At 39.8% G+C, this 60,948-nt stretch overlaps 2 protein-coding genes across 4 annotated transcripts; one reads left to right on the top strand and one right to left on the bottom strand.

Moving 5' to 3' along the window:
* Positions 1-11,697: 11,697 nt before the first annotated feature.
* Positions 11,698-17,840, bottom strand: ENY2 (ENY2 transcription and export complex 2 subunit). The gene is made up of 5 exons (XM_040546763.1): positions 17,713-17,840; positions 17,346-17,427; positions 15,360-15,430; positions 13,373-13,447; positions 11,698-11,936 (listed from the first exon to the last, which is right to left on the bottom strand). The coding sequence occupies exons 2-5, from the start codon at positions 17,411-17,413 to the stop codon at positions 11,860-11,862; spliced, it is 291 nt and encodes a 96-aa protein (XP_040402697.1). The 5' UTR covers positions 17,414-17,427; positions 17,713-17,840; the 3' UTR covers positions 11,698-11,859.
* A 38-nt stretch (positions 17,841-17,878) lies between these two features.
* NUDCD1 (NudC domain containing 1) lies at positions 17,879-54,826 on the top strand. Of its 3 annotated transcripts, none has more exons than XM_040546760.1 (10): positions 17,879-18,063; positions 26,192-26,346; positions 33,148-33,333; positions 36,290-36,473; positions 38,086-38,271; positions 42,368-42,575; positions 45,868-46,012; positions 47,288-47,413; positions 49,379-49,538; positions 51,921-54,826. In XM_040546760.1, the coding sequence occupies exons 1-10, from the start codon at positions 17,946-17,948 to the stop codon at positions 52,211-52,213; spliced, it is 1,761 nt and encodes a 586-aa protein (XP_040402694.1). In that variant the 5' UTR covers positions 17,879-17,945; the 3' UTR covers positions 52,214-54,826. The 3 variants fall into 3 exon arrangements, with proteins under 3 accessions (XP_040402694.1, XP_040402695.1, XP_040402696.1); XM_040546761.1 differs by lacking the exon at positions 17,879-18,063 and adding an exon at positions 18,110-18,222; XM_040546762.1 differs by lacking the exon at positions 17,879-18,063 and adding an exon at positions 20,671-20,741.
* The last annotated feature ends 6,122 nt before the right edge of the window (positions 54,827-60,948 follow it).

The following is a 60,948-nucleotide window of genomic DNA, read 5'->3' as shown; positions in this document are numbered from 1 at the left end:
GGACCCAATCTTGTTCAACTTACTCGTTGATGACCTGGATGAAGGGACAAAGCGCACTCCCAGCAAGTTTGCTGCTGGCACAAAACAAGGAGGGGTGGCTGATACACCAGAAAGCTGTGCTGTCATTCAGAGAGACCTGGACAGGCTGGAGAGTTGGGCTGAGAGGAACCTCGTGAAGTTCAACAAGGGCAAGTGCAGGGTCCTGCACCTAGGGAGGAATAACCTCATGCACCAGTACAGGCTGGGGGCTGACCTGCTGGAGAGCAGCTCTGCAGAGAGGGACCTGGGAATCCTGGAGGACAGCAGGCTGACCATGAGCCAGCAATGTGCCATTGTAGCCAAGAAGGCCAATGGGATCCTGGGGAGCATTAGGGAGAGCATTTCCAGCAGGGTGAGGGAGGTGATCCCGTCCCTCTACTCAGCCCTGGAGAGATCTTACCTGCAGCGCTGCATCCAGGTCTGGGCTCCCCAGTACTGGAGCTCCTGGAGTGAGTCCAGTGTAGGACTGTGAAGATGATCAGGGAATTGGAGCATTTTTTTTTTGAGCAGAGGCTGAGAGGGCTGGGCCTGTTTAGCGTGGAGAAGAGAAGGCTGAGAGGGGATGTTACCATTGTGTATATAAATATCTTGAGAGGGTGTCGAGATGATGGGACTGGATTTTTTTTTGGTGGTGCCCAGTGACAGGACAAGAAGCAATGGACGCAAACTGAAACAGAGGTATTTCCATTTGAATATGAGGAAAAACTTCTTTACTCTGTGGGTGACAGAGCACTGGAACATGTTGCCCAGAGAGGTTGTGGAGACTCCTTCTCTGGAGATACTCAAAACCCACCTGGATGTGATCCTGTGCAACATGCTCTAGGTGACCCTGCTTGAGCAGGGCTGTTGAACTAGATGATGTCTAGAGGTCTCTTCCAATCACTGTGATTCTGTGATCTTATGCCTAACTTAGCTGACCCTGGTCAACATGCTCGTCGTTATACAGAGATTCAGGGATTTATCTGTCACAACCACCAGGATACCCCGCTCACCATGTGACAGTGGTTTTCAGTCTTTGGCAAAGTGATTAGATTTTCAAATACTCTTTTTCAGGCATGTGGGACTAACATTTACATCACTTATTCTAAGCATTTTTACCAACTCACTGTTCTCATTTGTTTACCTGAGCTCACATTTAACTTTGAAATTCTTTAGTCCAGGAGAATGTACCAAAATTGTTCTGACTCCATTCTTGCAATTTTTTCATTCCAAGAACTGAATAAGTGTTCTTTTGAATGGAAAAGATCAGCTTTAAAGTTAAGAAACACTTTTATGAATCCCTGAAGTGGAGCTTGCATGAGATTGCAGAAAGGCCATTCCATCAAAAAGGCTAGTTGCTGTAACATCGAATGTTGTAACATTTAGTTGCTATCTAATCAAATCGTAGTTATTATACAGTTCTGGTGAAAATTTGGGTACTAAAGAACAGGATCTTTAAAATCCTGCTAAATGTGTAATATATCAGGAAACACTGAAGCATAGTGCACTTAGAGGAAGCATTGCATCTCTTCACATTTCTTGGTCATTTGGGTGATCTTGCTTTTAAAGGTAAATGAGTTCAGTTCCTCATTCTGCTTGAATTTGTGTTTCCTACTTTCTGGCTAATAGCTGCAAGGCTTCAAAACATGTTCAGACCCATCTCCATGTTCTCCATATTTTCCTTTGCATGGTGTAGTTCAAGACTTAGGCCAAAGAAAAAGAATGGCAGAGTATCCTAGTGTGTCACTGGGGATCAGGGAGATGTGGTATTTAGTTCTTGCTGCAATCTATTTTAAACCACTCGGTAGAACTATAAAGTTATTTTCACTCACATCCTTCACCAGTAAATGTTAAAGTTTTATATTCACAGAGGAACAGCTTCAACAGAAGTACTCGACAAGTGCTTAGTGATCAGAGGGGGAGCTACCATTTTGGTACTGCTAGGCAAAGGACAAAATTAAGTGCTCCTCTGCTGTGTACTGAGTAAGTTCTCTGGTAACAGAGGTCCTCAGCAAACATGCAGCATCTCCTCTTAGTTGTTTTGTGCACTGAGGGAGGATTTATTTGCTAGATCCATGATGAGGGAGGTGTTGACCCACACGTTGCCTGGGGAGGGGTGGATGCATGCCCTGGTGGTTGCTTTTTCTATGCCATTGCTTCAGACAGCGAGGAGCTGGATGCAAGGGGGATGGCCTTTGTTAGGCTCCTTCATCTCCCTCCTCCCACATCGTGGCAGTCATTGGAACTCCATTTCCCCAACCTTTCATCAGGGAGCAGCTCCCTGGGGGCTGAGGATCCAAGCACAACATGGCTGGGCAAGGCCAGCCAGGGCCCGAGCAGGGCAGGCCAGGGCCAGCACCCAGCCCTGGCTGTCGGGCAGGGTCCTGATGATGAGACCAATTCGAGGACAATCTGGGGAATCAGTCCACTGGTCCAGGATCAGTAAAGCCTTTAGCAAGGCCTGGCACAGTGGTGGCCAAGCTGAAGAGCAGCGCTCCTGTGATAGGGACTGGGGTCATGGGCAGGGGGCTGGTGGAGGCCCCAGGTGAGGCTGGTCAGGGCCACTAAGGCCAGTTGGTGTCCTCAGGGGCCCATAACCCTTACGCCTGTAGCACCTGCATTCAGTAAAAGGTACTTAATATATGCAACACTTTTTAATTTAAGCACCATTTCAAAACCATTTATGTGGCAAAGATTACATATTTCAGTATAAATTTCTGTCTAAAGAAGTAGAAGTTGGAAAGCAATCATCACCTGTGTTTATACATAAAAGCAAAACCACCAGCATGGCACACTGGGAGAGGCCAGGTTATGAAAACAGCCAGTGACATTTCCTTAGAGAATATGTTCAATTTTTGAGCATTACAATCTATATACTCAATAGTGAATAAGCCACACTGAGAATGAAACATTTTGAAATATGCATATAAACGCCCACACTTAATATTAAACTGCCAGAATGGCTCACCCACACTATCCTCCTAAATGCACAACAGACCTATGTGTGACTGTTGCATTAATGGGAAAAAAAAATCCCAGAAATTGGCAGACTGCTAACGAAGAATAACTGTCTTCATAAAAACATAATTATGCAACTTCAAATTCAAGAAAAATATAAACAAAACTTCATTTCTAGAATAACTGTTTGCTGGGATTAATACTTCTCAGTTCAAAAATGTCATTGACCCTTAGCTCTTTAAGTTTTTAACTAAGAAAATTCCTCTCGGTCCATTAGTTTTCCCAAAGAGATCTTGAATTTTACATATTTCATTGCCACAGCAATGTAGTATGGCTGCAGTAAACATAAAGTTTTTAAGGGAATTCAAATTAATGCTTTTCTTTTATTTTTTTAGATACTAGAGATTAAATGTACCAATCGCATCACCTGACAGTTTGCAAGATTGCTAGTGTCTCTTCTTTACATCTAAAAAGATTTCCATCCCTTCATGGATGGTTGTTCCACAGCCTCTTGATAGATGGCATCCTGATACTCACATTCATATTTACATTTAGTAGGCTCATTCTGTCTATAAAAGAGATATAGCCTCTCTTTCAGTATGAATTCTCCTTTGTGTGGTGTATATGCTTTATGTACTTGTGTGCCCTCTCTCGCTCTTCAGTCATTTATTAAAGCTATGAATAGCTAGCTTTTTTTATCTCAGTGTACCTTTCCACAGTTACAGTACTGTTGAGCTATGCAGTAACTCAAATTTTAAATTTGTGGAAGAGATTTTACCCTCAACAAATGCTTGATTCTAATTAGAGTTTTTATAGTTTCAAATGCAGAAAATTGCAGATTTTTACTATCAAATTCAGAAGTAAATTTCTGTACTGCTGCTATAAAATTCTGTTCTACTCTTTGAAAATTCATCATTAACTGTCTTGAAACTCTAGATGAGAAGGAGCAGTTCCATCATTACATACATTTTCCATTCCTTTGTACTACTCCTGAACGTATATTTTTGGTAAAATCTAAGTACTGTCCAAGGATTTTGCCTACGTTTAGGCAAGGGCATATTCTACTGTATTTGAAAATCTGTCCCTTTTCCAAGGCAAGTAGGCAAGTAATCATGAAAGCCTCTTTTCTTTTCTAGAGCTGAACTCTTCACTCCCTCTGCCAGCATATCTTAAATTCCTTCCCTTGTGCCCGTTAAAGCTTGATATGCCTCGTAAAGGAAATTTCTTTTCCTTGGCCTTGTTGGGAAAGGCCTTGTTGGGAAAATTCAACAAACTTTTAACAAGCATGTAGTGTCTATGAAATCATAGTTAAAACTGTAAAAAGGCACACGCACCCAAAGTTTTATTTGGAAGCAGTGGCCAAGAGAGGCCAAAGAGATGCAGTGTCTGCCCAGGTCTTCCTGAGGTTAGAGCAGGCAGGAGAAGATTAGTCTTCTGCTGAACTGGGCAGTTTTATTTGCTCCCCTGAGGAAGATCCAGGGGGTTGACTCCTTTTGGCATCTCTCTTCTTGGCCTTCAAACTGGAGCTTGGCCAGCCAGCAGGACCTTCCTGGTTTCAAAGGAATATGCCCCTCAGGTTGAAAACTGTTGGTTGATTTCAGTGCTATGAAGATCTTAAAGATTTTTTAAAGATAAAGAATGTGTGACTTTAGCCTGATGCTTAGAAATTTCCTGGAAAAAAAGATCCTGAGTTTTCCCTGTGGGTGGTACAAGCTCCTCCTTTCTTAGGATAATTCACACTTGCTGGTTTAATATACAGAATAAACACTGGGAGTAGGTACCAGAATCCAGTTTTCTCTCTCCCTGCCAGGCAAGTGAGATAATCACTAGGCTACAGAGCCAGGCTTCCTCTTGCTCTTTCAATTAGTATTTTTTTTATGGTAGTGCAGACGAACACAAGTAATAGAGTTCCACTTCTCCTTCTCTCGAGTTTTGACAGAAAAGACTGTAGCCTGTTAATAAGACCATCCTCCCAGAAGTTAGATTTAAAATGAGGCATTACTCACATTTTGGAGTGTCAGGAAGGGGGTGATCAACCAACCCATCTCTTCTCTTTCTCAAATAACGAATCTACCTGTTATGTAGATCTCAACCGTCATCTAACTAGTAGACTCCCTGTACAAGTTATCTCAGAGGGGAGTTATTTCCTCTTCATTCTGCCACATCACAAAAGAAGCAGTGGCTGCTGCTGCTCTTTTGGCAGGAAGCAAATCTCATCAATAAATACTCGGTGTGCTGTGCTTGGGATTCAGATCTCGTGGGGATTTAAGCATCCTGTTCTGTCATCTAGGTGCCAGCTACCTCTAGGTGCCGGCTGGATGCTTCTGCATACATTTAGCTGCAGACAATGGGGTAACTCCAGCATGTACAGAGACAAAATTAGGAATAGATTTAACTCTAGAATCCATAACTGTATCTACAGTTACAATACCTAAGAAGTTCTGTTAACTGCCATTTTGCTGCAGTTGAGCAGCTTTTAAATACCAAATGTGGATATTGGCGCTTAAATTCCACTTAAAATGTATTGTAGATGATTATGCTGTATATTGGCTCTAGTTTTCACTGCTGATTTTAATAGAGAAAACAGGTACATAGACCAAACTAGGAAAGAACATTAGGATTGTCAAGAAAAAAAATAATTCACTAGCTTTTTTATATTGAAAGAAATCTTATGCTTTGTATTCTTTATGGTTCTCATATTCAACAACTGCAAATTAGGGAGAGGTTAATAGGACCTTTATACAACCAATATATCACCTCATTACTATATAGAAACACTTTCTTTCTGTCCTGTAGTATTTAGCCATTAAGTAACCTTGCTTGACTTACATGCACAGCCTGCCTTGTGTTTCTCGTTAAGGAAAGAAATAATTCTGTGCACACTATTCAAGTTATTTGAAGATGGATCCTAGGCATAGTGTTTGCATTTGAATTCATATCCTCTAAACACGTAATACCTAGCGTGTTGCTTTATAAAGTTAGTTATGTACATGGGTACATGGGTGTGCAGGCCTGCATGAGTATGTATGTTTCACTGATTTGCATGTAGGGAAATAGAAGAGATATTGCATAGCGTGGAAAGACAAGGTTGCAAAGCTTTTTTGGGGAAAGCAAAATATTTTAATTCTAGGGTTTGGGTTTGGGTTTGGGGGGGCGGATCATGAAGCTGTTCTTTTTTCCTTCATACTTCAACATTTGGTATAAGAATTTGTACCTATCGATCAGATGCAAGTTTCTTTTTATAAAAAATGAAACAATATTTTACTGTAATAGTAAGGAAGAGAGAATTTTACACTTTGCATACACTGGAACAGATTCATTATGACGCTGGATAGTGGCAGCCTATGGAAATGGGGATTTTTCCTCATGAAAATGCTGGGAAAAGTTTATGCCCTCTGCCAGATGTAATTACGTCTTTTCAACAAGAATTATTCTAGAGCTGGGGAAAGAAGTTAGCAGAAAAAAAAAATCATGAATCCTCCCTTTTCCCATTTTAAAACAAAACAATGCCATAAAAAGACCTGTGTTCATAGATCAGAAACTTCAAAACTCAGCTTCTTACCTGAGCACCAGTGTGCCAAGCCTAAGCAGCTGTTGGAAGTGTTGAGCTCCCAAAATCTGGCTAAAATCAAGGTGAGCTTCAGAAAAACTTCACTGTGTCAGTTAAATTTGAGTTGAGATAACTAGTCCGCAGTTCTGGTGGTGGTGAGGAAACAACAACTGGCTTTGAATATAACTGTGTAATCTCGTAGATGCAGGCTAGGGGAGACAGCAATCAAAGAAAGGAAAATAGGAAATGAAATAAATACATTTTTCAGTCCTTATCAAGTTTTTCTGTTTACCTCATGACAGTGAGGAAGTATTTTAAGCCATCTGTATCATTGCAGCAGTCAACGGCCAAAAACTAGGCATAGATAATACTCCTTCTCTTTCTGATCTTTACTCAATGGAGGGAGAAGAGACCTCTTCCATCCATTGACTATTTGCTTAACACCCTCTTGCAAAAAATATGTCAACTGGTATTTTGAAACCTAATCTGAACTACTCAAATATTAGCGATCTGATCTAGGATTGGGGCAGAAACTTATCTCAGAATGAAATGCACTTGAAAAAGTTAACAAACAGGTTAGCTAGATGAGAGACTATTTCAATCTAAGTTAACAGGAAGATTTTGCAATGCCCAACTGCTACTGACAGTTCCGTTGTAGATTCCTAGGTCATTACATTCTACCCCATTACACCTGTATTGTGACTAACTAATTCTGCTTGTGTTCAGCTAGAGCAGTATTTCTCATTATGGAAACTGCAGTCCTTAAGATTCATTTAAAGTCTGATCCTGGAAAGTGCTAGAAAATAGCATTCAAGGTGCTGCTCAGCTTTTCCAGAACAGAAGAGTTAAAAAGTGAGGAAGACAAGTGAGTCTTGTCTACAAGTGAGTGAACTGCTCTGGACTTTAACTTTTTGGGGATACCTCTGTTTCTTTTGCAAGGAATAATGAGTGTAAACATGGAATATTTCAGCTGGTTTTCCTTTCTCAGCTGAAAGAAACTGAGCTGCTGCTGGCCGCTCCAGGGAACACTCCTAGGTGAGTCCTGAACTTGCAGAAAGTTTGAGTAACTGTGGGCTAAAGCAGCTCTTCCAGAAAGGCATCTAGTATCCAGGAAAGCACTGAAAAATGAAAGCCCCACCATCTTTCTTCATAGTTTGTTCCAGTGATTAAGCAGTTGTAATTCTGCATATGCCATCTTCTTATTTTAAATTGGAATTTCTCTGACTTCTATTTCCATTTACTACCTTCTCTGTGAGATTAAAGTACTCTTTGTTTCGTATTTTCTCCCCAAGGAGGTTCTGATACACCACAATGGTATTTTCTATTGGTTTTCTTTTAACAAATTAATACTGGAAGATGTAAAATGCTTAACTAGCAGTGCATGCCCTCAGTAATTCCCTTTTCCCTTCTCAGCACTCCATTTTTCCTACTTCCTTTCAAAAATGAGAATCGTACATCATGAGTGTCAGTCTCATCCACACAGCACACAAAGATAACGTGATGTGATGCTCATCTTTGCTCAAATGTATTGAAAGATCACACAGAAGCAGATGATGAGTTTTTCACTATGATTTCCAGTATCATTGCTTTCCAGGGAATTAAGTGCTGCTTTTGCCCTCTGCAGCTAGACGTAAAAACTCAGCACTGAGTCGAATTTGTATGCAGATACTTGAGCAGAGCCAGCCAGCGGAACAGGACAGGGTGCTCTGCCCTTGTCAGCACTCCCCGACAGGTGTGCCAGCTGCAGATTTTATCAGCAGCAGCTTGATACTTTACCTCCTAATCAATAATTGAATGAATGAATAACCTCTCTCCTAGTAACTCCAACAAACAGAAATCAGCAGGGATTCCCTACGGGGACTTGGTTTTTTTATGATCTACTAGTAAATCACTTAATTACTTATAAGGTAAGCGTGAAGAACATTTTGAGAGTACAGTTCAGATGCAAAGTGCCACAGTAAATGTGAAATACATTAAAGTGAGCCTAGACCTTTTCTTATCCCAAGCAGAATGCTGATTAACCTATTCATTACACTAAAGCAGTGAACTATAAATTATTTATGAGGAAAGGATTTTTTTTTTTTTCTTCCTCATTTTGGGCTCCAGTCATTGCAGATTTGTCTCTGTAGCCACAGCTGTTTCTTTCAGAAACTAAATAGCTGAGAAAAACAGGCCAAGTAGAAAACAACTCTGATTTCAATTGCAAATGTTTGGAAATTTAAAGAGAGACAAGAGGTAAAAGCATTGCATTCCTCATTGCTGCAGTGAAAACTCAATCACTAGATAAGTTAGAGCCAAGCTGTAAGGTGCCACAATCACTGCAATTAAACACATTCAGCTATGTGAAAGAAAGGATGAAGGCACAGGCTAAGTAGTGTGGAGCTGTCACCCCAAAGGATCTGCCGGAAAGATCATTCTTAGCTATCTATGCCAAAAACCTTGGTAAGGAACAGATACATTTCATGACACTGGAAATGCAGAAATTTGGGGGTAAAGAAGTTAACATATCTGTCTGTGTGTGTTATAGGCACAGACTCTTCAGCAGCGCAGGACATCTTATTTTTCAGTGAGTGAAAAACAAAAAAATACAAAAAAAAAAAACCCACACATCAGGACAATAATTTTCTGTCTGAATCCTGAATGTTACCAATTGTTTTCAATATTCAACCAAATGAGTAGAAACAAATTGTGCAGACAACAGTTTGCAAAACAAAGCCATCCTGTGCATCTGAGAATGAAACCTGCAATTAAAACAAAAATACGAGGTCACTAAGGGGGGCTATTTATTTCTCAAGAAACCATCTCCCATTATCAATAGCAACCTAAACCTAACCTTGTTCTTTGAAGGTCTGTCAAGAAGGTATCTGACCAGTCCACTCTGGTGTGTTTTGGATTTGTATATGCAGTCAAACATGCTTTTTACCTAGGTAAGCTATAGAGGCTGCACTGTCCTGATGAACAGACCTCACTGCCGCTCTCAGTTTTGGCACCCGACAGCAGCCTGGGCCACCCCGAGAGGAGCTGCTGACGTGTGTCTGGTCGGCAGCACTTCTCTCCTCTTCCTTCTGAATGCTCTTGCATTTAAAGCCAGTCTGGGCAAAACATTACAATTTATTTTTGGAAGCATGTGAGAGAGTTATTTGTCCAGCTTTTAAGTTCAGATTGGTCAGCACAATTTTCTGAAAATTCATCGGGCGCTCAGTCTTTATTCTCTGCCAAGCGTGAGCTGCTTACAGAAGAGAACTACAGAGCACTCACAGCAGCTTACTGATGTATTTACAGAACTGCCATGTTCTAGATGAAATCTCAAATGGTTATTAATCAGACAACAAGCCTTACACAGTTGGGTAGATGAATACTTTAAGTCTGGCTCTCTCCCACTGCTGGAGATGTAAAATGAAGGAAATCAGTGGAAGCTCTGGAGCAAGTTCTAGACACACTGCAGCCATTCATCGAGCAAAGACCTGTAAAGTCATGCGGAAAGTATTGCAGAGCATCAGGAAAGACCTCCAAGAACAAAAGAGTAAGAATATGGAAGATATTTTACAGCCTTGCCATATATTAAACAGACACTTAGGTAGCCTGCATTCTGCTGGATTATGTAGAGAAACATTCTGTATTCTACCAGTTACCCTTGGGTAAATCAAGCCTAGAATGAAAAGCTCAGAATGAATGTCCATATATGCAATTCAAACAGAACACACTCATTGCAAATAAGCTTTTTACCAAATAAGTCCATGGACCTTTAAACAGAAGAAAGAATTTTCTTCTTTCCAGCAGCTACCATTATTTAATAGTGTAGAGACAATAACCTACAGCAAGTATAATCAAGCTGGCATGATTTAAAGCAGCACAGCCCAGGGGCTTGAAAGGAGCATCTGTATCATGCAGCAGATCCCTGGTCTTGGCTCACGCCACGCTCCAGTCTTGGCAGGAACGTGGTTTCGTATGGAGAAAAGGTGTTTGTGGTCAGATAGATCTTGTCTCACTGAGCATCAGTATCGCCTAGCCCATACTGATTTGCGTCTAGCGCCATACTTAACCTGCAGTTACTGGTCGATGCTGCTCTCCTGTTCACCGGTTGGTAGCTGGAGCAGGTAATTTCACTGAACACTCACACTCCGGCATTGACAGAGCCCAAACTGGGGACGCGGGTGCCACCTCCTGGGCTTCTCCTGCAACCTCTCCTCGCCAATCACTCGGAAAGCGAGGCCAAAACCCCGCTGCAAGAAGCACACTCGTCTAAGCAACTGCATGTCTAAGTAACAGTGGTGTGAGACAGCTTTCTGAGTATTCTAATCCGGAGTATCAAGATTTAGGATCAGTCAATTCATTTTTCATCGTAGCCAAGTCAGTAGCATGCAATCGCTGTTTCTGCTTATGCTTTTCTACAATTCATAACCTATTAAGACACTTACCTCACGTTGAGGTTGCCTAGAACTAAACATTCTCACTTCAAAGCCACTTTCCAGATCCTCTATTCACTATTCTTTCCACTATTTATAGACTTGGCTGATGCTGCAGTTGCAGATACAATAGTTTAAAATCTATCATCTTGAGACTTATGTTGCCATATTATTGTATCGCACTTAAATTTCAAAAGGCCCAAACATCCACAAAATTCAGTTACCAGTGACGTGGGCAAAGCTAGAAAAGACATTTTTGTTGATCAGAATAGTGACTCTAATTCAAGTAAATGGGAGAAGAATTACTGATGAAAGATACAGTTGCCTTTGTTTGAATAATTCAACCTTTGACCAGTTACTGAGGATTTGCAACACAAGTTAGAGACTTCTAACCACTCGCTCCCCAGCAACAAAGCACTACGGAGGAAGGGCACCAGTAGCTTCATACAGGCTTTTAATTTCTTCAAGCTATCATGGTACTTAGAGAAAATGAGGAAGACTATGCTCAGTAGTATGTCATATCCCGTCTTCCACCAAATTCTTTCCCCTTCTGCATTTCTAGTTAACACACTTGTTGGTGTTTTTTTTTTTTGTTTTGTTGTGGTTTTGGGGTGTGTGTGTGTGTGTGAGAGAGGAGAATCTGAACAGCTCTACACAACCGTATAGAATTGGATTATTAAAAACCAAAAAAAATTGAAATAGATGATACCATGTTACAGTATATTGATAGAGCCATAGAACCACAAGTCCACATTTTTTTTTTTATTAAAATAACACCAAGAAATTGATGCAGTGCAAGGAAGTTTCAACTCATCACACACACAAAAAAATGAATTTCAATCATTAAGCATGGAAACCGCGTTCCAATCCTGACACGACCAACATAATGCAGAAACAGAAATACTGTATCCAAGACGACTGCTGAAGTTAAAGGTTGGCATGCTGGGCGAGGAAGGTTCTTATTCTTTGTAAGAGTTCTTTCTTCACACTGTCTGGTACCAAGGCTGAAACACATAAAGCAAGAAGTGAAAAAGACAAAAGGGAAAATATGCTAATACCAAGCAGGTTTCTGCATGACCATAGTCCAGAAAATTGGAGAATTTGAGGAAAATGATTATTCAACAGTAAAAAGGATATAATTACCAGAAACTGCTTTGATCATCCTGGGTACTTCTTTCATTCACAAATTTAAGAGCAAAGATCTCAGCCATGACGACTGAGTGAAGGTATTAAGCACATTATTTTGAATATCTACTTTTTAAGACTGAATGAAGTTTCACCCATTAACACCAAAGCTTATTAGAGAGTCCAAGAAAAACTATATAAACAAACCTGTTTCCTGGATCTACGTCCCAGTGGAGGCTGGCGATGACTATTTGCTGTTAGCTGGTGTCCCTCAGGGGTCTGTCCTGGGACCAGTATTGATTAATATCTTTATCAATGACATAGACAGTGGGATTGAGTGCACCCTCAGCAAATTTGCAGATGACACCAAGCTGAGTGGTGCAACTGATCCACCAGAAGGAAGGGATGCCATCCAAAGGGACCTGGGCAAACTTGAGAATTGGGCCCATGAGAGACCAATGAGGTTCAACAAGGCCAAGTGCAAGGTGCTGCACCTGGCTCAGGGCAATCCCAGACATGAGCACAGATTGGGAGAAGAACTCATTGAGAGTTCTCATTGCAGCCTTTCAGAACTTAAAGAGGACTTATACAGAAGACGAAGAGTGACTTACATTTACATAGGCAGACAGGGATAGCACAAGGGGGAGTGGCTTTTAACTAAAAGAGGGGAGATTTAAATTAGACATTAGGAGGAAATTCTTTACTTAGAGGATGGTGAGGCACTGGAACAGGTTGCCTTATGAAGTTGTGGATCCCCCATCTCTGGGGGTGTTCAAGGTCAAGATGGATGGGGTTTTGGGAAACCTGATCTAGTTGAAGGTGGCAGGGGGTTGGAACTAGATGATCTTTCAAGTCACTTCCACCCTAGGCCGTTCGATGATTCCATGAAAGAAGACTGCCTTGTTTCTTTACAAGGTTCCATTTGTGCTATATTTATATGCTCTGTCCTTTGCTCTCCCTACTTTCCTTTATGCTAGAACTGTTAATCCACATTTTACATCTAAGAGAGAAATTAATTTTAAAACATTTCTGCCTCGTGCCCAAAGTTTTGTTGGGAGCATCAAATCAATCATAAAGATGAATACAGACTCATGACTAAATAATCTGCAGAAGTAGTGTAAACACACAGCTCTTTACAGATTTTGAGTGGCTATTACCTCATACCCATTTATATGTCTTATTCGTAGTTAATATCAATATATTAACATTTTTCCGTGCATCCAACATAGACAAGTTCATAGTTTCAAAATATTCTTGCAATACAGGTAGGTATGTTCATTAATGTATTATCACATCCATTTTTGTATTTTCTTACCTCTACCTTTGGGAGTGATTTCTGCCACCAGGTCGTCAACGGTGACATGCTCTAATCCTTTTTCTTTGATGACATCTGGGGAAGACCAAGACAGACATTTGAAGTCTTAATTCTTTCGGTAGAAGACAAAACCTCTGTCAATGATTAAGATACAAAACCTGCAGGCATAGGAGAGGCCTACAGATTCTGACCTAGATGCACTACCTACTGCATTGCTCAGTGAATTTAGTCTCCAATTCGTGCCATAGGCTTCAGGATGGAAACTTACTACTACTGATGTATCTCAGTCAGCTCATAGTTTAAAATCAAATATTAGAAAGTTTAAGTTTATCTGAGCATTACCAGATGATGTGCATATTACTGGAGCATTTTGTAGTTTGCAAGCTAGCCTAAACATCTCTTCAAAATCATTATTTACATAATAGCGAGAAAGAGATGCAACTGGAAAAAGATTTTTACTGCACAGAGGCACTAAACACAACTCTGCCTAAGTAGATTAAGCAACATAGCTCTATAAACTCCAGCACAGTAAAAAAGCAAGTTTGAAAGGTATAAATCTACCGCAAAATAAAAGTGGTGCTTAAGATATCCCATATACTTACCTGCATTTTAACTAATTGCCTTATACTGCCTATAAGGCTACTGAAAAAATGCAAAAGTCAATGCTGAAAAGCCTCAATTCAGAAGCATAAACCCAACTTATTTTGTTTAAACATATGTTTTAACTGTATGTCAGTACATATAAGAATTGGGGAGTCCTAGTCTCCAAGGTACCAAATATGTTTTCTGAATTGACAACGCATGAACTATTTGTCAACTAATTTTTGGGGTTAAATTCCTGTAGAAATTTATCTTGGATTGCTCAATTATTGGCCCTTATCCACAAGGGTGAGAGGTTGTGGATGCCCCCTCCCTGAAAGTATTCCAGGCCAGGTTGGACGGGACTTTGAGCAACCTGGTCTGGTGGGAGGTTCCCCTGCCTGTGGCAGGAGGGTTGGAACTGGATTGTCTTTAAGGTCCCTTCCAACCCAAACCATTCCATGATCTAGATCAAGTTACCAAAGCAAACAAACAAACAAACAGCCCTCTGTCTTTTCTATTGGAGGTTACTATGCCCTTAGTAAGGACAACTGAACTTATGTTTGCCTTCTCAGCAGCTGCAGTTACAGTTCAAAATACAAACGTAAATTCAACAATTCCAAATAACTTTACTACAGCAAATTATAAAGTGTATAGTCGAAAAGGCAGCTATACATTCCCTTTATTAACTGTACTATTGAAATGGGTAATCTCTGGCAGTGGCATCAGGCAGACAGTCATTTCAGCCTTCTCTGCAAATTCATCTATGAAAACAATGTCATCCACAGCCCCATAAAAACTTTGATAGACCAAATCAGAATTAAAATAAAAGCTCAAAGGATATGTTATTTACACTAAGCAAATTTGATCATGTAGTAATACTTCTGGAGGCTGAAATACTATTCATAAAATAACAGTTTCATACAAGTCAGTAAATTGTAGTAATGATAGTTAATTCAACACTAAAAACGTGGGTATGTAGAGGTTCATCAGCTTGTTTTCTCTCAATTAGGCAGGTGATCTTATTTTCATGAACTGTATTCAAAAGTAGTAAAAATGCATGCTTCTCTCCTGTATGCAAGTGACACAATTCTTCTATATTAAGTTGTGTAAGAATTCATCTTTCTCAAAACAAAAAGCCGTATGGTCATGAATATTTAAAGAACCAATCCCAATACTTTTCTCAGGAGCTTACTGAGTTTCAGATCAGAGAAGTTTCAAGATTTTTTTTTTTTTGGCAAAGATGGCAAGATGCTTTCTTGCACATGAAAACAACTGCCAGGGACATTTTTGCTTCCCTAAATACAATTTAAATTGACTGTTAGACAGTACAAGTTTTCATATGGGACCTTTATTTGGCCACAACCTCAGTTGACTACAAAGGATTATTTATTTGACCACCAATTACCTTTGCAATGTGCCTTCAACTGATCCTTCCAGCCACATTCAATTAACTTGGCTCTCAGCAAATCTTTAAGGCTATTAAGACAATAAACAAACTTATTAGGAACAGCAAACATCCCCAGCAAGCTCAAATATGCTTCAGCATGAAAGGCAAGCCCACAGTTACTCCTCATAGCAGAATTTCCAGACCAGCAGCAGCAATGGCTGAATGGCATGTGAATCCCATCCTGATTGAGTACCAATTTCAGTGTACAATGTTTGGACTATGTGAAGGAGTTGGCTCAGAAGCTAATTCAGTCTTTCTTAAGGTAGCACTGATGCTGCAGCCACAGAAAAGAGGTAGAAGCCCATGAATCACGTGAACTACCTGAGACTACTCTGTCGCAAATGTATGCCGACATTCAAAGCTGGAATATTTAGTTTAAACAAGGCTTTCAACATAAATAAAGCCTTCTCCCCTCCTTTCTGAAACAAGATTTTGGTGCTACTTTTGGCTTCAGCTGTCTCCCCAGTTATGCTTTACTTTGTTTTGGGTGAAGGAATCTTACATCTTGTAGTAGCATAGTAAGAATAAAAGAAATTTCAATGTATATAATGCAATTGCAGAAGTAGCCTCTGCTTCTTTTATTTGAGAAAAATGTTTTGGCATTTCAAATTCAAATTGGAACTGAGAAACCTGACCAATTAAACAACAGAAATCTACTTGTTATATATAAGGAATCTTTTCTACTTAATTTTATCAATTAAACTAAAACAAGCACTGTACTGCTTCCTAAGTGTGGCTAGGAACTATATGAGTAAGAAACAATGATACACTTACTACGTATATGGAAAGAGAATACTGAAGGGAAACTAAACAAGTGAAGGTTATTAATGAAAAACAGAAGTGAAAATAAAAGTAATATCTTCACCTTTTATTTCATCAACTAGCAAGCTGGCTTTTCTTGTACCATTCTAAACTACCCTAGCAAAACTCTTTTTTTCCTGAATAAATGGACTGCAGCAAGAAGCTGAACTTGGTACTTCTAATCCTTTTTACTCCATGAATTGTGTAGAGGGAATACAAACCGCTAAGAAAAAGCAAAATAACAATACAGGTGAAATTCACTGCTTTTGGGTATTTCTTAAGAAATCTGACTGCATTGTCTCTGGTCAAGTTTGTTGACAATACAGCTTCTGACATTCCATCAAAACTCCGCTTACTCTTTCCCTAGAACAAAATTGGTCCGAGCACCATCTCAAGAAAGGGGCTGGTGACAGCCAGGTGGGAAGGAGAGCACAGGCACCGTGTCAGTCTACACGAGATTACGGTAGGTACATGGCTGTGTAATGAATGACCTAGGAAAAAGGCTCCTTCTTATACAGGCCTAGACAATGAAGGAAATTGAGCTTTCGGGGTATGGTGTTATACCTACACTGAAGTGAGGTGTGGAACATTAAAAGCATGCTGATGTTGCATGAATACCATGGAAACAGAACAGCGTGAGGAGAAAAAAGACTGAAAACCAGCTGCCACAATACATTGCGTAGTTTACTTGTTGGCCTTTATTGGGCTCTCTACAATGACTTCTACGGGTGCTGTTTTATTCTACTATATATTTCTTTCCCTGGCAAAGGAAGACCTAGGAACACAGAAGAAAACTCCACAAGCAGAAAAGAAAGGGTTGTCTCATTGTCTTTATCAGGAAATAAAGAGATTTTACTGCAAAAAATTGTATGTTAACAAGTTGTGCACGAGCCAAGAGTTCTCCAACACAACCTACCAGACAAAGAAGCTTTGGAGTTCTCAGGCCAACCACTCCATCCTTTATTTGAAGGGTAAAATTAGAAAAGGATTCAGACGATAATGTTTTTATATAGCTTTACATACTAGATAAGACCTTCACATCGAGCCATTTAAAAATTTGGCATTTTCTTGGTGTCCAGACCGAGGCACCGCTCACGCTTGGCAGCGCTTGAAGCCTGGCAGCGGTGCCCAACACCCACTTACCGCTCCCGCTCCCCTGTTTCTATCAGCTTCTGGTTAATGGTGGCTCTCATCTGGGCGTCCTTATTCATCTTGCAAAGCTGACCTACGAGGGGAAGATGAAAGTTACGAGGCTGCCGACAGGAACAGGGCTGAGAGAAGACACCAGAGAAGCTGTGGGCGCCCCATCCCTGAGGTGCCCAAGGCCAGGCTGGATGGGGCTGGGGGCACCCTGGGCTGGCAGGAGGCGTCCCTGCCCATGGCAGGGCTGGAATTAGGGTTCAGGTCCCTTCCCACCAGGCCGTTGCGTGGCTCCACACCCTCCCCCTGCCACCGCTCGCCCCGCGCCCCCCAGTTCCCCCTCGGCCCTACAACATCCCCCCCACCCCACCTCCCCGGGCCGTGCCGAGCCGGGCGCTCACAACCCGCTCCCTCCTCGCAATGCCCGCCGGGAAATGTAGTTGGTGCGACCGCGCCAGGCTGGGCGCCCACAGCTCCCAGCGTGCTCTAGGACTGAGGGCTCTTCCCGGCGGCGGCTTTTGGGGCGGAACTACAGCTCCCAGCGTGTCCCGCGGCGGCGGCGGCGTTGGCGGGCGGTGCTGAGGGGCTCCGCGCAGCCCCGACATGGCGGCCGCCGCCAGCTGCTCGCTGCGCGCCAAGCGGCTGCTGCTGGAGCCCCGCTTCGAGGGCTACAAGCTGTCCCTGGAGCCGCTGGCCTGCTACCGCCTCGGGCTGGCCGACGGTGAGCGGCAGCGCTGCGGGCGGGCATCTCCTCCCCTCCCCTCCACTCCCCTCCCCTCCGCACTGTGACAGGGTCCCGGCATGGCGGCGGCCCTGGTCCCGCTCGCTTGGCGGACACGGAGCCTCCCAAACCCACTGGGGGCTGTGGGGAGGGCCGGTGGTGGGTGAGACGGCTCGGGGCGGTGTGAGTCGGGGAGATCCGGGGTATTGCGTCCGGTTCTGGTTCAAGAAGGACAGGGAGCTGCTGGAGAGAGCACAGCGCAGGGGCACGAGGGAGGTTAAGGGAGTGGAGCATCTCCCTCACGGGGAGAGGTTGAGGGAGCTGGGTCTTTTAGTTTGGGGAGGAGGAGACTGAGGGGTGACCTTGTTAACATTTATAAATACGTAAAGGGTGACTGCTAGGAGAACAGAGCCAGGCTCTTTTCAGTGACATCCCATGACAGGACAAGGGGCAATGGGTGCAACATAGCTGAACCTATATATAAGATGAAACATCAGAAGGTTCTGCTTAAATGTGAGAAGAAACCTTTTCACAGTGAGGGTGACAGAGCACTGGAACAGGGTGCCCAGGGGCGCTGTGGATTCTCCTTCTCTGGAGACATTCAAAACCCACCTGGATGTGTTCCTGTGTGACCTGATCCAGGTGTTCCTGCTCTGGCAGGGGATTTGGACTGGATGGTCCTTCGAGGTCCCTTCCAATCCCTAACATTCTGTGATTCAATTAGCATAGTCTTACACAATCTCTAGCAAACTGCTATTTTTCTTTGCTTGTTCACAGGTGGATGTTCAGGCTGTTCACTCCGTGCTCTGTTTTTTCTATTAAGTGATATCAGCGTTTGAGGTGCTGCTCTGTTAGTGGGTTAATTACCTGAGTTCTGAAGTCACTGAGCAGAACATTAACACAGAGCCATGTGGGTTCTGGGTCCACATCCATACCCGTGCCCCCTGAAATCTCAGCATTCTAGCTTTATTGATGTGTGAAATTTGGGTCTGTTGTAAGCCAGATAAAGTAGCTGCTTTTTTTTTCTCTCTCTCTCTCTTTTTTTTTTTTTTAATAAGACCAGACAGCAATTATAGTATTTGGGCAAGCTGATCTGTGTCTATATATGTACCAGACAATATACCTGTCTTCTGAGTTATCCGTTATTAGGCAATTCTACTTTTACTTTTGTGTTGAGTACGTTATATTAATAGCAGGGCAAAAGATGTGTTGTATATGAATTGTGTATCAAAGGACGCGTGAATGAAAGTTAGGCAATACTATATGTAGACCTATGACAGGACTGGAAAACTTAATGAGAGTGCCATTTTTATTATGTAGCTTAACATTTCCACTCTAAGACTTTACTGTAAGTTGTAGGTGCTATCTTTTAAAACACCATCCAAACGTAAGACAGTGTGTGTGTGTTAGGAGCATGCTACAGCTCTGTCAAAAGTAGCAACAACTCATGTAACGTAAGTACAACTTCTTAGTTTTCTGTCTTGGTTTTGAGATTAAAGTTTTGCAAAGCTGGTTTTTAAGATATTTTTGGACTGTCTCGCTAAGATATGAATGTTCTTTTTGAACAAGTGAGGTGTTTCATGTAGGAATTAACTTGTCCATTTTAATTATATGCAGCTTTATCCTTACTATGATGTTCTGTCAGTAAAAAGGTCAAGCAAGCTTTGTGGTTCTCAGATAAGTCTACTGCATACCTCTTCTAAACAGATGAGGATTACAGAATTTGATTAGAATATTTGACCGATGGGAGTTCCTAACGGATCTCTTCACTGAGATATTTTCCATAATAGTTGCAGTAACCTGTGTGACAGAAGTCGGTGTGTCCGTGTTCTTTTCTTTTTCTGCTTCCCACAGCACAAATACCCTGACTCATTTTCAGTCCAACTTATTTGGCTATCCTACTAAATCATTAATACTAAATTGCTGTCATTAATCATTAATAATACATTCTGTTGTGTCTGTTGTGTGCACATATATATAGCTATCAGTGTACTGGAGAGTAGAAACCCATTTTCCTTTTTTTTTCCTCCCCCTTTTAATTAGTAATCTGAAATCTAAACCAATCCAGGCCCTATGTCTGTGTTCTAGATGCTTTGTTAATCTCTTTCAGCCTGTCCTTGGGCCATGCAGCTGGCTCTTTCTCCCTGTTGTTTTTTTCTGCTTATTTCAAGGCAGTTTCCTTATACTACAGAGGTGGCCTGTACCTGAACTTTGTATTTCCTGCTCTCTGTGGCCTCCGTTTGTGTTACACTGGGGGCATCGTCCTGTAACTGGGCTTGCATGTTGGGCAGAAGTAATGGGTTGAGTTGTAGAGACCACGGGTGGCCTGTAGGCCCTGGCTTTTTCGAATCACTGCACAGGAAACTAACACACAAATCAACGTTGTGTGAGAGGGCCAGGGAGTTTGCTTTTATTTCCTTGAATTGGGAGTGAATAATAAAAGATAACAGCTGAAGAAAATGTCAAATAATTAAGAACGCTGTCAGCATGACTAATTTATGATTTTATTTACAACTGTGCGCAAAAATGTGGCGGTAGAATCTGGAAGATTAGTGGAAAAATGGATGCTGAATTTTGTCTTTGTTTTCCAGGAAACTGCTTCAGCTTGCCTCAAATGACCAGGGATTTGGAGTTCTGCCTGTGTGGCATCCCAAATTTCGTGGCAGTGAGATGAGCACGTAGGTTTTGGAGTACTTGGAATATGTGGCAATAAATAGGTCTTGTTCTTAAGCAGAACTGAATTACCCCTGCTGTAGCTGACATATGTGCAATGTTATGACAAACTTGAGCATTAAACGTTACCTTCTTTGCTCATTAAAGGAAGTACTTTTTTTATTTCTTTGCTCATAAAAAGTATGGCACATTTGTTGTTTTTTAAGTTGATCCATTTTTTATGAATTTCACTGCCACCTTTACAATCAAATGAGAAGAAAACTTGGTGCGTGGAATCGATGCAGACTTGTACTCTTGGAACAGGTGGCCAGCAGCATGTGGTATGGCTGGGCACCTTATAGTGTTGTCGTGCTCATGGCTACAGCAAACCTCAGTGTCTGACCATCGTGTCAAAGTGAGTTGCAGGCAGACTAGCAGTGAATACTGTCAGGCTCTGGTTGCCATGAAAGTGCTGGTCAGGTGTGCAGCTGAAGCTGAAAGAAATGTGAAAGCCCTGTTTATTTATTGGATCTAATGGGAGAGGGCAATTTCAAAGTGAATTTCTTAAATATATGCTAACAGTGGGAAAGAATGGTGACATTCTGTTACACGATTTTCCCTTTTAAATACTGTGATTAGTTTGTTCTTTGTCTTCCTCACTGGCCACCCCTTCTGGCCTAGTTCATCTCAACTTTCACTGGCTGTTCTCTTCTCACCTCACCCTGGTAATATGTTTCAAGTAGGAATGAGTCACACAGTGGTATGCCTTTAATGCCCAACTCTTCATCCTAAATTTTGTATATTTTTCTCCTTATTCTCCTTAGTTTGTGTCCATAACTTTTATTCAGGTGCTACCCTTGCACTGAGTTCTGTAATGGCCTTCTTTTTCACTCTTCAGAAAAGGTGTTAATAAGGTACTGCCCTGCTTGCAGTCTGCTTAGACTAGGAGTTCTGTGCTTCAGTGAAAAGTAGTTCCCCATTCACTGTATTTCACTGGAAAGTACCTGCCCCTTAGTAATGCCACAAGGAAAAATGCATTTGTGTCTTCTTATGGAGCCAAGGACACTGAGAGGTTTAAAACTTTTATAGAGATTTCCTTTTGCAGTATACTAGAAAACTGAAAAATTACATGTAGAAAGAAAAGCATCTTTTAAGTTATGTTTCGGAAATATTAAGAAAGTGTGAGGCATGGCTTTTCCAGGCTTTTGACAACTATAGATCGGAAATCTAGGTTTAGATCTCAGGGACGTGTAACTGTTCTTACATTGTACTTCAACTTGTTGAGAAAGAACTCACCTGTACGTTATTTTTTTTTTCTGCTGTACAACTGCTGTTAATGAAAATGGTTCTCACAACGGGCACAAGTCAGCTTATAAATCAAGGTGTTGCCAAAGCGACACTTTGACATTTGCCTTGCTAGTTTTTGCAGCTTCTTTGGTTTTTATGTTCACTTGAGTGTGCAATAGAGCACGTACATTTCATACCTGTGTAAGTAATTTGATCTGACAAAAATACCTCCTGACGTGATGCCTATAATGAAAGCATGCGTGTTTTCAGCAAGCCGTGTGCGTGTTAAACAGTAAACGTGTGTGTTCTGACTATTAGTATTTACTGCAGTAGACAAAGCAAGCCTTTTACTCAGCAACAACACAATGATGCTGCCATTAACAATAAAAACAGATTTGTTAATCTTAAAAGAAAAATAACTGATGCTTGGTTAGAAAGGTCTCTGCATGCTGACCACTGATACTAGAAAATAAATTAATGGAATATTTTCCACTAGTGCAAAGCATATATGAAATACTAAATTGCTTCCACTGGGTGGCACTGCAAAACAAAGAATGACATGGAAGCATGTAGCATTTGATGCCCCCAAAGAATATGTTAGTATAATTATTTTACATATTTTCCAGTATTTTAAAGTCATTGTGATATATTGGACAATGAACAGTGTGGATTTTTTATTTCACACATTTTCTTCACTTTTTTTCCAATTTTGCTTTATGGTGTTTGATGACAGATGCAAGACTCAAGTATTCAGATAAAGAATAAATCCTTGCTAGTGTTTTTTATTCAGAGGAGATGTTTTGCAGTGCAGAGGAATAATTATAAGGTGATTCTATTAGGTTAGGAACATCTTGCTTCTTTTGATTCTTATGAGTTGCTTTGTGTTAGTGCTTCTGCTTTTAGGTAAATTAGATATTAATGATAATCTTGGCTTAATTAGTTTGGACATATTTTGAGTCAAATTACTTTTTTTAAGCATTGCGCTGGAAACATACAATGCTAGACAAGTGGCGTAATTTTCTTCATGCCAGCCCAAAGTGTCACACCTCCCTGCAGTTGTATAGTAATATTGAAAGCTGAGATTTAACGTATACATTCTGTACATTCTTTCTCATTACTGGTGTGACAGTTTGAATCAATCAATGTTCTTGGGTTTCAGCAGTGCAGATTTGTCTATCAGAAACTTGAGTAAGACTGTGTGTCATTCTGTGGGAATAGCTGTCATAAACTGCTGCTTGGTGATTGAACCCCAAAGGTTGGAGCTGCTGAGTTAGTCCGTGTTCTAGATCCAGTTCCTTAGGGCTGTCTTTTTCCTATGTGACTGAATCAGATGATGATCTGATTGAAATATTTATTTTCCCTTTATATTAGCTTCTATTTTGCCAGATTTTATTTTTTTTTAATTCTTAGTTTCTTCATTTTGTTCTTTCCTTTTGCACTCAGCTCTGTTGGCTTTCTCCTCACTTTTTCCAAGGACCATCAAGAAAAGTTGAACTTGGAAGGCCATAGAAAGGAAAGAATGTAACTTCATCCTAGTATAAAATCTCCTATTAACTGCCTGAGCGCATGGTGTGTGATAGCAGATGGCATTTGTGTGCAGATTTCGCTCGATCACAGAATGAGTTTCAATTAATTAAGGGCAGAATAGTTGCTCTAATTATTTCTTCTTGGCGTAGGGATGTATACACAGGGTACATGCTGTGAGCGTTTGATAACTGTATTTGAAGCGTTACGTGACAGTACAGTACACACTTGCTTGATTTCCTGGTGTAAAATCACACGTTGTATAGTTTCTGACTTGTATTTATGAAGAATTAATTACATAATGCATCTTAAGGGATTTGGATCTCATTTAACTGACGCCTTTATTCAGGGCTTGTCAGAACTGCAGCTGGAAAACTTCATCTTCTTTCAACTTTTACAAAGCTTGTAACTTACCATCAGCTAATCAATGGTACATTGTTCCAAATTTTTTTTGAAAGTTATACATTTGTTTAGGAAGCTTCCGGTTTGGACTGTTTTCAACATTTGTGTATATTTTAGTTAAAATTCTGCCCGCAGCAATGTGCTAAGGGGGGTGGAGGGGAGAAGCGGGGAAACATTTTCTGTAAAGTTCTTTACAAAGTGAGCCAATTTTAGCTTTTCTGATAAGCACGCTGAACGCTTTACATGCTTCAGCGTGTGAATTGTAATTTCAGAAGATCAGGAAACGGACCTACATAGAAAGTAGATGATACCTACTTGGCTTCACCGAAAATAATTGTCTTGGGTTAGGTTAGTTTTTGTCTTTAATTGTTTACAGAATATTCACGTCACCTCTCGTCGTGCTGGGAAAAATATCTCTGTGATAAAGCTTGATTGTCCAAACAGCTTTAAAAGGCATTTTCACAATGCAGCCTTTTAATTTCTTTTACAGTGTAATTTATGGTGAAATATTTTAATTACTTAAAGTAGAAATCGGAATGGGTAACATCTTCCCCATTATGACGGGTATGTTTTCTTCCCGCTCCTTTTTTGCTATTCCGGCTCTTTGTGGAGGGCCGTGCTTCGTGGAACAGCAATCTATTAATTGCAGAGGTGCCGAAATCTCTCCGGCGTGCTGGATGTGAATAATGATGTGAGCTGAGTGGAATTAATGCTGTCGGTTTGCAAATATCAGCAGTGATTAGGAAACTGATTTTAGGAAACGTCATTTTACAAACGTTTTATATGCTATGACTGGATTTTTTTTTTTTTTAATCAAGCAGGATATCTTGCATGGTTTCCTATGAAAAAAAATACTGCTTCCTCAGGAGGTTTTAAATAGATGCTAAAGAAAAGTGTAAGAAATCATAGTGTAAAAAGTGTAAGATGAGGACTGCTGGATGGAGTTGTGAATGGTCCTTGCTGTGGTAAAGGAACACTTTACCATAGCAATGGTAAATTTACAATTGCCAGAAACACTTGCAACTTCTTTGGTCTGTTTCTGAGCAGAAAAGAAGAAAGTGTGGAAGCTGGAAAAGTAGAAACTAGAATACCTATTGGGATGAGAAGGTCGCTTTGTTAGCCTTGAGGTGCTCTTCCCATGCTGGGGGTTTGAAGCTATCTCATCAGGCTGACAGAGTTTCCTTCTCCTAACTTTCTGAAGGACTTTTCTTTGCTTATGCAGTGTGAGAGAAACTTCCCGCAGGGAAACGGAGGATCCTGGGCTGACTGTGGGGGCGGCTGAGTAGCTGCAATCTGTCTGAGACTATTTGAGAAGGATGGGCTAGACGCTTGCTGACGTCTTTGCTAGAACTTGAAGATTTTCTGCACTTGGATACATTGGGACCAGAGCTGTTCAGTATCTGTATAGTATCTGGGATAGCAGGAAGGAGCTGCAGCTAGTTTAAACAACTTGGTTAGTCTTGCAAAGATAATTCCAGCTGAGATTACTCTCAGCTGCGGGGAGGTTTCTAGTTGGAAACATTTTGCTCAAGGATGATTTAAAGTAGCACAATTCCTGTCCGGAAGGAGGCATCGTTATTAGTGAGCAGCCGTTCTTTGCAGCCTCCTTCAGACAAAACTTACACCGTAGTTTTGGTGGTGGTATCCTGGAGATTTCTGAAGATTTCTTCAACCTCAGTGGAAGTGCTAGAAACATATCTTTTCAGTAATGACCATGTACTAATTCTGCTTTGTACTGTTCTAATCTTTTGCTTTGCAAGTGTTGATAGCGTGGTTCAGAATTTGAGATTATAAAATTCACATAGGTGGATGGGTTTTATTTATGTTCAGTGTTTTCTTTGAGTTACAGTAGAGCAGATTTGTTTTCCTTTACTGTAACACCACGTGTTTATCAAGAATGATTTTTCCTCTTTACAAGTAGACTTAAAAGTGAGTTTTACATGGTGGTTTCTTGCGTGTTTCCATGTCGTGAAGGTTATTGACAAATTGCAGAGGTCTCAACGCATGTTGGAATAGGCAGTATGGGGCACCTTGAGTGGTGGTAGTTGATCCATTATCACGGTGAGTGATTGTGGTGACCTTCGGTGGGATGGCTTGCTTTCCAAATTTATGGTGAAATTTTAAACTACGTCTACATAATGTATTTTTCTTCCAATAAACCAGGCCTGCGGGCTAAGGATGGACAAATTATTTTAAAATTCTTAATTTGAACTTTAAATTATTAAATTATAAATTTAAAAATATTGTTGTTCTTTTTTCTCAGCTGTAGCAGAAGTGAAACTCCGTGATGATCAATATACCCTTGACCACATGCGTGCTTTTGGCATGTATAATCACCTTCACCTTGACTCCTGGTCCCAGGATAACGTCTACTACGTTGATCAGTCTGGAAGGGTTATGAATTTGTCAGTGACTCTGGTAAGAACAAACTTCTTTTTAAAATAACTGAATTTGAAAAGGTAGGGGTAGAAAAATAAAGTAGAAAATAGGTCGAGGAGGATCTGGATGCAAAATCGGAGGGGAAGCTGTTGCCAGAAAGAGGTAGATTTAACAAGAATCGTGTTTACCAGGGAGGATGAAGGGGTTTAAGTGAAGTTTCTGACATCTTTCATTAACGGTGCTTTACTAGCACTGCGCTGCGTTGGTATTGCAGTCGTACGGCATCTTACTCCGTGATGGGGAAGGCAGACATATGGTGACAAGCTGAAGAAGAGAGCAGACGCTGCTTTTCCAGTTGCCAGCTGTTCCTCCTCTATTTTGTTTGATGTTTGTCTGTCTGCTAATTTGAAAATCCAGTCGTTGTGGATATAATTCTAAACTGCACAGCTTCTTTCTCCCTTTATAAATGAAAGCATGCATAGGCTAATAACTTGATCTGGGCATCACTCGTTGCAGGCAGAAAGATGCCAGTGGCCCTGGGCAAACTTGAAATAGAGTGTAAGCTAGACCAAGCCTGGAAAACATGACAGTTCTCTGTTCTTATACTGGTGTTCTTACACAGTTGTAAGTTGTTTTCTATTTCTTTTGAGGCATTTTGATGCATAGATGTGCTAATTTCTACTGCAAAGCCATTCTTTATTCTGAAGGGGAAGGAACATGGATGTATGGACACTAGGTTTCTGGTATGTGCAGTTGTAGTACTTGTTTATTAAGGAATAAGAGACTTACTGGTGGTGATTTTGCAGCTATCACAATGTCTCCTTAGCTTTGAGTGTATAGTTTAGAGTAAGATTGTATCTCTGACAATTATGACTCGTACCCCGTTGAGAAATAAAGGTGTGCTTACAGTTTCTCACTACAAAGTAGGGTTTTGTTTGGTTTTGTGACAACTTTGACTCAATCCTTCTGACTCATCAATATAGCTTCTTAAATGTTCATCTATGCAGAAAGGAAAGTAAAAAGTCCATAATTGTAGACACTTGTTAGCCAATTTGAATAACAATATTTCATTCATCACCAGTTATTTGGTTAACAATTTATGTTGAGAAAGGTCATAACATGTAGGTACTTCATTCTCATCCTAAGATGTGTTCTGGCACTAATTGATTCAGAGCTGCTGTTTGATTTTTTTTTGTTGTTTAAAAAAAAAGCTAATTTTATATAACAAGTCAGTTGAGATCTGCTGTGGGTTTAATATAATTCTAGAAAATACAGCGTGCATCACATTAGTACTTCCCTCCTTCGTACAGCTGTTCCTGTTCCATTCATGTACGTTGGTGTGGCAGCCTCTTCCAGTTTCTGTATTCTGACTTTTGGAATCACGTTGGTTGACATAAAGTTAAGTAGATTGTGAGAGCGTGAAATAGAAGGTATCTTTACATTAGTTAGGAGGAGGAGAACATATTTAACCTCTTGTTAATCAAATTGCTCATGGTAGCTGTATGCTGCTGTGTTATTTAAAGTTTGTGGAGTCTGTTCATGTGGTTCTCTCTAGACTCCACAGAACAGTTTGCTCTGAGTCCTGGCCTAAGCTTACTTCCTTGCTGTAGTTGGCTATATTTAATTTTCACATTTGGAAAGGAAAATATCCATTGTCATGCTACCAAGGAGTTTGAGTGTAACTCTGTGGGACAAAAGAAAACACATGGTGCTGCCTGGTTTTTAAGAGAATGTGGCTTGTTCTGTGCAGGGTTCTAGGGGAAGAATGACAAGGTCAAGGCTAAGCTGAGAGAAATCCTGAAATGGTGGTTGTAGAGTTGCTGGGAAATACAGGTTTCCAGAATATGATAGGCTGAGAACTGGAGCTGCAAAATAGCTCCTTCACTTTTCAGAGAATGTACAAGCAGTTTGTGTGTTTGGCAGACTCTCATTGAGATAAAATAATGTGACTTCTCCCAAATCTTTGGAAATCATCTGGATTCCCAGCAGGAACATCCAAAAGAAAGAAGCTTATCAGGGAAAGCCTCCTGTGATCGGTGCCTTGTCACAATCTCATTTTTCCTGCTTTTTTCCATGTGGTTGGCTAACCTTGTCTGCCTGCCATGTGCCCACTGCACTACCCTCTCACTTCTCAGCAGGTCAGGGGGAGAAAGTAAGGTGGAAAAGCTCATCGGTTGATGGGCTTCATGGGCTGCAGGGGGAAAGCCTGCTTCACCATGGTCTCCTCCACGGGCTGCGTGGGCATCTGTGCTCTGGTGCCTGGAGCACCTCCTCTCCCTTCCTCACTGACCTGCAGGGCTGTTTCACGATGTTCTCACTCCTCTCTCACTGCTGCTGTGCAACACTTTTTACCACTTCCTAAATATGTTTTCCCAGAGGTGCCACCAGCCTGGGTGATGGGCTCAGCTGTGTCCTGTGGGGGTCTGTTACAGACGCTGTCCCTGACATGGGGCAGCCCCTGGCCTCTTCTCACAGAAACCACCCCTCCTGCTGCCAACACCTGCACGTATAAACCCAACACATCCCGTTATTAGGAGGGAACTGCATCTGTGCATTTCATTCTTAGCACATAAAACCAGGTAAAGGATTTTACAACAGGCAACAACTTGCATTTCTATGTGTAATACCTTTAAATAGACATTCTTGCAGCTAGAAATCCCCTGGACTGGAGGATCCCTTGAAGTGTTCAAGAAAATGGCATTTTGTTAATGTACTATTGCAGGTTTTAGTTATAGCAGACTGTCAAATAAATTGCCACCGTCTTTTGTCCTAATACGCAGCGAAGTGCTGTTTTGCAGAGGATATGTATCTGCATATGTACAAAGAGGAACTTGTGTTCAGAAACATCAACAAGGTCTCTCATTACAAATGTGCCTGCCCATATATTAGTCAAATGTATATCATAAATATCGTTACAGCCTGTTGTAACTTACAAGTTAGCAAAGGCCACAATTCAACTGAATTTCAGTATTCTCTTTAACAGAAGATTCACCGTGTTAGCACGCTTATCCTAAATCCTAACCCAAAGAACGCGTGGGCTCTTTTAACAAGTAATTATTTATAGTTCCGATTGCTATATCTGTTGCAACTTCGGTTTTTGTTTGGAGGCGTGTTGCAGTTACCCTCAGATGACAAATTATCCCTGCAACTGAAGTGTTTAGAAAGATGTCATCCCTGAATGCAGGAGGTACAGATAAGACTGTCACTTGCTCAAAATCAAACATAAATCGAAAAAGAAAAGTGAGGAACATGAGCAGATTTCGTAAGTTGATGAATGAGTATTCAGATGTTATTTATATCAAGTTGAGAAAGTTGTTACCCTAACTCAGCTAGAAATGTATTTCTAGCGTTAACACTCATCTGTTCCAGCTAGCAGACTTTCACTCAGTAAGCCAGTATTGATGCTTTGATTTAAAGACCTAATGGCTAGTGCAGTGACAGAATTATTGGGCTTGGGGAGGTTTGTTTGTTTTTGTTGGCTTTTTGTTTTTGCATCTGACTTTACAAACATCACACAACTTAAAAAGTAATACTGGAATTGAGCTGGAAAATAATTCAGAGTTTTCTCCCATAGCAGGCAAATATTTGGAGTTGTTTTCTTGACTGTCAGCTCTTCTTGCAAAGACGACTTTCTTTTTATATCAATATAATGGAATTGAGATATTGTAGCAACAGTAACTCTTAATGGCACCATTAATCATAGGATCACAGAATGGTTTGGGTTGGGAGGCACCTTAAAGCCCACCCAGCTCCAACCCCCGTGCCATGGGCAGGGACACCTCCCACCAGACCAGGTTGCCCAAAGCCCCGTCCAGCCTGGCCTTGAGCACCTCCAGGGATGGGGCATCCACAGCTTCTCTGGGCAGCCTGTGCCAGTGCCTCACCACCCTCTGAGTAAAGAATTTCCTCCTAATATCTAATCCCCCTTCTCTTGTCACTCCACTCCCTGACAAAGAGTCCCTCCCCAGCTGTTCTCTAGCCCTCTTTAGGTACTGGAAGGCCGCTGCAAGGTCTACCTGGAGCCTTCTCCAGGCTGAACAGCCCCAACTCCCTCAGCGTGTCTTCATAAGAGAGGTGCTCCAGCCCCTTGATCATCTTCATGGCCTCCTCTGGACTGACTCCAACAGGCCCATGTCCTTTTTGTGCTGGGGGCCCCAGAGCTGAGCGCAGCACGCCAGGTGGGGTCTCACAAGAGCAGAGCAGGGGGAGAATCGCAATATAACTCATGGCTGATTTTTTTTCACTTTTTTTTGTTATGTCTTGTCTCTTCTCATTCCTGCTCTACTCCTTGGAAAAAATTATTCTTATTTTAAATTTCTTATTTAATATTGTTTATTTTTACATTACGGAGACTGTTGGTAACAATGCAACTTCTTCATAAAACTTACGGAATTTAAATCTTACAGCCATGCTGAAGAAAGTATGTAAAGTTTCACTGCGTGACTGTATGAGCTGGCATATGCTCACTTAAGCGGAGCCTGGGTGGGGAGGTGTCAGGAAGAGTAGAGGGAATTTTAAAGCTTTTATTTTATAGTTCTTTCTTAAAGGAACTGTTTTGTTTGTTTGTTTGTTTGTTTGTTTGTTTCCATTTAAACCTAATTCCAGTGAGTACATCTGACTGTAGTATCTCAGCATCCCCTCATACTTCTGAAGCAGGGAATCACTGTTAGTCCCTGTTGATCACTTGGTGCACAGAGAAACAGCGAGGCAGAAGGCAAAGCTGATACCGAAAGGCTTTGAGGACGGGTTTTGATTCAACTTCAAACAAGGCAATTCAATTCATTGTCAGACTAAGGTTAGAGGCTCTTCTAATAAATTCCGAAATTTAAATTGCTGAACAGCAAATGAAGAATATTCTAAGAGCATTTCCTTTCTTGACTTCTGAGGGGAGGCTTTGTGATTTAGATTTTTTAATTTTTTTTTTTCTAGATATATTGAGTCCTGACATTCTTCCTCAGTGCTGATAACCTAACGTGGGCTTTAGAGGATTAAATGGCTGATAGCCAATAGTTTTTAAAAACAGAATTGCATCCAGAACTATTTGAAGCTTATTGTCATGATTCACTTGAAGGCTGACAAAAGCATGGTCCTCTGTAATGTTATGTAGTACAGCCCTGTAAATCACTATTCCAGGGCCGATGCTTTTTCTTTCTCTGATGTAAGTTTCTTTTTCCTAGGCACAGTAGTCATACAACTTGTTAGTTACAGTGGAACACTTCTGTTGCAGAAAATACTGCCTTTCAGTAAAACCTTTAAGAAATTGAGTAAAAGATGAGGATGCCAAGAGGCTTTGTTCCTAGTGTTTGGATTTGGGGTAGCTTTTGTTTGTTTGTTTGTTTGTTTTTAATTTTCATCCTCTACTCCTGAATGTGTTCTAAATTAGTCAAATAATTGAAGGAGTATTGTGATGCAACTGAATCTAGAGGGTGAACCTGAATGCTTCTGGTCATTAAAAATCTAATTTGCATCTTTTCCATTGCAGGTTTCATAATTGCCCTTGTGCCTTCTTGTAGGGCAACTGTAATCTCTAATGTGAATTCAAGTAGGCGCAAAAGGCAAGCAGGCTATCGGTTTGTCATCTGGTCTTTTTTGCTCTTGCTTATTAAGTGGTACTTACCCAAATCCAATTTATCTTGCCTACTTTTGGACATGTTCTAAATGCCCATCTGATTTTAAATACACCTGGAAAAATATGAAGGATTTGAAATTGTCTTAAATACAGTATTATCAAAAAATGAGGCTGTGTCATGCTTGTACGTGCAAATGTTCTCTTTCTGTGTTGCATATATGTGCAAAAGTGCAAAGAACTAATTTAAAGATGTTGCTTTGTATTTTTCAGTGCCTTATTTCATGTACCAGAAGGAGTGGGTTTCTTTTGCTAGAAGTAGACATGTATATGCATGATCTCCGCCCAACCCCCCCCCTTGTGTGCTGCCCATTGCTTGAGTGGAGGCAGAGGGACAGCAGATGCTTAGAACATTTTTGTGGCTAAAATTCCAGGGTCTGTAACGAGATGCTGTTTTAATCTGATGCTTTTACACTGCTATTTCTTAGTCCCTTTCTCACCTTCTAATAGAAGGTGCATTTTGTATGGCACATAATAGGTAGGTAGTTGGTTCCCTTCCCAGGTTTTCAATATTGGCATAAAAGACAAAAATAAGGTTGCAGTGTGCCACTGACATGGTATGCTAAATAAATGTATCTATCCTGATGCATAGTGTAATCATAATGTGATAGAAAAGTTATTTGCAAATATGATGTGAATACAGCTTTTCAGGTTTTTTTGCTAGCTAATCGCAGTCATTACTTCTCTAATTTTCTGAGTGAACTAACCACTCTAGGAAAGCTTAGAAATGTTTTATCAACTCGAATGTGCCAGTTGAGTAAGAGAGGGGGGTAAAATTTGTTTTAATTAGAAGTGAGTGTAAATGAACAATTCTCTGGTTTTCATTTCACTTACAGTCTTCAGGATTTTAATGGGGCTGGAATTGAGGTAAATGCTTGATTATACAGGAATGCTTGGGGAAAAGAAGTGAAAATCTTTTTTTTTTTTTAATGCAAAACGTAACTAATGCTATAAAATTGAAGGAAAAAAATAGAATGCTGAAATATCAATTACAAAACACTTCTGTTTTCAGTAAACAAACTAAATCAGTACTGAAATTCCCTCACGTTTTCCATGTATGTGGATATGATTCTTGCTACCCACTTATTTCGAAATATGCTCAACTGCACAAAGAAACAGGTGAATTGCCATTGAGATTTGTTAGGCTTAATTTGTAATACTTACTAGAATTAATAAGTACTTTCTAAAGTCTTGATACATGACTTTGCTTATAGGACACTGCTCTACAAAAGCCAAGAGAAGTTTTCAGGCTCCCTGCAGACTTGACAGCTTGTGATAATCGCCTTTGTGCCTCCATATACTTCCCATCTTCCACGTGGGTTACCCTTTCTGATGGAACAGGAAGACTCTATTTAATCAAAACAGGCAAGCGTGGAGACAGTGCATCAGAAAAGTGGGAGGTAAGTCTTACAGTAACATTTTTTGAATTGTACATATACAAAATAATTCTTATTCCTGCCTTTCTTATGATAATTGCACGTATGTGCAATTATGAAAAAATAAGCTTTAAATCTGAACTCTATTATGTTGATATATGGTTGTGCCAAGCATAAAATAATTTTAATGATTTCTTTATGTGCAAAATATCTATAAAATTCAAATGATTGAATGGGAACAGCTTCTTGATTGAAAGAGAATCTGTCTAAATAAAAGTGAGTGTTTCTAAATTGGTGGCTAAGCTCTTGTCAAGCTGAACTTCCAAGAAGTGTTCCCCCTTTGCAGTTTGTATGGATCTGCCTACGTTTTTTTCCCATCATTTATTGTTTGTTCTTTCAACTGACTTGAGGAATAATATATTTTTTTTAAAGTTCAAAATTATCATCAGTCAAGCTAATAGCTGCTTTTGTTTTTAAGTTAAGAGACTTCTGAATTGCTTGTGCTGATGTAATTCTGCTTGAAATATTCACCATTTAATTTGCCCCATCTTGAAAGTGTGTCCATGGAGACTAGAATAAAACTTAAACAAAATTGCTCATTAAAAAGCTTTGATAAGTAGCCCTGAGGGTTACCTGCAGAGTAGACAGAGTGTAAACAGTAGTATTTCCACATCTCTGGTAGAAAAAATCTTCACATTGTGCACTTAGTTCTGTCAAATATCAGTGCTTAATATTTTTTACTTAAAATGTTGGTTGTACCTGAAGTTTGTTTCTGTGTTTCTCATGATGAAATAGTTTACAAAATAGATTATTTTAAACAGCCTTGATAAGAAGCATTTTTTGTATCCACATCACTGTGGTGTTACAATACTAATATTGGTATCAGTTATCTTGCTTGGACACCACAAACGTAGTTGTTACATTTCTACCTCAGCTGCTGTGAGTTTATTAGTCTGTCTTCTCTTAGTGTGAGAATATTGATCCATAAATAGGTTACATCAGAGTTGTCAGTGTACCAAAACATCCAATTTCTATGCTGAGAGTTTGCCACCATTTAAATTCACCTTTTGAGTGTTTAGAACACCCAGTGGTTTACAGTGACTTTAACATCCCAACCTTACAAATCCTCAAACATTATCAGGTTTCAGTAACAGCGAGATTGAGCCTATGCTCATTTATCCACTGCAGCTTAAATTAATTTTCCTTTTTTCTCTGTGGCTGGCTGAATGGCAGAGCTCAGAAGGTTGTGATCAGCAGCGCAGTCTGTTTGGAAGCCTTTAGCTAGTGGTGTCCCTCAGGGGTCAGTAGTGGGCCCAGTCTTGTTCAACTTACTCTTCAGTGACCTGGTTGAAAGGGCAGAGCGCACCCTCAGCAAGTTTGCTGGTGGCACAAAACAAGGAGGAGTGGCTGATCCACCAGAAAGCTGTGCTGCCATTCAGAGAGACCTGGACAGGCTGGGGAGTTGGGCTGAGAGGAACCTCGTGAAGTTCAACAAGGGCAAGTGCAGGGTCCTGCACCTAGGGAGGAATAACCTCATGCACCAGTACAGGCTGGGGGCTGACCTGCTGGAGAGCAGCTCTGCAGAGAGGAACCTGGGAATCCTGGAGGACAGCAGGCTGACCATGAGCCAGCAATGTGCCATTGTAGCCAAGAAGGCCAATGGGATCCTGGGGAGCACTAGGGAGAGCGTTTCCAGCAGGGTGAGGGAGGTGATCCCACCCCTCTACTCAGCCCTGGAGAGATCTTACCTGCAGCGCTGCATCCAGGTCTGGGCTTCCCAGTGCAAGACAGACCTGGAGCGAGTCCAGTGGAGGGCTGCGAAGATGATCAGGGGACTGGAGCATCTCTTTTTGTGAGCAGAGGCTGAGAGGGCTGGGCATGTTTAGGTGATCCTGCTTGAGCAGGGCGGTTGGACTAGATGATCTCTAGAGGTCTCTTCTAATGTCAACCACTCTGTGACTGTGACTTTGATTTTAATGTATTAATGTTCTAGAAAATAATGTTTTATTTCTTATTTGTTGTTTGGATTTATTTTGTTTTTCACCTTCTTATGATTTATGCTGAATAAGCACCTTTTTAAGAAAAGCTGTAACACACAGTCTCTAGAATTAAAACTTCCTGCTGTAGGTAGCTACTTCTAAATGTCTCAACTTTCAAGATACACGCGCTTTCGGTATGGCATTATTTCATGTTTACAGTGATCCTGCCGAGTCACATAAAAATATGGATGGACTTTGCCAAACCCTATAAACAAAAAGTCAGAAGGTTCTGACCCAACCTCCTCGTAAATGTGAATTTAATACTCCTTAATTTAAGTGTAGATTCTCTGTTTCTTAATTCCTGTTAGAGAATATTCCTATTAGAGAATATGAAGTGAGTCTCTTGTAAAGATAGTAGTCAAATAAAGAGAACCCCCTCTCTCTCAGCTTGGGTTGATGATGCAACACTGATAGCAATGTACTGGATCTTTTATCTTCTTGTTTGCGTGTGCCAAGGTCCACAGTGATTTTTGGGATCTTGGGTTGCCTCGGAGAGTAGTGAGGGTATTGGTGAAATGCCTTCATTTTCATCTTGTGTAAGACTCTCTTCCCCAGTTGGTATGCGGTGCTTATGGATCCTGTTCTGTACGCATATTTACTTTAGTACTAAACAGCTACAATGTAGACATTTTTGTAGATCTTTGTGCTTTGTCTAATGGGCCATTTCTGTGATTCTGTAATAGAAACAATAATAATTAAAAACATTTCAGAACGGTTTCTTGATAGCCAAAGAAGGAAAGCTGGAAATAGAATAGTTCAGTTGGAAGGGACCTTCAAGGATCATCTAGTCCAACTGCCTGACCGCTTCAGGGCTAACCAGAAGTTAAAGCAGTTTGTGGCAAGCAAAAATTAACTGATTTGACATTCGCTGTAGCCTTTCACTGCTTTCTGAGACTTTGAGTTTTAACTGACTGACTTTTTGCCAACATTGTGTCTTCTAGATTGTGTTTAATGAAGAACTAGGCAGTCCATTTATTGTAGCACACAGTGTTTCATTTGTAAAATCTGGTACTCATTCAGTAGCTGTGCTGCTGCTTAGGGTAGAAAAAGATGAATTGGACACAAAAGGAAGTGGATTTCATGTTACCTTGGAATGGGTTACAATTGCAGAGATGAGCAAAGAGGGTAAGTGTTTTACATTTATGTTACTAGTGGGCAAGGAAAACTAAAACAAACAAAACCTATATATATATATAAAAAAAAGCAAAACCAGCTATCATGCTTTTATTCTTTGTCTTAGAGGTTTATTTTTCCTCAGTTTCTGATATTTCCTTCCCACAAAAACTCTACTCAGATTTTACATAGGTCATTTTCTTCCATTTTCAGATCAAGTTCTCAGTTGTAGACCTTAATTATGACAAATATTTGGAAGATAGGAAGAAGTAAACTTCTACATGTGTGGTTAAAGTGATTAGAAAACAAGCTAAGAACTTTACTTTGTGACATTATGAAATGAAGTTCCTTTAGCTTGGTCCAGTAAAATCAAGGTTCAAGATATCTATTTCTAATAAATATCTGTTGTACTTTTCATAATGTTGTATGAGTGATTAACTTCCCAGTACAGCACTCTCTTTGGTCATCTGTATAGTCTGAGGTGATCTGTTAAAGCATGCTCCCTAGTTGCCTGGGGTTTTCTGACTGTGTAGGTCTCTGACTCTGCTTCTGATTAAAATGGCTATGTCTCTTCTATTGATACCCCTCTGCCTACACTAGAAAAAGGAGGGAGGGGGGCTTTAATTAACAGCCCCAAGTACCAGAATTACGTTGTAGTCTGGTTATTTTTCTTTATTCCACTTCTGAACTAACTTTTAGCAAGTACGATAACTAGTTAAGGGGATCCAAATTCGATCTGGTTTATCTGTTACTCTCTGTATTCTGTGACTGCGTTTCCCTAAACTTAGCACTGATGTCAACCAGGAACACATTACACTGGAGTGGTATAGATGATTTTACCTTCATGATCTGGTCTTGTCCAACGTCTCTGCTAATAAGTTCCCTTTTTTTTTGGTTTGTTTCAAGTAAAGTTGTAGTTGCAAATACACCAATTTCTTTTAATGAAGAGTTGAAGCATAGAAGTGAAAAACTAAACGATTCTTGAGGATAATTTTATCAACTGTGAGAATTTTATTAAGTTACTGGTAAATTCCTAAAAATCCACTTGCACTATCTGTTATTATTCAGAAGTCAATCAAATACTTAGGCATCTGAGTCCAGGTAAATTTAAATGGAGGAAGAACACTCTAGAATATATTGCCTTACCTGTATTTTAATTCATCATTACCTATGTGTTTGGGAATTGCGTGTTCCTTGATGCCAGTAGTTAACAACTAGGACCTCCTCAACTTGTGTAAATCTCTGGCCTTCAAAAGGGAAGGTAGGCATTTTCCATTATGAATTGTTATCGCAAGCTATTTCATTGTTACTCAAGCTTTTTTAGCACCTCAGAAATGTTTGGAAGATTTATTTGTACGGAGACTGAGAATGGTTTTCTGAATTGGCAGGCTAGCTGTGATCAAAGAAATCGTCATAAGGAAAAAAGAGCAATGTTAGATTAATTTTAGGATCTACGTGTGTAATAAAATCATTGAAAAACAAAAGAGAAATTTCCTTTTAATCCACAGTACTGTTATTTAACCAGTAGGACTGTGTAGTATTTTTAAATGTAGTGAGGTTCTTGAATGAGATTTTGTGTTCTAGAAAAATAGTACTGCTCAGATTTTTTTTTTTCATTTTACAGGTGATCATCAATATGAAATCTGCAGAAAGAGAGTTTTACAAGGAAAATCAGTCCCCCATTATGCAGCAATAGAGCCGAATGGGGATGGTCTAATGATTCTTTCCTACAAACCATTCAAATCTGTACAAGAAGAAGAAAAAAAGTTAGCAGAAAATGGTGATGCAAAAACAGCAAATGAAAAGAAAGGTAAAACTTAACTGTCAGGTTATGACAGACTGCTCTTTGTTTTGTCAAAGAAAAGAGCTTGTCAGTTTAGAATCTGTTTGGAAACTCCAGCAGTAAATGTTTGTCTTAATATCTGCCTTCCAGATTTTTTTTATAAGGCCAGATATGCTTTTTTTTTTAACATATTTGTTTTCTTCCTAGGAAGTTGTGTTGGGCATAAACCTATATGAGAAGTCTTTTTAGATAGGAGGCACTTAAAGAATTTCCTTGTCTCAAGGAAAAGAATATTCTGCAAACAGAACTGTACTCGTTATTTGCTAACGGTTGAGTTAAGACAACAGTTGCCTAAATGCAGGCATCTAGCTGAAGTGTTCAAACTGAGAAGCTAGTCTTAGGTGAGAGAAGGGAGCATGGCACCCAAACAGTTGTTCAGCAGAAAGACCTCTCTGATATGGAAATCACTCCTGCCTTTCAAACAACAAAAAAGTGGTGGTTTTTTTTGTTTGTTTGTTTGTTTTTTTAAGAATGAGAATCTAGTAAAAGACTCCAGTAAGAAAGTAGTTTAGAGAAAAAAGAATAAACTTCATCAAAAGACACTCATACTTTTCTTCTAGGAGGTCAAAGCAAAATGAAGTATATGAACTCCTACTAAGTATTAATCCTAAATGTCACCGAGTTCATAATATGTATATTTATGTAGCTATATTGTGTTTTTTGCTTCTGAATATGAGAGAGGTTAATGAGCCTATATTAACTGAATGATACTAGCACAATTTTTTCAGTGGCGCAGAAATCTATTAGCCTAACCTAGGCTGTAATTTTGGTTGCATGGCTATATAAAATTGCAGGCATAGCAGATACCAAATAGTGAAACAAGATGTGCTGGCAGTAATATTCTAATTTTTATAGAGATTACAACAATACATCAGGAAATATTAAGGTGGTTATGTTGCTTATTGGTATTTTGGCTTTTTCTTTGTCCTTTCAGATTCTGCTCCATACATACTTGACAGCTAATAAGGTAGTCTAGAAGATAGTGTAGAAAAGAAGGGCCTAAGGTATTTTTTGGTCTCATTCTGTTATCGTACAAATTAAGACTTTAAGATCAGATGCAGTCTGTGTCAAAATTTAGAATTTTGATGGCTGTTGCGTCTCATGTAATAACAGTTTCTGGGAAGTGTATTTGTAGTATCTGTGACTGATCCTGTAGCAAACAGGAAACTCATGGTACTAGGCAACAGTGTAAGAGTCCTTGCAGAGTTACAGTTGCTGAGATGATCAGCTAAGTCTTGTACTATGACACCTTGAGAGCTTTTAAAACATTCCAGAGAATGAGTCAGTCCATGCTTTGCTTTCCCTCTAACTAGGAAGGTAACATGTAAAAGAAAATGAATACATCTGTAGTTATGTTTTCTGTGCCCAACGTTGAACTACCCAGTCTTCCTATCATAGCCTTTAGAATTTTTTAGATTTATATTCTCTTCTTTTAGAGTAGAATAACTTCAGTTGGAAGGGACCTACAAAGATCAAGTCCAGCTGTCAAGACTACCTGGGGGCCGACACAAAGTTAGAACATATAGTAAAGAGCATTATCCAAACGCCTCCTAAACACTGACAGATGTGGGCCATCAACTACCTCTACGAAGCTCTGGTGGTTTTATCCTGCTGGGCAACCGAACTCTACCACAACCGTTCTCTCACTCCCCCTCCTCAAAGGAAAAAGGGGAGAAAATATGATGAAAAGGGCTCAAGGGTTGAGATAAGGACAGGGAGATCACAACGGTTATTGGCACAGGCAAAACAGACTCAGCATGGGGAGATTAAAATAATTCATTGCCTATCACTAGCAGACTAGAGCAGTGAGAAACTAAAAGCAAACCAAAACCACCTTCCCCCCCATCGACCCTCTTCTGCTGCCTCCCCTCGAGCGGTGCTGGGCAATGGGGGGCTGTGGTCAGTCCGTGGTGCTTCGTCTCCACCACTCCTTCACGGTCCCTCTCTGCCCCTGCTCCCCGTGGGGTCCCTCCCACGGGATGCCGTCCTTCCCGAACTGAGCCTGCGGGGGCTGCCCACAGGCAGCAGCTCTTCAAGAACTGCTCCCACACGGCTCCGTACCACGGGGTCCATCCCCCAGGAGCAAACTGCTCCAGCACGGGTCCCCCATGGGCGGCAGCTCCCCCCAGACCCCCTGCTCCTGCATGGGCTCCTCTCCACGGGCTGCAGCTCCGGCCCGGGGCCTGCTCCTGCGGGGGCTCTCCATGGGCCGCAGCCTCCTCCAGGCCACATCCACCTGCTCCACCGGGGGCTCCTCCACGGGCTGCAGCGTGGAGATCTGCTCCATGTGGGACCCATGGGCTGCAGGGGGACAGCCTGCTCCACCAGGGGCCTCTCCACAGGCCACAGGGGAACTGCTGCTGTGTGCCTGGAGCACCTCCTGCCCTCCTTCTGCACTGACCTTGTGGTCTGCAGGGCTGCTTCTCACTCCTCTCTCTCTCCTAGCTGCTGTTCCCCAGCAGTGTTTCCCTTTCTTAAATCTGCTTTCACAGAGGCACAAACAACATCACTTATTGGCTCGGCTCTGGCCAGCAGCAGGTCCCTTTTGGAGCCGGCTGGAGCTGGCTCTGCTCTGACATGGGGCAGCTGCTGGGCTCTGCTCACAGAGTCCACAACTGCAGCCCCTGCTACCAAAACCTTTCCATGTAAAGCCAGTACAGAAGCTTGTCCAAGGGTTTAACTGCCATCTCAGTAACAAGCTTTTTCTGATGTCCAGTCTGAACTTACCCTGTCACAGATTTGAGCCACTCCCACATGTCCTGTCACAAGATGAACACCTCACTACCAGCTTGTCATCCTCAGAAAGCTTGTAGAGAGCAGTAAGGTCACCCCTCAACCTCCTTTTCTCCAAGTTTAACAAACTTATTGTCCTCATCTGCTCCTCACAGGACATGCCTTCTAGCCCTTTAATCAGCTTTGTTGCCATCCTCTGTATAAGAATTTCTTATAGAAAGACAGTTCTAGCAGTTTAATACAGATAGGTATGAGGAAGATTCTAGGCCCAGGAGCAAAAGTCAAATGGTATCCCTTGGCAGGCAGTTTTATTTCATCTCTGTCATCTAAGGCAGATGAAGACTACGTGGTCTTTTAAAACCATTTCTGTTGAATAGTCAGTGTAACTGCTAACAAAGTAGATTAGGGGAAAATGTTCACATTTCTGAACAGCATATACTTCAGAGTATGGAGTTGCTTATCATAACCACTGCACCTGGTGTCCGTTTAACCAGGTTACTGATCATTAATGGTTCAGTGCATTCAAATGTCCTGGAGCATGTCCAGAGAAGGGCTACAAAGCTGGTGAAGGGCCTGGAACATAAGTCCTGCGAGGAGCGGCTGAGGGAACTGGGGTGGTTTAGTCTGGAGAAGAGGAGGCTCAGGGGAGACCTTATTGCTCTCTACAGCTACCTGAAAGGAAGGTGTGGGGAGCTGGGGATGGGCTTCTTCTCACAGACAACTAGTGATAGGACTAGAGGGAATGGCCTCAAGTTGTGTCAGGGGAGGTTCAGGTAGGAAATGAGGAGACATTTCTTCTTAGAAAGAGCAGTCAGGCATTGGGACGGGTTGTCCGGGGAGGTGGTGGCATCACTGTCCCTGAGGGTGTTCAAGGAAAGGTTGGACGTGGTGCTTAGGGACGTGGTTTAGTGGGTGACATTGGTGGTAGGGGGATGGTTGGACCAGATGATCTTGGAGGTCTTTTCCAACCTTTATGATTCTATGATAAATACATTTTGGCTATCCATTCCATAATATCTTTCACAATAAGTTTCCCAATTAACTTTAGAGTACTATTTAATGCCCATTGGATAGCTCCATCAGCATATTTGAGTATAGATATGAATATAAGATGTTTTCCAACCGAGGGACACAAAATGAACTTCATTGCTTAAAAAAAAAAAAAGTTTCTCTATTTTTGTGATCAGAATACATTTTAAGTAAGTTGTTTAGAGTAGAAGCTTACTTTCACCTTCCCCCAACCTCGACTCCCAGCAGCATTACATACTGTGGAATCCAGGACAGCTTTTTTTAATCTAGTTGATATTTTTCTGTATGTTTTCAATTGTAGACCCTCTCTATTACTGGCAGCAGACTGAAGATGATGTGACAATAACAATTCACGTTCCTCAAGACATCACTAAGGATGACATAAAAGTACACTTTTCCCCTGAGAACATATGTGTTACACTGAAAGACCAGCCTCCTTTGATGGAAGGAAAACTACATTCTTCTGTGGACCATGAAAGCTGCGCATGGATAATTAAAGAGAACAAAAGGTGTTGTATATGGCTTTTAGATTTACTACTGCTGGGAATTGATTTCAAATGTGTATCATATCTGACTTTTGGGCCCTCTGGGAATGGACTCCTCCTTACAAGGTTGTATCTCCTCTGCTGAAAAGAGCTCACTGGCTTCTGCAATTCTGTCTTACAGTATTGTTTCTTTAACTAATTGTGAAAGTAGTTCCCTCTTCTTACAGTTACTTGCTTATGAGGTTACATGGCAAGCTATTTTCTACAATGACATAGAACAGCCTTTTCAAGCTAAAAATTACTTATTCACACAAAAAAAAAAAAAAAAAAAAAAGGTACTGACAGATATACCTGTGTCAGACCAGGAAATTCAAGGTTTTCCACTACTGTGCTGTGAAGCAGAATTCTTCACAGTGTTAGGATACATCGATGCTCATAATGTTAGCCTTCTCACTATTTTCGTGTGCTTTGCCTGTGCTTATTGGCAACCATAGATAAAGTGATGTTTTAAAATCTTTGGTTGCCTTTCTATACTGAAATGTAACCCATGCATGTCTGTGTTTTTTTATTCTCTTTGAGAATAATCTTGTCCGTTCACTTCTAGTTGGTCACAATGCAAAAGTGAAAAGGTAAACTGTTAAATGATTCTCACAAAGACTGTTTATAATAAAATCGTGAAACTTTTGGTGATAAATTCAGGAAGGAAATTTAGAAGTACTAAAATGTCCAGGAAAAAAAAAATTATTCAAATATAAAAAATTACCTTGTAAGCAAAGTAAGCTTAAGTGATTCAACATTTTTTTTTTCTTGTCATGACAATTCAGGATTGATGAACTTGACTTTCACCCTGTTTTTCACAAACAGAAACTTACTTTTTTTTGTATTAACAAGGAATTCTTCAGTCTAGTTTGATTTATAAATTCTTTATTGCATTTTTCTAATCCATTATATGTTATGTATACTATGCTAGTAGAGCCTCTGGGAGGGTCCTTCAGAGCAGAGCCCTAAACCGATCTCCAAGTCTCCGTGACGGAATGTGTTTGTTCCATCATTGGTTTAGGATTTTTGGTGGGTGCATATTGGCTATGATATTTGCATTTGCACCAGCAAAATGTACTTCATAACTGGAAGCTGACAAGAGTATTCAGATTTATTTCCACATGTGTTTCTGCACATGTAAAAGTAAGCCTGAAATCCCTGTGTATTTGGAAGTGTACCCTTTTGCATTTTCTCTTTGAGACTCCAAGCTGACTGCTCATGTTATAGGTCGCTTTCCTTGTTGCAGTTAACATGTGCAGCGGACCCTTATATACACCATTTTGTCCTGCCACGTATGATAGGACATGAACTGAAAGATTTGGATGCTTAAATACTGTTAGACGTACTACAGGTTCTTCCAGTATTCTTTTTGCATTATTTGTGAATCTAGGGGGGGCGAGGGAATGCCAGAAAGTGAGTAAATAAATAAAACTGTTTTAAGTTTCATTGCTCAGATGTGGTTCATAATGGAATTTGTCTTGGATCTTCAACAAGTATAAGAAGAGTAACGAACTCTGACAGTATATCGTATATATTTGGACATTTACTACTTTTGCTCTTAGGATAAAGTAATGAGCCACTATGTATTGAAACAAGCAGTTTTGGTTTAATGGTTTCTTAAAGAGTAATTTCCATGTATGGTATCACCAGGTGAAAAAGAAAAAAAAAAAAAAAAAAAAGAAGGTTGTTTCGAGGAAAACAGTTCTTTCTTTTAAATAAGGCAAAATGAAGTTTTTTCACTGGAACAGTTTTGCAAGTAAGGTTCCCAGACTTGATGATACAGAAAATAAGGACTGATGTTTGAGAAGACTGAATTCTTGCCATTATAATGCTTTAAAATACTAAATGAAAGATGATATGCTAGGAACAATAATGCCTTCTAGGTGCTTGGACAAGCTTGACGTTAATCTTGATACATTGTGTGAATTTGTGTGTGTAGTATATAGGTCTCTACTTTGTGAGAATTGGTTGTAATAGGAAAACTAGAATGATGTTTTCTGCAAGACATTCCCAGTTAGGTTTTTTTTTTTTTTTTTTCAATTTCATTTGATAAGTGTGTTTTCCTTGAGTTTTCTTTCATAAAAATCTTTGCTTTTTTCCCAAAAGGTAGCTATTAAAGTTTATTTAATTCTTCTGGAGAATAACTAAAGGACTAATATTTGTATGCAGATTACGCTAATGCTGTATACTAAAATGTGAGTTTGTAGTTGTTGATTATTAGGCAAATAGCTAAATGATTCAAGTTTGAGTTAATTATCAAGTGGTTAATATTGGATGACTCTGAGGTTTCTGTTTTAATAAGAAATAGTATTTACACATTTGAATGTCGTAACTTGCACTTGATTTTTAATAGTGACACTACAATACCACTTTAAATTTTTTGATTTAAAAACCTCACTCCCAATTATCTTGTGTAAAATAATTGTGTTTCTGATAACCAATGTAGTGGTTTCAGTTGTAAAATGAAGATAATTCAGGGGTCACCAAATACTTCTTGCTCTGATGCAGTACTTAGTAACTTAGAAAGTTTTCCTGTTGTGTCAGGTAAACAACTGACATTCTAGACCTTGTAGGTGTGTCTAAAAAGCATGTTTATTGAAACTGTTTTTGTTGTTCTACCCATGTGTAATTAAATAGAATTGTGCTGCTGATGCATCAGGCTCTTGTAATTATTTACTTACATATTTATTCATTCCTTATGCCAAGTTCTTTTTTTTTTTTCTTCACAAGTTACAGTAATTGTATCTTTTGACATAGAATTTTATATAGACAGCGTAGGTAACTGTGTTGTACTGTTTCTGAGGCTTATAAAATACCAATATTTTTGTTCTACATGTTATACAAAGGTAGTGTGTGCTTAAGTGGTGGTATTTAGTACGTGTTAGGTTTCAAATAAACTTCTGTAGTGAAATTTTCTCTCTCTGAATTGATTTATTTATAGGTGATCTCTTGCAGTATTTAAAAACTTTAATAAAACTACTTCGGAGGAAACCACATTTGAATTGAAAACTCTGAGGACACTTCCATGAATACATTTTATTCATTCTTAGGCTTTTAGAAATCACTTGTCTTTCATCTGATTTTCTTTGGGATATTTTCCATGAGAATAGTTTATTTTATAAGTTGATTCCTAGTGGTTTCTGTTATGAGGTTTTCATTATCACTTTAGTTTGGAGAGGAGAAGCTCTCAAATCTATATTTAGAGCTTTCTGACTATCATCTGAAAAAGGATGCAGTGTATTCATCTATTACTCATTGTCTTCTATTTGCATTTTAGCTTGGAAATTTCTCTAATTAAGAAAAATGAGGGACTCCGGTGGCCAGAGCTAATAATTGGCGACACAAACGGGGAACTCATTATGGACCCTTCCCAAGCCACTGAAATAAGTGAATGTCTGATGCATCTGACCTCTGAAGAAATGGTAAGAAGTTGAAAAATAAAATATTTAAAATTCTTGCACATTTGTATGTTGTCTTTTACCCTAATTCACACATCATTGACAGAGGTCTTCAGTTCATTTACTGTTCAGAATCCTAACACCAGATTCAGTGTTGTCTGAAATTGATAACAAACTAATGGCATTAGAGTTCTGAACATGTTTTGAACTGTACTATCTTCATGTGGGACTGAATTTAGCTTACATGATAGTGTCTGTGCAACAAAACAGAAGTCTGATTAATTTGAAAAATAGATTTTGTTCCCATGATGGGCCGATTTTAAAGCAGTTGATTGAAGTGAATTTTAAGTATGTCCATTCCTTGTTTATCAGTAGGTTAGCAACAATTTTATGCTGTCTTTTTAGGGTTGCTGTACTTGGCTTATATTGACTGTGAGCGTTAATGAAACTGTTTCCTAGGCTTGCCTTTTAAAATAAGCATGACTCATGAACTTTCTGGCATTATTGTTATACAGGGAGTCTTTACTTGAAATGTAATTTTAAAGTACTGTTTGCTTGATACTTCACCTTCTGGTTTGATTACAAAGTGGTATCTCATCTAAAACTTGTGAAATATGGCTCCCTATGGATCTTAATATATTAGTTGTGGCTTACTACTTTTTTGAAGAAGGCTGAAAAAAGTTATACTAAAATAAATTCTGGTTAGTGCTTAAAATTGATTTCACTCCTCTCTCCCGCGCTGTTCATGGGCAAGATATTGTAGTACATCTTCTAAACATACTTTCATTGGGAACTTCAAATGTCTTTGCTTTTGCAACTCATACTGAGGATAAGGTGATTTTTTGTCACAAGTTTTCAGTTCTTGTGCAGTAATTATCATGATGATGATAATTAGGGCTACCTAGACAATAAATTAATCCATTTTTTTTTCTAGCATTTTCAGTAACAATCTGAAAGAATTTTACAGTGATGTAAATTTACTTTAACCTACTTAGGTTTGCAGGATCATATACTCTTGCTACTTATGGAGGGGAAATATTGTACATGTTTTACTGGCTTATGTACCCTTCATTAAACTGAAATACATTTTGTTGTACCTGCCACCCATGCTATCTTTCACAACAGAAGTGGTGGCTTTCATTTTGGTTAAGTACATAATAATTTGATCTTTACGTATAAAAGGATATGCAAATGATTCTTACAGTTCTATGAACTGTTTTTGTTTTAGAAAGGGATTGATATATATATACAGCTGTATATAAAGCTCAGTTTTTCAGTGTTTTCATTGTCTTATTTCAGAATCCAAACCCTGAAAAGGAAAACCCACCTTGTAATGCACAAGAATTAGAAGAATGTGATGCTTTTCTTGAAGATAGTGCAACTTTATGCAGATTTGATGGCGATACCCTACAGGTCACTCACGTAGTAAGTGCTGTAACTTATTACAGAAATATTTTTAAACATTCTTTTTCTGATATGAAAGTTGAATTCTGTTACCAGAACAAAAATCTGTACAAGTCCTTGAAACCACATACACTTCTTCCATAACATAAAATCACGGTAACAATAAACATCTACATGTGTCCTTCAGTAGGACACTTTTTGATGTAAAAGTAATGCTGCTCTTATCTTGATTTTACATACATATGTGTATGTGTGTGTGTATATATGTATTTAAATCTGTATATATCTCTATAGGTCTATGTAGATACATAGATACATACACTCACTCAAAGTGAGACGTTTGAAAAAGTGAAGGTATGTCAGAATAATGACATGAAGGGAGTCTTCTCCAGGGACATAACATTCTTGTAGGTTCCATAGCTTTTATTTTTTTCAGTAACTTTTCAGATAGCCTGGTAGGAAGTTGCACCTTTTTTACTACAAAAATAGAGCATAGATCCATTTTTTATGATCACTGTTGGTCAGTCACGCTGGAAATAACAGTGAGCAAAATGCTTAATCTAGATTTTGAGCAATTTCCTCCACTAGCAGTAAGTTAGAACTTGGTCTGGTCTATTCCCTAAAGGAACAAACAAACAAAATAACCATCTGAGAGCATCACAGATTGTTGTTGTCTTTTTTATTATTATTATTTATTCATTTTTTTTCAAGACGTCTCTACTAAGCTTGTAATAAATGTTGGTGTTCTACCTGATCACTACTTTGTGTCACTCAGAGCACATTTAGAACAACCTTTGTTGTGCAGAAAATGTCGTGGTTACAGAGTAAGATTCTGGATCCTAATTTCCCATTTCCTTAGAAAAGCTCTAGAAAAAGTCTTGAGGATATATCTTTCAGATTGTGGTTTATTGTCTGTTTAGGTAGCGTTCATCCACTTCTAGACCTCAAAGATATGTGCTCACTACTTTATTATATATGAGAATATATAAAGTTCAACACGCTAGTACATTGTAGAGCTTTTATTTTCACTTGCAAAACCAGTTATTGCAGCAAGCTCAGTATCTTTCAAAACTAGTTTTACTCTTTCATGATAGCAAATTCCAAAATTTCTACATGCTTGGAAAGCAATTTATTTTTATTAATTAATAACATTAAATGCAAAAGCTGTTTTTTTTTTTTTTTTAATAATTTGCTTCTGTACATGTAAGAGATTTTGAATTGTGGGCTGGGAAGGCAGAATATCGTGGTATTCAGGCTGAACATGGGGTCTCCCAAATCTGCTTTTTGGTAAGCAGTTGACTATAAAGGTTGTCTGTGTCACAGAGATGGAACTTTTTTTTCCTTGATCATTCACTGATAGAAGTTTTTATTTATTCTGAAGGTAATTGGGATAGGCAGGATATGCCTGTCTCACTTTTCTTAAGATCATTCCTGGTGAATAGAAGCGGTCGTTGAATGTTTTTGGTGATCTAGACATATTTGATGAATAGAGTGCTGGTCTGGAACTTAGTAATTACTTCATTGTGAGAAAATACAAAACTGCTGACATTTCATCATTTTAGTATTCTAAATAATCCTTTTCCCAGTGCTTACCAACTTCTTTTGCATATGGACAGTATTTCCTTCCCTATTGGCACGGCAGAAAACCAGCTGTAATTTTTTAAGTAGAGAGGATCTTTTCCTAATATCAGACGTTGTAGATTAGGATCCTCCGTCCTAGAAAATCATTTCTATACAAAAGCATTTATTCCTGTGTGCTCGTGTAATGGGCATAATCTTTCCCTAAATATTATCCCAAGAAACTAAATTGCACGTGTTTGAAATGTGCTAGCCACCTGTTGCGTATTGAGCTGTTCATCATCATAATGTGTTCAAATATTTTATCAACTAACAAACATTAATCTGTTAAACATCTAACTATGGCAGCATGTGACAGTCTGCTATTTGTGCTTTGTATCAATATTTTGTATTTCTTTTTGTTTTCAGATTAATCTTGGAAGCAACCAGTATCTTTTCTCGGTTGTAGTGGATCCCAGAGAAATGCCTTGCTTCTGCCTGAGGCATGATGTTGATGCTCTTCTTTGGCAGCCCCACCCTGACCAGCCAGAAAACATGTGGGAACACATTGCAACTTTTAATGCTTTAGGTAGGAAATTGACTTCTGTGTCACACTTCCGAGACATTCCTGCCTGAATACTTCCAGTATGGCTTCTGTTGATATTTCACTTAATTAAATTTGAATTGAAAGGCACTATAATTCTGTTGGTAACAGAATGCCAGCGTAATTCTAGAAATACTAGAACATGAGAGATAAGATGTTTATGCCTTGAGAAAAATGAACCTATTCAGACTATATACATGACGCAAGCACGGTATTGCACAGTAAAAAGGAGAGTTCATTGGATAAGTGAACTAGATTTAAAGACTTCTAAAAGCACAGTAAACACCTTTAGAGACAAAAAAAACAGGGCAACTGATGACGTTCGTGTCTAATTTTGTATGTGCTTATGGTAAGATATTTTAGTAAGAGACAATATTAAAGATATTTTAGTAAGAGACCATTAAACTTTTCCTATCTTGTTGTCCCAGGTGGCAGGTCTGAGGAACTGGAAATGATTGTTCAATACTTATTCTGTTATAAGAGCTAGCAACATCAAATTACGTTGGTACATAGTAGGTTCAAAATAAACTAAAAGAAATACTTAGCATAGGCATATTTGTGCTGTGGAACCTTCTTCCATGAAACCTTGTGGATGGGAAAAGTTTTAATGAATTTAAAATAAAGAAACAAACATGACAGGAAAAATAAAGAGCATAACTGTGCCAGCTCTGGCTACAGAAGCCCCTTTATCTCTGAGATTAGACTGCCAGAAATGTAGGAAAATGTGACTGAAAACCCTTAGTTACTGCTGTATTCTTGCACTCAAGTGTAGGATTTTTTTTAGTGAAAGTTGGAAGCAGAATTCATCAGCTCAGAAGCAGAAAATACTTCAAATAAACAGATACAAGAGTGAGTAAGAATCGCTGTATCAGATAAAGCAGAACAGTCTACATAGCACAGTGTTGTACCTGTTACTTAATAAAGATAAATCAGGTTTCGTTTATTCTAGTACAATATTTACTTCTGCTCTGGCAACTGTAGTGTTCATGTTCTCTAAGTGTGGTCCGGACCCACTCCTGTAATAGTGCCATGTGACAATTTATTCCCTCTGTTCCCTAAATACATTTGTTTGATGATACCACTCTGTCTGCATACGAAATGAAAGGGAAGGTATAAGCTGTTTTATAGAGCTCACGTAGGTTTCCATAATGCATAATTGATTTTGGCCTGGATTTTTGCAGTTTATTTGGTTTTGTATATGAATGCTCTTTTTTTATAGCCTGTTATTTTCACTTATGGTCATATTAAGCTGTAAGTATCTTAAAGTTCTCTAACCAAAGAGATTAATTCCACAATTTGTTCTTTGCTCGTTTCAAATTTCATTATACCAGGAAAAAAAATGGATGATGAGGATTAAGGCGTTTTTTTTTCCAAATTATTGCTAATTTCAGTTTCTGTGCTGACTTTGTAGTACTGTTTTTATAATGTGTTTCAATTGTTTTGAAAATAACAGGAAGGAAATTGGGATATCTTTGAGCTTTTTGTACCTATGGTGATAAAACAAAATGTTTTCCAATTCTCCAATTCTTTCTCCCTACAGTCCTATAATTTTACAATATTATATTGAAGTCTGTACATCTGTACTAACCTAGTTCACCTTTTTTGTGCCAGCTATAAGACCTCAGCTTGTTCATCTGTAACCAAATCTTGAAGTATTGTACAAGAGCTAGTACTAAAAATGAATATTTTCTTGGTTAACAAGCTAAATTTCCCAAACCTGCAGTATTTATTACATTGGCCAATACAGTGATATTAGTGCTAATTCCCTCTTTCTTTGCTTGAACTTCTGGGATTACTTTTTAACAAGCAATACAAAGGTGATGACTTCAAAACTGTTACTTTTCAGTCCAAGTTTTAGACTGAAACCTAAGGAAGGAATCAAAGGGAACCTGAAGTGACCAAGAGTTTTCTTGCTCCATGTATCTTTCCTAACAGCTTTCTTTTTAAAAGGGGGATAATTTTGAATAAACACTGGTCAGATTACAAGTAAATTCTAATGTTTTGCTGCTGGTTAAAGGAGCAATACTTGATCTTGCCCCTTCTTACTGCAGTTTTCTGAAGGAGCCTCTCCATCCCTCTGATCAGTTTGGTCAGCTGTCTCCTTCCAAGTTCTTGAGCATTCTCAACCTATTGGCTGTGTGGGGCAAAGAGTTGGAAAAAGAGAAAGCCTTGACACTGTGCAAGTACTGCCTGGCAATAGACAAACCATTTGTGTCTTATCAAGCCTATTTTAGTCACAAATTCAAAATTTTGTTAGTAATTGCTTATTATTTTTGAAGCTAAGCTTGATTTTGACTTAGCCATTTAAAGTGCTATTGAAGCTGATATATCGTATCTCCTTTCCGTATATCTTTCTGGGCTGTGCAGGTTACGTACAAGCATCAAAACAAGACAAGAAGTTCATGGCTTGCGCCCCAGACTACTCCTATTCTGCTCTTTGTGAGTGCTTGCGGCGAGTTTTCATCTACCGCCAGCCAGCTCCTCTGTCCACGGTTCTCTACAACAGGAAGGAAGGAAGACAAGTAGGACAGGTTGCCAAGCAGCTGGTAGCAACCCTGGAAGCCAGCGATCCTATCCTAGGCTTTCAAGCTACAAATGAGAGATTATTTGTTCTCACAACAAAAACCTTGTTTTTAATAAAGGTGAACACTGGAAATTAATTACTGAGTATATTCTGCTGCAGTTATGTTTATGTTTAAGGAATTGGTAGGTAAATGATCTCAAGAGTTCAGTGTGTTTTGCTGAGGCTTAAAGGGATTTTACAGGGGAATCAATTTTTTTTTGTTAGAACTTGTCTGTAAGTCAGTGAGAAAGTTTTTCAACTTTGCTGTCACTGAACTAAGCTTTTTCAGAGAGACAGAAAAATGCCTTTTGTGCTAGCAGCTTACTCAAAGCAATTTTCAGAGGCTGCTGTTTGCATAGGTGAAATAGATTTATGCATTGTTTTTTCCAAATGACTCTTTGCCGCACTTCTAAAATTTGAGAATTCACTTCTGTTTTTAATGGACACTGTTTACCTCTGAAAGAAGTAATCAGGTATTGAAAATAAAGCCTTGAGTTACAAATGTATGGTGTGAGAAATAAAGAAGTGCGTATCATAAAGAAAAAACTACAAATTCAAATACTATTGGCCAAAAAATGATTGAATATTTCGGTATTCAATAACATTGAATGGAATGTGAGTGGAATGAATGGAGTATTGTTTCTTATACAGTTATTTAATTCAAGTGGAATGATTTCATTGTATATCCAATACGTAAAGTCTGTGACTTAGTCATGCTTGCAGTGGAATCTAGTCACATTTTAAGAGATGTTGGATAGCTTTTGGTAGATTTTTCTTGAAAGAGAATCAGGGTGACTGCATAACTGGTGACAACATAGTGAAAGGTACAAGTCAAACTCTCATACTCTCAATTGTTATTTTCATTTGAAGAACTTAAGTGACTAATTTGCAATTAGAAAACTGCTAACAGGAAATGTACCTGTATTGTAAAACAAGATGGGAAACTCAAAGGTTCTGCTTCTGCCTTAAATAATGTGATACCACCCTAAATAATGTGTTACTTGATAACTACTTTGTCCCTGATGTACAAGTCCAAATGTGGTATGTTTCCAATGTAAGAGTACGAATATGGATGCTTTAAAGCTGCTGTTTACTAAACAGGCATGGTTGATTTTGTTGAAAAGCTGTATTTAAAGATTTTTGTTTTTTAATTTAAGGTGACCATGTCAATACAGTTAAACCAAAAAGGGTCAGTTGTGACAGTTGTACTCCCCAACTTTTTTTTTTCTCCATAATTTGTTTGTAACTCCATAGCAAAGAATGCCTAATGAATATATTGTGTACTAAAGCTGCCATGACCTGTGGTACCGGAGTACTGAGACAAACACAGTGTGTCCCCTAGTAGTTTGCATCTCTGTCAATATTATTTCAGACCTCTGTAAGAATCTACTGAGAAGAAAATGTGTTCCATTTTATGGACTATCAAGTTTGTGGCTGTGGTTGTTTTGGCTATCCCATAAATTCTGCAGACTTGTATCAGTGAAATGATTAAATGATATGGTGGGAACTTAAGAGGGAGACAAGCAGTTGTCTTCCAAAAAAAAGAAAAAGTCCAAACTCACCAGCTTTTCCTCAAAAGCAAGTTCAGCCTAATTTTCTTCCTTTTCATCATTTTTATGTTGTGTATCCATTAATGGAAAGTTTTTCTTTGGCTAGGTATGTTAAAACAGACTCCAACTGCAAGCCTTCACTTCTTTAATTTTTAAACTGTCTTGAAAATACTTTTTAAAAAATCTCAATGAATGTATTACTATTTCATGACTTTGCTTCTAAATTTCCGTATTGGGCAATAATGCCGAACAGCATGGTGGAAATCATGTAGTGGCCCATGCAGTCGATTACTTTGCAGCATAAAGTAAGTGCATTGAGATTTATATGAATATTACTTAGTAACCTGAATATAGATGAGACTTCCAGCTCTTTTTCAAATTCCCCCTTGATGTGGCATGCACATCTGGGAACATACTTCCGTTGTTTTCTGGAACAGATAAAAAACAAAGTCAAGTAAAATGGCCACCTTTTCAGAGACTGTATTATCATATGTAATGGCTAAAAATATTCTGCCCAAATGTGTGTCTGTTTCAAGGGAGTCATTGTTTTCTCATGGGAACAACTGAACATGGTGAAGAGGTTCATCCATGTTCTGTGTTACTCGCCTATCTCCAATCATGGTGTTCTCAGAAAGGATATGTCAGTTTCTCTTTTATTTTGCTTTCTCTGTGAGTTAAGGACACTGTATTATTTAAAATATTTGCTGCCTTGAGGAACCTTGCATGCTGTCGCACAGCAAGCTACTATAATTAAATGGCTGCAAGCCGCAGGGAGGCACTTATTAGCAGCATTTCCACTTCTGTGTTCAGTTAATTGTAAGGCTTATTTGTTTAGTGTATTATTGCGGGCTTATACAAAGTATAAGAATGGGTATATTTAAGAGGTGGTTTTCTGAGAACCACACTTCAATTTTTCTAAAATTTTACTGCCTGAAATCTAACATTGTAAGACAGTACTTCCTGAAAAGTCCCAATCACAATCTGTTTACAGAATTTCTGAGAAACTACTTGGCTATTACAGACTTGCATTATTTATTTCAAATGTCCTTTTTAGTGTTTCCCTTGGTTGGCTGCCTATTTGGAACGTATCATGTATTCTTCTACAAGTTTAAATAAATGGAAACAAAATGTTACGTTTATTAATAAAGTTTTTTAAATTATTTTAATGGATTTTTATTCCTTTCAAATGTACATCCTTCCTACGTTACTGAAACAAAATAAAGAAATAGAAATAAGCCATTCCTTAAAATAAGAGTGGTTATGTTAAGGACTTTTCAGTTGAGGCAAAGCTCTGGTGGTTGTCAGCACAGCAGGGTCATGTGTTGGTCAAGGACATACGCCATATGTCAAAAACTGGCTCTTCATTAATGAAACAGCAGATGCTGAGAGAGTAACAGATAATATTGAAGGTTATAATTCATTTCAGTTTGCTGTGCTTTGTTTCAATAATGGCCATTATTCCCACTAACTTTTGAATTTCCTTGCTTTCTGTCAATTTATAATTTCTGTTCTCATGATGCAGATTAGATGGACTTAAAACCTGCAGCCAATCACACATTAGCAAGTAATAATCTTTACTTATTGCTGGCTGATTCTGCCATATAAAATACTTAGGATGCAGTACTTAGTACTATTTTGTTTGGAGAAGTATCTGTTGAGATATTTTTTGACCTTTAAAAGTGGCTTAAATCGCTTCTGAAAAAAAACATTTTAAAAATATTTACCATGATGTGGTAGTTGGTTTCAATATAAAAATATAATGGTAGATAAAATTAACAAGTTCGGATTTAGACTTGGAAAACTCCACGATCATTACTGGTCTAATGCGATAGGCAAAATATTGTTTAAAAACTATTCCAGCGTGGTTTTGTAATCTATAATTGGCACTTGCAAGGAATTGCCAAGATCAATCCAAGGAACCCAGATTTTAAAAATGAATTATTTTAGGCTGTGTGGAGAATAGTCAGACTTGTTAGTGTCACTGATAAGAACGGGCCTTGGGCAAAGGGGAGTTGAGCAGCTTGCTGCTGCTCATCTCTTACACCAACTTTGTGCGTGGAGGTCCGCAAGCTTGGCATGAGGGGCTGCTGAAAAGGGGAGTCTTGTGGTGGCAGGATGGTCTTGTTTTAGGGCAGAACAGAATCTTGAAGGCCATGGTGCCCAGAAAACATCTCTGAATATGATAATGAGCTTAATGAAGTACATCCTAAACATACATGACTATAGTTCTCAACTCTCCATCCAAGTCATGCTAAATGTCACCTCAGGGAGGGAATGGATAAGGTTAGGATATGAGTGTTATGAGTTGGTTAAGAATAATAATAAAAAAAGTGTTAGGGGGAAATAAAAGTTAGTGTTAGGAAAAAGAAGAGTTGGACAGAGAAAGAAGAGACTGGACATCTAGAAGAGGCAGTCGACGGGCTGTGTTCCTTCTCCTCCAAGAAACAGATGCCTTCTTGGTAAGCTCTGCGCCTCACCTTTTGGTGAGGAATACCCAGGATAGCATTTTGCTAGCGCTATTACCATATGTTAGCGCTATTGCAGTAAGTGTATTTATCAACGGCAATTCTGATTATCTGTCACCTTATTAAATGCATTCAAACTTTGTGAAATTTTCTCAGCATCAGCCCTTAGCAGGACTCTGAAACAGGCAAACATGAGACTCCAATAAGTCCCCTTTAACATGACAGGGTGTCACTTTTGTTATGCTATCATGAATATGCATTATCCGTTAGCTCTTCTTAATACACTACTTGCATTCTGAATGTGAGAGTTGTGTATGTATATGCGTTTGTATTTTTATATACATCTATATATGCAAATGCTTACATATGTTGCCTGAATGTATTGGGGAAGATACGGATTCTGGAGAAGAGAATCTTTAACATTACTGAGAGCAAAGCAGATTTTTCATTAATCTGAAGCTTTTCCAAAAATGCATGGTCTATTTATGAGTCCACATTCCTTGTGGAGCCAGCAGTATAATCTTAAATGGAAATACTGTGCTGTATGCTAAAACATGGTTGGAAATAAGTTATTGAATGTGAATAAATTTTGATTATTAACTCAAAGACCCCTTGGAATGTTTTCTTGTTTATCATTTTAACTGCGTTACTGTCAAGCTTTACAGTTTGTGTTGTCCCACATCAAAACACAAGGGGTGGCCTATGTGGGAAGAGCCCAGCAGCAGCCCCATTTCAGAGCAGAGCCAGCTTCAGCCAGCTCCAAAAGGGACCTGCTGCTGGCCAGAGCCGAGCCAGTGGGCGATGCTGGTTGGGCCTCTGGGAGAGCACACTGAAGAAAGGGAAAACCACTGTGCAGCAGCAACTGGGAGAGAGAGGAGTGAGAAGACCACAAGGTCAGTGCAGCAGGAGGGCAGGAGGTGCTCCAGGCAGGCAGCAGCAGTTCCCCTGCAGCCTGTGGAGAGGCCCCTGGTGGAGCAGGCTGTCCCCCTGCAGCCCATGGGTCCCACACGGAGCAGATCTCCAGGCTGCAGCCCGTGGAGGAGCCCCCGGTGGAGCAGGTGGATGTGGCCTGGAGGAGGCTGCAGCCCATGGAGAGTCCCCGCAGAAGCAGGCCCCGGGCCGGAGCTGCAGCCCGTGGAGAGGAGCCCACGCAGGAGCCTGGGGTCTGGGTGGAGCTGCCGCCCGTGGGGGACCCATGCTGGAGCAGAGAGGGGAAGCCTGGCAAGCCTCCGCCCTGAGGATTTGATCAATACAAGGCTTATGGCCTTCTCCTAGCAGTTACAGTACCCTATTACAGTCCTTTATGGTTACGTTCCTCATTAAGGAATGTTCTTCATCTACAATAATTTATAAGGAAATGCTTCAGTCCCTTCTATGTTCCTTCATTTTACCCCTTTTGGGGGTTTTGATACTAAGCTTTGGATACAGCTCTTTCCGATGGTCTTTAATGTTTGTGACCACAGCTCTACAGCAGGGTGCAGATTTGCTGTGGTCAGGTTGGGTATGCCAGTCAGTACTGGGTGGGCAAGCAGGGATTTTTTCCTCTTAACATTTTCCATTGTGTTGATATCTAGGACTGCTAGCTGTTGCTACTTATAAGCTACACTTGATAACAAAGCACCTTGCAGCAGAATATTTCATGTCACAGCCTTGGCAAAGTGATGCTGGAGTGCACATTTGGCAAAGGGAAGGTAAAACAAAAGTGCCTGGATGCTGGTGTGAGCTGCATTACTCCTTTTGTACTATTTCTAGCCTGACAAAGACACAGATGTTTGCTGCTGTATGAAAAATTCACAAATAATGACTAACCAGAAACTTAAAAGGCATTGGCTGCTGTTAGCAGTGCAGTTCGGAACCTCTCTGTGTTCCGTGTGACATCTGTGATAAAATCTGTATTCTCACATGCTCTGTCTGTGTCTCAGAGAAATATTAGCATGCAGGTTGTTTGAGCTGCTCGCCATTCCACCAGGAAGTACAAAATATAAATTCAGCTTATTTTTAATAGGTTCACTGTGCCTGTTTACATGGCAGCAGCCCCTGATCTCCATGTTATTCAGCACACTGGAAGATCTTGTGCCCAGGCAAAGGGAGCTGTGGGACAATTAACACAAAATTTAACTGCGTGAACACATTTGACATGTCTATATAGATTTTAGTGCCTCTACGAAGTTACCTAATGTTATATATCTCTCTGTTCTATGACAGGGAAGATAAATCGACTTGCTAACTGACTGCGGTATTGACTTTTCAAGGACAGAGCATGAAAAATGTAAGATTCCTTGAGATACATTTCTATACTAGATGTGGTTTATACCATAACAAATTGTTTATGTGTTTTCAACTTTGAGTTGATTAATGTTTACAATTAATGAATTCCCACAACTCAGATTTCCTCTTGGAATTATTCTCAGAACTTTATGTAAACATATGAGAACATTAATTCAGAGCTGGTGATAATTAGCACTTCCCATTAGTATTTCATTTTCAGTCAGTTACTCAATCTTCATTATGTAAACCAAATTTCTTGAAACCTATAAAAAAAATAGAGATTAGTGAGTACTTTATGATGCTTTAGAAGCACACTGTTAAAAGCACACTGCCAATGCAAAGGGAGAACAACAGCTTAAATCCTACCCCTTCTGAATGTTCCCTGAGCTTGGTAGCCCTCATTGATTTCTAAATAAGACTATAGTCTAGGAAGAAGCAACTCCCAGTGAATCACATCCTCTTTTTCTATTTAAGCCAAGCTCATCTCGAATAGTGATCCCAGTTTCTGAACTTTCTGGTTCCCGGTACAGGACCCATCTGGCAGTTTTAGCCACAGTCCCTGGAAACCCAGCTCCCGCTGCCATGCAGAGCTGCAAAGACTCTCACTGTGCAAAATTGAAACGATAACATATGTGGAGCTTCGGAATACCACCAATGTCCAGCTGTGCCCATCTGCACAGGGCTTTTCTCTGAAATGCACTGCATATGTGTGGTTGAGTTTGAAATAAAAATCTATAACCAGGTGGTCAGATCAAAGAATCACAGAATAATAGAATATCCTGAGTTGGAAGGGACCTACAAAGATCTTCACATCCAATGCCTGGCTCCACACAGGACCACCCAAAAATCAGACCACATGTCTGAGTGCGTTGTCCAAACACTTCATGAACTCTGGCAGGCTCAGTGCTGTGACCACTGCCCTGGGGAGCCTGTCCCAGTGCCTGGACACCCTCTCGGTGAAGAGCCTTTCCCTAACACCGAGCCTGACCCTCCCCTGTCCCAGCTCCATGCCATTACCTCTGGCCCTGCCGCTGTCCCCAGAGAACAGAGCTCAGCGCCTGCCCCTCCGCTCCCCTCATGAGGGAGCTGCAGGCCGCCATGAGGCCTCCCCTCAGCCTGCTCTGCTCTGGGCTGAACAAACCAAGGGACCTCAGCTACTCCTTAAATGTCTTGCCCTCTAGACCCTTCACCATCTTCGTAGCCCTCCTTTGGACACTCTCTAATAGTTTTATGTACTTTTTATTCTGTGGCGCCCAAAACTGCACACAGTACTCGAGGTGAGGCCACACCAGCACAGAGCAGAGTGGGGCAGTCATTTCGGAAGCTCAGCCTGTCCCTCTCGTGGCCCTGCAGAACTTCTCACCTGTCCCTTCATGGGGACATTGCTCAGTCCCTTCATGGGACTGAAGAGTTGTCAGAAACCGAGTCTAGCAGTTGTGTGAAAGGGGATGAGCAGGCCTGATCCCAAGGGCTCCCGGATTTTGGTCTGTGTCTGAACCTCAGCTAACGTGTCTTCTCGCCCTGCACTCCTCAAGGCTTGCACTCTCCTCTCTCTGTTTTAACTGAGGCCACTTCTGTGCCTTTCATTGTGGCATGAGTTAGCGTGCCTTCAGTGACAGGACAGAAATAAATTCAGAGGAACTATTCCAAAGCAAGCTAAGGGAGTGTGCATTGCTTTTTATACCATTTTGATACCCCTCCACCCACAATAAAATACTTGAGAGAAAACAGGATATATGATTGCTGCCAACTGAGAAAAACATTCACAGGAAGCTGAGGGTATATTTTAAATAAATTGAGTATCATATGTGTTTATATGTATGAAAGCGTGCACAGAAGATGAGGAGAGAAATGAGCCATATGGCAGTGGGTTACCAATGGCTGCACTGCTTAGGGAAATTAATAACTCTAAGCATTGATATATATGAGCCTGCTGGGGTTCAGATGTTCATGTTCTGCTGCTTCAAGAAACTAGGTGAATCAATAAATAAATATTTGAAAGACAAGAAACAAGCCGGCATCCAGCTGAAAACGTCTGAAAATAAACCCTTAAAAAAGACTTTTTTTAAAAAAAAAAATAGTCTGCACTTCAAAGATTCTGAAATATGCTGCCTTTAGCTACTTAGAAAGCATCTGCTTTCTGATGTTTACAGATATTTTCTCACTCTAAAAATATTCTATTAACATCAATGTAACTTCTGTAATTACTGAAGCAGAGTTGAAGATTCCTTTAAAGCCAGCACTCTTAACCATGAACTCCAAAATACATGCTTTCTCCCTTCATAAAGGATAAAAATGTATTTATACAGTACTCCACTTGTATATACTTCCTCTTCCTTCCTCTGTCTTTTATTTGGCAGAAATACAATCCTTTAGAAAATAAATACACTGTAAGCCTTGTAAAAACTTTAAGTTCGAAGCAAAGCTGTCAGTAGCTTTCTCTTCACCTATCTACAGCAGCAGTGGGGCGTGAAAAGACCATTTAGGTTGGATTTGGGTGTTCTTCTAACAACACTTTTGTTTCCTCTTTGAGCCTGAAGAAGTAGATT

The sequence above is a fragment of the Cygnus olor genome, chromosome 2, assembly GCF_009769625.2.
Source record: "Cygnus olor isolate bCygOlo1 chromosome 2, bCygOlo1.pri.v2, whole genome shotgun sequence".
NCBI classification, from domain to species: domain Eukaryota; kingdom Metazoa; phylum Chordata; class Aves; order Anseriformes; family Anatidae; genus Cygnus; species Cygnus olor.
Note: the sequence above shows the minus strand (reverse complement) of the source record. Positions and strands in the feature narration are given on the sequence as shown.

Excerpts from the sequence above, each read along its gene's own strand:
- ENY2 (XM_040546763.1), bottom strand. The coding sequence starts at position 17,413 with ATGAATAAGGACGCCCAGATGAGAGCCACCATTAACCAGAAGCTGATA. Across the intron at positions 15,431-17,345 it reads GAAACAGGGGAGCGGGAGCG|CCTTAAAGATTTGCTGAGAG; the intron begins GTAAGTGGGTGT and ends TTGTCTTAATAG. Across the intron at positions 11,937-13,372 it reads AATCACTCCCAAAGGTAGAG|CCTTGGTACCAGACAGTGTG; the intron begins GTAAGAAAATAC and ends TATGTGTTTCAG.
- NUDCD1 (XM_040546760.1), top strand. The coding sequence starts at position 17,946 with ATGGCGGCCGCCGCCAGCTGCTCGCTGCGCGCCAAGCGGCTGCTGCTG. Across the intron at positions 47,414-49,378 it reads CCCTACAGGTCACTCACGTA|ATTAATCTTGGAAGCAACCA; the intron begins GTAAGTGCTGTA and ends TTTTGTTTTCAG. Across the intron at positions 49,539-51,920 it reads TGCAACTTTTAATGCTTTAG|GTTACGTACAAGCATCAAAA; the intron begins GTAGGAAATTGA and ends TGGGCTGTGCAG.